Source organism: Macrotis lagotis, chromosome 6, assembly GCF_037893015.1.
Source record: "Macrotis lagotis isolate mMagLag1 chromosome 6, bilby.v1.9.chrom.fasta, whole genome shotgun sequence".
Classification (NCBI taxonomy): domain Eukaryota; kingdom Metazoa; phylum Chordata; class Mammalia; order Peramelemorphia; family Peramelidae; genus Macrotis; species Macrotis lagotis.
Window position 1 is genome coordinate 92,485,414 of NC_133663.1, and position 72,089 is coordinate 92,557,502.

Here is a 72,089-nt window from a genome sequence, read left to right on the forward strand (position 1 = left end):
TTCCAAGATTCTCTCATGGGCACTCAGGATATTCAGATCTTCTTCTGGAAATTTCCGTAAAACACTGAGACTTCCCTTCAAGCAAACTGAAGTCTGCCAGTTTGGCACTTTCTTCTTCCAATGGAATCTGGCTCTGTCATAAATCACATTGTGTTTGGGAACACAGTATTCTTAATATTTTCTCAATGCTAAGCCATAATCAGCCTGTTCCTCTTCTGTCTCAAAGGTGAGGGAGCTGACTGTATAATGAAAAGAGGCTCCAAGACCAAAGGTTAACAGGCAAGTATTACACAATACTCTGATTAAGTAAACACATCCTTATGTCAGATTTGATTAATTAGGGCAGATATCATTGCCAAGTTTGGGGGCCCTGGGGTCCTATTGCCCCAGAAGACAATTCAGTGGCTTCTGAAGTAGTCCAAAGGTTTTCAGAATAACCTTCCTTTTATATCATTGTTATTGTTTTTTTATATTTTGCACTTATACCAGGCTCTACCTTAACTACTAGTCTGCTTTTCTTTTTCCCAGAGGACTTTGGTCTCTCACTGTTTCAACTCACTGCTTTCTACTACTTAGAATTTCACTTAAAAAATGACTAAGACAAAGTGTATGCAGGTCACTTGAGGGGAGGAGGGAAGTTAACTTGACCCTGAGCATTCCAAGGGCAAAGTGGGTTCAGGGTGAAAGAAATGATGAAATTTCATGGACAACAGCCATGTTTTATTCTCCTGACCATGGCCAAGCCAGTAGGACTAAGAGCATGATGTTCCCAACAACAGATTTGATTATAACACTGTCTGTTTCACATCTAAAAACAAAAATGGTTTCTCTGCTTGAGAAAGGAAGCTTTCTTCCAAACCCTTGGGATGTGACAGCTGGACTCGGCTTCTGAGCAAAGAGAATATCTGACTCCATCAGAGGGATCTGCCATGAAGGACCACTTGGCGGGACCCATCAATTAATGATGAACAGCCATCTCTCATCTTGGACCATCTTCTCACTTATTTGGCCTTTGCTGAGTGTGGAGAATTTCAGTCCAAAAGTTTTCTTTTTCTTATTCATCAGCCTGAAATAGACTCCATAAGTCCCAAGACTCTGGGCTCTTTCACAGAAATTTAAGTCTGAGCCTTAAATCTTTTCTTAGATCTTTCATCCACACTTTGGGCTTGTCCTCAGTTGCTGTTATTGTTCATCCTTTGTTCTGAAAGAGAAATAATGGCATCAAGAGGATGAGCTAGAGGTGAATGGTAAGGCAGGGAAATAAATCATGTTCTATTGGAGAAACTGAAAGCACAACTTTAAAAACATGGGGTTAGGAAATTGGGGGAAGAGACAATCAGGTGGTAAACTGTGAATATGGTGGGGTTATAGTTTTGCAATGTCAGGTACTGCAGAAATACTAAAGATGAAAGAAAAGAATTGTGCCATAATCTAGTATACTTCATCAGTCAATAGCTAAATACTTCATATATATATATATATATATATATATATATATATATATATATATATGTTAAAAACTACTGGTTTTGCCTTCAGAGACCCTAAAAATGAAGGAAGTAGGAGGAAGGGAGGCAGGACAAGTTAATGTGAACACTACATCAAAATCTTTGTAGACAATTCCTAGCTGACAAATAGGTAGGTAGCATTTTGTTAGGTCAATTTGTACATTGGTTGTTTAAATTCAGAACACATTATAATATGACCAGCGACCAAATTTATGAATTCTAGAATCTCAGACATGAAAAGATCAAGTCTAACTCATACATGAACAGGAATCCCTCTACACTTATCTTTGAGTGATAATCTTGTTACTTGGGGAGATATCCGTTGATGGGGAACTTAATTCCAACTAAAGCAGTCTGTTAACAAGTATCTTTTAAATACTTCCTATGTTCTAGATGCTCTTCTAATGGGGGCACCCAATAAGGTTCTCTCTCTCTCTCTGTAGATGTATTATCTAATTCTGTATTCTTTTGTTTAATTTATACTTATATATGTAAATAAAGTTATCTAAATATGTATTTAAACGAATACATAAATACATTGGATATAACAAAATATAAATTTTTATATAAAGTATATATTTATCTAAAAACAATAAAAAGAATTAATTATACAGATTCACATATTTTTATGTATGTATATATGTGTATATATAAATATATATACAAAATACACAAATATATGTATATATTGGGGAGAAAGGCATCAACTGCTGAGGGAATAGAGAACAGAAAAAGCTTCCAGAAAATGGGATTTGAGTTGATCTTGAAGGAAGTTAGGGAAGCTTAGATCAAGTGAGGTAGAGGGGAAAAGAGAAGATATTTAGAGGTAAGGTTTGAAGACAAGAGACAGAGTGTGATATGTAAGGAAAAGCAAAATAATATGAAGAGTAGGAATAAAGTATACAGAAGATTGGAAAGGTAGGAAGGAGTCAAATGGTGAAGAATTCTAAATATTAAGGAGAGGGATTCTTATTTGATTCTAGAAGTCATAGAGGAATAGGGGAGCTTATGGAGTAGAGAGTGGACAATATGGTCAGAACTGTATGTTTGGGAAAATCATTTTGCAAGGCTGAATGTAGGAAGTATAGGAATAGAAAAGGAATTGAGACAGGAAAGATTATAAGAAAACTACTGCACTAGTCGAGGTGAAAAGTGATAAAGCTTAAACTACAATAGGAGCTGTTTAAATAGAAATAAGGGGACATCTAGGAGACATTTTGTGAAGGTAGGAAAAATAAGATTTGGCAACAGTTTGGATATATGGGGTAAATGAGAGTAAGGAGTCAAGAACATTTGAATTCTCAAGTCTGAGTGACTAGAGAAATAATAGGAAGAGGAGAAAATCTGAGGAAAAGGATAATTTTGGACATGTTGAGTTTGAATTCCTTTGGGATATCCAGCTTGAAATATCCAAAAGGCAGTTGGTAATGTAAGATCACAGTTCAGGAGAAAAAAATAGGACCAGCTTTGTAGATCTTGGAAGCATATACGTCAATATAATTGTTATTCCTAGAAAAGTTAATGAAATTATCAAATTAGAAGGACAATCAGAGATAAAGGTCTAGAGTTGAGCCTGAGGGGAACCCACAGTTAGTGACTATGACAGTAATGAAGAACCAAAAAAGGAGACTGAGGAACAGTTTGAGACAGATGTTTTTTCTTTATATCAAGCAGAAATTGACTTCTTTAAGACTTCCACTTATTGTTCTTATTTTTGCTTTTTGAGATCACCAAAATAATCAATCTTCCACAAGAAAAGTCTTCAAATTTACATAAACTGATACAAAATTCAATGAGCAGAACCAGGAGTATATAGTAGCAACAATATTATACAATGATCAACTATGATTAATTTACCCATTCTCACCAGCACAAAGATCCCAGTCCATTCCAAAGGACTCATGATGAAAAATGCTATCCACCTCCAGGGGAAAAAAAAATGATGGAGGAGTATTATCTTTCACTTTCTTTACTTGTGGGTGTTTGTGTGTATGTGTTTTGATTTGTGTTTTCTTTCACAAAATGACTAATATGGAAATACGTTTTTGCATGACTGGTAATTCCTCTCTACATGAAACTCTATATCTTATTTCCCTTTACCCCACCTATGCTATAGCTATTTAGATGTATTTGTATGGTCTGCAGCAATGTTGCTTCTCAATACTATAATGAGAGGTTCTTTGTTAAAAGTGCTTATTGTTTTCATAAAGTCAAAAGATTTCCAGAAACTGACTGTGGGGCAAGGGTATGATCCCCCAATTTTCAAATCTTGTAAGGCATGTTTTGCTAAGAGATGCTTGTCCCTCATGTTCTTAGCAAGCAAGAAAGCCTAAGTCCGAGATCAGACATTTAATATCTGATATAAATATATTTAGTTGTGCCTATTTTCCCTCTTCTCTATTTTCATCTTTATACTTCAGTAAGGGAACTGCAGTCTTCTGGTTTTGCATCACCGATGGAGGATTTCCCCCATGCATTAGATTGTAATGAACCAAAGAAAGATTGTGGTCTTTCTGTAGATCAAAGAGGTGGAATGTGAGTAATACTGTATTCCAACAATATTAATCATTTGATATTCTACATAAATCATACAAGGATAGATAGGTTCATATCCTAGGCTCAAACTTTAATGTAATGTTCATGACTTGTTTACCAAGGTATGTGGCTCATTGTACAACCACAAAAATGCTGACAAAGGTATCTCCATCCTGTTTTATTCAAATTCCATTCCAAACCCAGCATGGGTGGGATGCCTTGGTGCCTTGGAAAGTCCCCCAACTTACTTATGTATCTCAAGATCATTTTCTATTGTTCAACATGAGGAGGGGATCATCCTAAGACTATCTTATGACCACTTACTCAGTGGAGATGCCCCATACTTTACCCAACCCATGATGTGCCCCACCCCTCTAAAGAGTCATTTTTGGCCCTCAAAAGCAAATTCTATCAATCAAAGAGATGTAATATTTTACTATCCCTATTTTGCAAATTTTGGTATCAAAGCCTATATAAACAAGGCCTGGAAGAAGGGGGCATCTCAAATCATGAGGAAGCTATGGAATTCATTTCACTGGAGGGGACCAGGGCTCTTTTATTAAAGTGCCCACTGTCTCAGAACTCTGCCTCAGTCTCTCTTATTATAGGTTGGACAGTTTTAACCTCTACACTAATATCTCTACTAAGAAAAGCTCAAATGGTGTCATGAAGATTCAGATATGACTGAACAACTCAATAACAATAATAACAAGAACAAAAATGCGATGGGTTATCTCAGGAGGTAGTGGGTTCCCTTCCTTGGAGGTCTTTAAGGGGAGATTAATGTCCACTTGTCAGTTATGGATTTGAGGTATGGTTTAGAAAAGATGGCAGCCAAGTTCCCTTCCAACATTATCATAGAATAATGTTTGTGATCACATAACCATAAAGTTAACTCTGAAGGTACCAATGGGAAGGGGGCCAGAGACCCTGAGTGGTGAGGAGGACATAGAAACGGCAATATCTGTTAATATGTATGAGTTATTAGTCAAAAATCCAATATTTATGACCTTGAGATTTCCTGCATAAAGAAATATGAAATGACTATCGATGCATTGAGTGATACAGGGAAGTTCATTGAGTCACGGAATCTTCTAGAATGTAGCCATTAAATGAGTCAATGATAGAAGGTTAAGCATATATGAGGAATTTGGGATTACAGCAAGGAAAATCATTTAGGACATCTATCTAAATTGCTCTGTTGATTTTTCTTTCCTAACTCAAACTTCTTTGTGTTACCATGGTGTGGGAGTTAAAAAGACACAAGCTCAAATCTCATCTTCAGCATTTAACTGTGTGACCATAGGCATGCCACTTTAATGCTGTGTACCTCAGTTTCTGTATTTGTAAAATGATGGTGTTTATCTCACAGTGCTGTTTTGAAACTAAAACAAAATAATTTATGTAGAGTACTATTTCAGTTATTGCTGTTAACCTCTCTCTTTTTTTGAAAGATTTTATTTATTTTGATTTTTACAATTTTCCCCCCTATTAACCTCTCTTAAAGAGAGAGAGAGAGACAGAGAGAGAAAGAGTTCTTTGGCATTTGGACTTTGAATCAGGCCACAGAGACTGGTATGAATCATAATGTTTCTATTGTGTCCTGGGAAATCAGGAGTTTGGGGTTTAAATTCATTTCTGCCTCTGGCTATCTTTGTGACCCAATTTTGCATAAGACTTTTCACATCTCTAGCCTCAGCTTCTATATCTATTAAATGGGAGTGTTGGACCAGAGGATTTTCAAGAAGCAGCAATTCAGGAAGCAGCAACTCTGGTTCTACTCCTTATTCATCTCAATCCTTTTTTTTTTTCCTTAGTTTTTTTGCAAGGCAAGAGGGTTAAGTGGCTTGCCCAAGGCCACACAGCTAGGTAATTAAGTGTCTGAGGCCAGATTTGAACTCAGGAACTCCTGACTCCAGGGCTGGTGCTCTATCCACTACGCCACTATGCCACCCCTCAATCCTTTTTGATAAGAAACTCAGTGTTGCCATCCCAGCAACTGTTTGGCATCAGTTATTCAAAGTGTGAAATATAGAATCCAAGGGGGCACTGCCCAGAAACCATTGGGTTCAACTGAGCTGAAGCAATCAGAGGACCTTGCAGAATGAACTGGACCCCTGGGATCTGGAAATACTCCAGTGAATTCATGAAAAATATTGGGGAGGGGAGGATGGGTTGGTACAGGAAGAGATTAAGCATCAAAAAGGGAGGTATTGTTGCTCCCTCAAAGGACTGTCAGGTCTCCTCCTTGACAGTGGGAGAATAAATCAACTGAAATATAGACCCCAGAACTACGGCTATTGAGAAATTAGTCATGATACATACATAGCAAATGGCCTGAATGAACAGCCCCCATTGGGAGGAGACTTGCTTAGAGAGGGAGACTTCTATTCCACCACTGGTGAGGTCAGGAAGGGAAGGGGAGTACGGGTCTAGTGAAGCCATTCAAAAATTAAATTTTAGGTATTTCTTAGCTTTCTGGCTACCCAGAGATACAAGATGCTCCTTCTACTATAAAAGGGGTTGCCTCATAGCAGCAAATGTTTGTATTTTATGGTCTTACAAAACATCTAGAAGAAAAATAAGTAAGTTATGAGTAATATAAAGTGTCTTGTGTACAACATAACTCAGTACAAGTTTGTTGAATTTGTTTTATAAAGTTAACTTAAAACACTCTTATTGAGTTAGCCAACAGAGACTTCAAAGACAAAGAAAATAATGGAGGGATGAGGGAGAGAAACTTTCATGGAGTTCTAAAAGGAGGGAGAAATTTGTGGATTTGATTGTTTTTTCTGAACTCACTCTTTTTCAAATCAATACAACTGCCTTTTAAATTACCTTCATTGTGCTTCATCTTGTTTCATTTTTACATCCTGAATTAAATCTTTTCTTTTTTTCTGCACCCAACTAAATCCTGCCTGCATGCTTTTTATTTCTAGTTAAGCATGCATGTTGTTCCTCTGGGAGGTATCATAAGCAAAATTATTTTTTGAATATTATTTTATTTTTTCAATTACATGCAAAGATAGTTTTCAACATTCATCTCTTTGAAAGCTTTTGGGTTTCATATTTTCTACCTCCCTCCATTCTCTCCCCCTTCTCCATGATAGAGAGTAATATGATATAGGTTATACATGAATAATCATGTTTAACACATTTCCATATTAGCGAAAGAAAAATCAGAACCAAAGCTGGGGGTGGGACATAAGAAAAAGGAAAAAAAACCCCATAAAACAAGGTTTAAAAAGTGAAAATAGAATGCTTTAAGCTGCAATTAGACTTCATAGTTTTTACTCTGGATGTGAATGGCATTTTCCATCACAAGTTTTTAGAACTGTCCTCGATCACCAAACTGCTAAGAGGAATTCTATCATAGTTGATCATCATACAATGTGTACAATGTGTGCAATGTTCTCCTGCTTCTGCTCACTTTGCTCAACATCAGTTCATGAAAAGTCTTTTAAGGAGTTTCTGAAGTCCACATGATAAGCAAAATTATTTACAAAACCAAAATCACATCCAATTTGCTGTTGAATCTAAGTGCCTAGAAAGACAGGTTTCTGAGGACTTCTATTTTTCCTAAGGGAGAAAAGATTGAGAAATCTTAACAAGCCTAGTAATAGGCAGAGCAGATGTTGATAGAGACTTGGACAAACAAATAGGTATTCTAGAGTTTTGAGTGGAAGAGGGATTGGGTATGGAAGCTCAAGGTAAGATGAGGAAGGTTGGAACCCAAACTCAGAAAATCTTTTTGATAGGAAGAGAAAATTCAGTTCTGGTTCTGTGGGTTATCACTGAGGTTAGGTCTACCCCAAATCATAGCATGAGAGGATCAGAGATTTTAGACTCTAACCAGTCCAACTTCCCCTCATTTTACACATAAAGACCTAGTATCTTGATAGAACCAAGCTTTTTCTAACTCCAGATCCAAGCCTAACCACTAGACTAACCACTATTCTCTCCTGCTGGTTTGTCTTAGTAGTATTAGTATTCCTCTGTATGAAGCAGTAGTGTATAATAGCACTGTGATCATACATTTCTGACTTTCCATAATATTTGATTATAAGATCCTCTAGTCATAAGGTTTAGAGTTGGGGGTAGGCTAGGTGATGCAGTTGGATTGCCAGCCTGGCATCAGGAAGGCTCCTCTTTTTAAGTTCAAATCTGACTCCATATACCTTTTAGTTGGTGACCTTGGGAAGATCACTTAACACTATTTTCCTCAGTTTCCTCATCTGTAAAATAAACTGGAGAAGAAAATGGCAAACTACTCCATTTTCTTTATCAAGAAAATCTCAAATGGGGTCACAAAGAGTTGGAAATGCCTGGAAAACAACTGAACAACAACAGAATAAAACAACTTATTTAAAAAATAGAATAAAATTAGATTTAGAGTTAGAAAAACCTTAGATATTGTCTTGTAATCTGTCTCTCTTCCATTTGCAGCTGAGGAAACTGAGGCCTAAGGAGGTTAATCACTTGTCCAGAATCATATAGCTAATAGCTAATTAAGTCTTGATTTGAATTTATGTCTTTTGATTTCAAATGCTATTATCATGCTTCCTTGCCATTTTCAGAGTGTAAACAAGCCTACAACTTTATTTACACCACATCCTGTGCAATTATTTAAAAAGATAAACCATTCCTAGCTAGGATAAAAGCAATTTGCTTTGTAGTAACTGCCTTTTTCTCATTTCTCATAGAGCAACAAGAATTTTTCTCATTGCTTTTAAAACGTAATTCTTGAAAAATACTCTTATATAATTCAGGCCCATCTAATTCTTAATGACTTCCCTTGGCTCCATAATACTTGACCTCACCACTAGAACAATTATCCTGATAACTGGTAGAAATTTTCCTTTGTTCAGTTGCATCCCATTACTTTATGTGGTCCCACATCATACTGAGCAATTCCCAGAAGACTAACTGGCTGAAACGAGAATACAACCCGGGTCTGACTCTTAGAAAATACTGTTATTTTCGTCATCAGACTTGGGATAGTCAATTGTCTTGTAATTAAGCTAAACTCCTCTTTGAACTTCAGAGGATTTTTTTTCCTTTTTAACCAGTAAAGTGAAGGGGTCATATTAGAATGACCTCTGAGGTAATTTTGACTGAAGACTATAATCTTACCATCTGAATTAGGATGTGTGCCGCCAAAGAGGTGGACACTCAGAACACACAGCCATAGCCTTCTTCATGTTTTGGAGACTAGAGAAGTGATTTCACTGTCATACAGGATTCTCAGTGAGGAGATTCCTTCTATCGATGCAGGAAAATACCTATTTGGTAGCTTCAGAATCTCATATTAATCTTCAATTAGCTGAAGACTCTGGAGATTTGGTGACTTGCCCTGGGTCATACTACCTATATGAGTCAAAGCACTGTAACCCAGGTCTTTTTTGACTCCAAGGACAGCTAGGCAATGTCACAGGCTATGTTCAAACTCAGCTGTTCTTGACTCCAGATCTAGCACCATTTACTATACTTTGTTGACTCTCGGACTGTATATCTGCAAAAGGTTGAATATATGTATGTATGTATTATAAATATTATGTATAATATAAGTATGTATGCATTATATATGTAATATATGTTATATGTGTGTTTGTGTGTGTGTTTGTGTGTGTGTGTGTGTGTGTGTGTGTGTTTGTGTACTCATATATATGGGGCAGCTAGGTAGCGTGATGGACAGAGCATCAGCCTTGGAGTCAGGAGAACCTGAGTTCAAATCTGGCCTCAGACACTTGACTTTTATTAACTGTGTGAAACTTTGGACAGGTCACTTAACCCTTGCATTCAGGACCAGCTACAATCCTCCTGATCCATATCTGACCTCTGGATCCAGATGGCACTGGAAGAGAAAATGAGGGTAGTGACTTAGTACAGTTCGCCCCTCACTAAAATCCAATTTGCTTACTTCTCATGGCATTACCTTCCTGATGTCATGGTCTACTTTGCAAATGAAGAACAAACATTATCATCATATGTGATATATATTTTATATATTTTATGTTTTATATATTTATATTTTATGCAAATATATTATGTGTGTATATTAATATATATTTGTGTTTTCATGTCTAATATATTTTATATATGTGAATATATGTATATGCCCATATACATTTATATGTTTTTATAATTTTTAGGACAGCTAGTTAGCACAGTGGATAGAGTCTGGGAATCAGAAAGACTAGAGTTTAAATCCAGCCTCAAATACCTACTAGCTGAGTGATTCTGGGAAAGTCACTTAATCCTGTTTCCCTCAGTTTCCTCATCTGTAAAATGAGAAAGAAATGTATCCAGTATCTTTGCCAAGATAAGCCCAAAAGGAATCACAGAGTCAGATATGACTAAAGTGACACAATAAGAAAATTTTTATATTATATATCACATATCAAATACATCATATCATCATATTATACCATATATTATATTGTGTTGTGTTATGTTATACTTTGCTATATTATGCTATGTTATAGTAATTCCTATATAAATGTGCTAGTTGAGGAAGTAAGGTAGGCTTGAATTCAAATTCTGCCTCTGATACTTGCTAGCTAGGAATAGCTGGGGTACCATGAATTAGTCTTCTTAACCTCAATTTCCTCATCTATAAAAATGGGACAATACCTGTAGAACATTATATCAACTCTTATATGTGTGTATAAATATGTATTTTTCTTCATTTGTTATTTGTCATTCACATGACCTCCAGATCTCATATTCTCTTATTCCCAACAAAAAGAGTAAATGAATTGATCGGGGGAGAGGAGCAGAAAACCTATTCCATTGGAGTCTCCATGTTTCTGAAGACTTGGACCCTGTACAATGAAGTCTATAGTCTCTCTTGTCTTCTCCTCCCACTCAGGGCTTCTTTTCCATGGGGAATCCCCAGCACTAGTGTCAGGTCAGTATGTGTCTGGGTGTGCAATTTGGTGAGTCACGTAAGCTGCAGCCCCAGCAGACTTCCATGTCCATTTGGGAGGAAGTCAAGTCATCATCTTCCCACACAATGGGTATGGAAGCTCATAGGCACTGGTCCAGAAGTAGTGTTGGGGAAGGCCCAAGCAGTCCTTGAGGCTAAGGGGGTCCAGCCCCTACTTGGTGATGCCTCCACAAGCCTAGGATGTGGGCCCCAGGGCATACTACTCACCTGGGGCTGCCAGGTCCTCTGAAGGGCTCCGCCAACCACACCCTTGTGTGGTACAACTCCTTCAGCATAAACACAGGTCTAGCAGGGTGCTCAGTAAATGTGCCACAACCAATGTGATTCATCTGGCATCACCACAGAGCAAGCCCAGGCACCAGAATCCTTGCAGAACAGAGCAGGACTGAGCAACATGGGTTGCAGGAGGATGAATGTCTCTCATTTGTCATATGGCTGATGAGATGACCCAACACTTTCTCACCCAAAGAAATCTAGGGACTCTTTTCTCCTATTGGTCATGTGAGCATGGTCGTATAAATAGAAAACTTAAGCACTTTCAGATGCCTCTCCTCAGCAAGTTGACTTATTTTACCCTGGTATGGGGACAGAGATGGTTCATGAGGCTGGGCCCAGCTTTGGATCAGTGTGAGAATAACAAGATTGATAAATAAAATGACAGTGACTTTGATGAGGTCCAAAGAGCAAAGATGAGCAAGGGGGAAACCAAGGACATCCCTTTGTCTAAGATCTGGGGACTCCTCTGGCTGACCTTCTGCTCTAGCCACTGATCATGCCATGACCTTACCAGAAGGATTAGACAATGAAGGTAAGGCCTATTGTTTGTATCCCAGATGCCAAGGAGACCAGACTCTGTTTGCTTATCGAGAAAAAGAGACAAATTTAAGAAACCAATCCAACTTTTAGATTCTGGACAGTTTCCAACCTCTAACTTATCAGTCCCAAAGTTTCATTGACACACACACACACACACACACACACACACACACACACACACACACACAGACACAGCCTTTCTCTGCTACTATCATTATCCCCATTTTACAGATGAGAAGCTTGAGACTTGGAGAATTTAAATCTCTTCTAGCTATAAATGTATGATTTTCTAAACTTGCTCAGTCATACCCTTGGTCAGTAGCAGAACAAGGACTGAAACTCAACTTTGTGATTCTGCTACATGAGGTTGAAAAACACAGTGGAAGAAAGAAAAGATGAAGAGCTAAGGGAAAAAAATCCCAGAATGTAAGTTTCTTGAAGGCAGGTAATTATTTGTTTGCCCAGTGACTGCATAGTGCCTAGTATACAGTAATCTTATAATAAATGTTTATTATTATTAGGATTAGATAGATAGATAGATAGATAGATAGATAGATAGATAGATAATAATGTTTGTCCTTCATTTTTGAGGAAGACCATGACATCAGATAGGTGATGCCATGACATGCATGTGAATTGGAATTGAGTGAGGGGTGGGGGAGGCTGTGCTGAATCACCAGTCTCACTTTCTCCTCCAGTCATCTGGGTCCAGTGGTCAGATATGAATCAACAACTGGAGATGGCCTGAAAGCAAGGCATTCAGGGGTAAGTGACTTGCTCAAGGTCACACAGCTAGTAAGCGTCAAGTGTCTGAAGCTGGATTCGAACTCCCGTCCTCCTAAATCCAAGGCTAGTGCTCTATCCACTGTGCCACCTAGCTGCCCAGATAGATAGATAGATAGATAGATAGATAGATAGATGATACAGAGATGTTGAAAGAATAGATAAAGATGGGTAGATAAAAGGAAGAGCTAGATGAATAGATAATAGGCATAAAATAGAGATAGAAAAATATATAGAGAGGTATGTAGATAGATAATAGATAGACTATACAGATATATATATATATATATAATAGAGATAGATGTTTAGACAGTTAATAGACAAAGATAAATAGGTAAATATATAATAGATTATGGATAGATAAAGAAAAAAGATAGGTGGATAGATGATGGATAGGTAAATAGATAATAGACAGAAATAAGTAGATAGAAACCAGATAATAGATACATGGATGGATAGATAAATGGTTGGATGGATGAGTAGATGGATGGATGGATGGATGGATGGAGGGATAGATAGATGAGAAAAGAATCTTGGGAGTAATTTTAGTTTACCTTGTTCTGAGACCCAGGGAATTGAAATGGCATGATCAGGGTCAGGAAGCCAGTTAGTCACATCGGAACTGAGAATTTAACCCCATTCTTTGCAATCTATCTGACAAGAAGGTAGAGGGATTTCTGTCCAGTTGGATCAGAGCTCCATGGATTTTGAACTGGAAGACAGAAACTAAATAGGGTAGAACTAAGCTCAAATAATACAAATGGGAGGATATAGACTGAGAAATTTAGAGTAGGTTGAATATTAGAGAATAATAGATTACTAAAGAACAGGAAGAAATTGAGTCCCACACAATTTGTGACTTTTATAAAGTCACACAGGTAGTAAGTAACAGGTGGGTTTTGAACCCAGGCCCTCTGCTTTCAGAGTCTGCTTTTTCTACTGAGCTGAGCATGTGCCTACAAAGGGATTAACCTGGCCAAGAGCACTCCCTTTTCTGGGATCTTTTCTCTTGGGAGCCCATTTTCAATTAGCCAGCCAGTAAACATCTACTGTACTAGGTGTGGCAAAGGGTACAGAGTACACAGAAAACAAGCCCTTCAAGGGCTTACAATTTAACTATGGGATCAGGGCCCACATGAATTGAACACTTTTAAAGGATAATAAATCAACAGGTGCAAAGTAATTCAGTAGAAATGGATTGCATAAGCATCATAGAGGTGCCCAGGAGAGGAGTGAAATGAGTCACATAAGGTCACATAAGGCCAGGAGGTTCCCAAAAGGAAATGAAACCCTAGAATCCCAAAGTGCCGAGGCTGGAAGAGTTTTTTGTGATCTGCTTGGTGCAACCTACCCCGCCCCAACTCCCCACCATTTTATGGACCCATTCTCAGAGCTGAATTTTCAAGGTGAGGTTGTAACTTCATTGAGAATAGGGAGGAAAAGTCCTTTCCAGCCAGGAGGCAATCAGCACACTGTGGACATGGGACAGAAAACAAAACAACTTGGCTGAGCAGGGCAGCCTGTGCAGAGGAGTGATAAGAAATGAGGTTAAGGGCACAGGGAAGTGCCAGGGCCTTGAAAAGGAGGCCAGAGAATTTGGCTTTGATATAGTAAGCAATAGGGAACTACTGGAGATGGATGAGATTCAACATAGCATGGTTAAAAGGAGAGATCATTTTCCTCTGGGCTCGGTGAAGGGAGGTTTTGAGGAGGGACAGTAAGGAGATCATCCATGAGGCCACTACATGGCAGTACATCAGATATGTGGTAATGCCTGTGAACTTGGAAACAGAAAGACAGAAGCAGCTTCAAAGAAGAAATTGGAAGAATTTGGTGATGAATTGTCTATGGGGGATAAAGGAGAAGGAGTCTTAAAATGATTTTAGGTGTCTAGGTTTAAGTATCTGGAAGGTTGGTGAAGCTGTTGACAACAGGAAAAATCATTGAACTATTTCCATTATTGCTGGGAAAGGATACTTTCACTTGGTGGATATATTAAATTTCAGATGATGGCGGCCACCTGTAAGTGGTGGTGGTAATTCATAATTTAGGACTAGAAAGAGTGTTACAGGTCTAGGCTAAGATTGAGGGGGCAGTGTCATGGAGCGGAGTGAGTCCAAAGTCCTTAATTCCTATCTTGCACCTGCTAATTACAATCCACAACTAATCTAACTTCTCTTGGGTCTAAGTTTCCCTGTCTGTTCAATAAGTTTCCCTGTCTGTTCTGTTCCATAGGCTTTCCAAGGTTCCTCCCAGTTTTAAATCATTCAAGAATAGAATCCAGCAAGTATTTCTTATGTATCTAACCTAGGTTAGGTTCTAGTGTGGAGTGGGAACCAAGGGAAAAGCAGAGTTCACTGTCAAGGAGTTTTCACTGTGGGGGGGGGGAAGAAAAGGGACGGAACTAAAATTATATAAATTTGGAAGTTATCTTATATACCCTGTCAACTCTCTTTTTGATCAGGCTACTGAGAAGGCCATTTCAGTGTCTCTTCTTCCTTTCATTGCAACAGAAAGTCAAGGCAAAGTGAGCCCAATATTATAAATACTCAACTATACAGAACTCTGGGAAGAGGAAAATCATTTGACCATTGGTTGGAACCTTTTTCTCAACCTTCTAGTCTTAAGGAGTGGTCTGACACTAAAGGGAATGATTTACCCAGAGTCATACAGTTAAAGGTCAGAAGCAATTGAATCTATATAACTTTCTGGTTCCTGAACCAGTTCTCTATCCATTATGCTTCCTAACCTCCTTCCTACAACTCTGAAAAGTAAACGTAGTCTCTTGGGCTCTGTTACAGAGAAGACTGCTTAAACCTGTGTGTACCCCCAAAAGAAATGCACAAATGACCTACTGGCTTGAGTATTAAGGCATGTTGTCATCAAGGATTGGCACCTCCTTGATCTAGAACAAACCTTGGAGCCTCACTGTGGGATGGAGTTGAGAGGCCCCAGACCACAACCTTTGAAGTTGAAAATCTCAATAAGCAAATGGAAATGGAGGCTGGAAAGGCCAAAGTCTGAAAGAATGGCTTGTGGTGTTATTGTTGAGAAAATGAGAATGGGCAAGGGCTGCATGGTATAGCATGCATTTGCAGGACTCCATTGTGTGGCGTCTGACTGAGCATGTTAGCAAAATAAAGCCAGATGGTAATGGATTAGCTCCAACACTTCTTCAAGACAATGGCAGCCAAAATGGAGTTGTTGAGTGTAGTCTTTAAAAAGGCCTCCCCAGGAGCATTCTTCTATTGGGGATCCATCAGTTGCCATCTAGCGACTCCTGAAGATATTGCATCTTATGGAATACCTCATGTTTATTTAGTATACATGGGAGACCAGTTACAGAGTTGTTTTCTAGGGAGGGAGAAAAGAAAGAAGGAAGGAAGAATGGAAGGAAGAGGAGGGAAGAGAAGGAGAGGAGGAATGGTAGGGGTGGGGAAGAGATAGGAAGGCAGGGAGCGGGAAGGAAGGAAGGAGGGAAGGAGGGAAATAAGGAGGGAAAGGGAGAGGAAGAGGCAAGGAAGGTGGGGAGGAGGGAAGGAAACAATGGTTAAGAAGGTAGGAGAAAAGGAAAGAAGGAATGGGGGAGGATGGAAAAAGGAAGAGGAGGGGAAGAGGAAAGGAAGATAGGGAGAGGGGAATGGGGGAAGGAGAGAAGGAGAAGGAGAGAAGGAGAGAAGAAAGGAAGGAGGAGAGGAGGGAAGCAAAGAAGGAAGAATAGTTCAAAAGCATAGGATTGAGAAGGTAACATTTAGTGGTTTTGCCCCCCTAGGCAATAACTATCTAGTTTTTGGTTCTTCTCAGAATCTTGTGTGTAAGAAATACTCAATGAAAAGTAATGATAAGTTACAGTGAGAAAGGCTGTCTTTTTCCAATCAGAGAAAGGCATGCTCCAAAGAGGACACACAACTCAATATTTCATAATTCATGAGCTAGAAGGGACCTCAGAAGCAATCTAATCTAATTTCATTCTTTTATAGATGAGGAAACTGATATCTAAAGACATCAAATGGATTTTCAGGATCTTTAGAAGTGGGATTTGAACCCAGGACACCTTTTGCAAAATCATTGCTTTCTTTGTTCTAGCCCTTATCCTGCAGCAAGTCTGTTGCATGGTTAAGGACAATTTCTGAATCTTGGTCCTGGATTTTTATTTCACTGGATGAGGGAATCTTCTAAATTGTTGGTGGCTGCTTGCCTAAAAGAGAGCTGGACAAGCTGCCCATAGCCCTGTCCTTCAGAGGTCCTAAGGACAGCAGCTTAGATGAAGAGATAATCATAAAACATGGAATCCTTAGCAAGCTGATATATTTCCTTAGCAAGCTGATCTCCAGGGAAAGCATGGGTGGCAAGGATCTGAGTTGGCCAGCTCCATATGATGACCCTCAGAGTTGCGGTGTGTGTGAAGTGTGTTTGTGGTATCTATGCTCCTAACATTGTGATAACCCTAAAAACACCTTGCCATTTCCAGAATGCCAAAAGCTTGGATTCTAGGTAATGAAGAGCTTAGGACTCATGTATTGGAATCAGAAAGACCTGAGTTTGAGGTCAGCTTCAGACATTTATCAGTTCTGTGGGCACTTTAAACTCTCTAAGTCTCACTTTCATGGTCTGTAAAATGAGTCAAATTTAACATGAATGCCTTCAAATCTAAATTCAGAAATCTATATGATACTCTGATCTGGGAAGTATATGGGAGTGACAGTAGCCTCCATTCCCTCATTTGTAAAGTGGAGATAATAAGGTTATTGTGAGCAATAAATAAGATGTGTATGAGTGTATATAATATTTAGATATGTGGATATATTCACATGATTTCACATGAATATATAGATTACATATATGCAACATTTGTGTAGCATAGTGATGTCATTTTAGTCTTCTTTGATAATAGACAAGAACCATATGATATGATATAATATTTAATATATAGAAATAACATGCATATGATAAAATATGGGTATAAAATATAATATATATTTGTGATATATGTATGCTACATATGATAATCTGTGCATTTTATGTATTATATATACATAGATGATATATATGAATCATTTTAATGTTTAAAATCCATTTTACCTACATCATCTTATTTACTTCTCATTGTAGAGGTAAAGTTTGAGGCCAGATAAATTCAGGGTATGACCCAATACAGAGTTGGTAAATGGAAAAGTCAAGGCCACAGTTCCTCATTATTCTGAGCAGTTATTTGTGTTAAGGACCTTTCTTCCAAAGATTTCCTTCCTCAAACAGCATCTACTACCAATTAATGCTGTTGACCAAGAATGTTTCATGACCTGTAGGTTCAAGACAGATGAAGCATATGCACCTAGGTAAGAGTAATTGCTCTGGAAAGTCTTAGCGAACCTCTACTGAAGTTCATATTCTGGCATATCTGCTTCTTGCCTAGTTAGATATGTCCATACTATAGTCAAATAAGGAAACCACTTTTTCAATGGTAAAAGTCAATGCTCTTAAGAGATTGTAATTGTTGGAGCAGTTGCTGACCAGGCCTCATGGTACAATGGAAAATATCTGGAATGTGGATAGGGAACAAGATTTGTACCTCAGTTTCCTCCTTTGCAAAATGTGAAGTGGGGTATTGGATTGAAATGACTTAGAGGTTCCTTCTAGTATGAAATCTATGGCCTTATTGCTAAGAGTCAAAGGATAACTTGTGGAAGAGTGAATAGAGCAGTAGCCCTGGGGATCAAGAGAACCTAAGTTCAGATATGACTTCACACACTTTCTAGCTTGTGACCCTGAATAAGTCTCTTAATGCAGATTACCTACTCCCAAAAGCATCAGATTATATATGATATGATATGCAATGTGATATGAACAATGATATAAAAGTAATGCAAGATATATAATAATGTAATTTTCACATGTGTGATGTGGACACCATGAGGAAACTCCACGTACCAATACAAACAATGGCTGTGTAATTTAGACGTTGTGACTTATACAGAGGCAATTATAATTAGTACATACCAGGGATAGGGCTTGAATTTGGGGTCTTGCAGACCATAAGGTCTACTATCAACTATGTCTCTATTTTATTTCATTGTATATTTTTCATATAAATATAACTATCTCATTTTTTTTTGCATTTGAGGAAGGAAATAAAGGCATATATTCTAGGACCATAGATTCGAAGCATTTTACATCTATTATCTCATTAGATCCTCAAAGCAATATTATAAGGTAGGGGTTATTTTAATACCCAAATTACATATAGAGAAACAGATTTAACAAGATCCAGAGTCTTGCCTAGGGCTACCCAGTTAATTTGCATCTAAGGAGGGATTTGAACTGAGGTCTTTCCCACTCCTGGCCCGGAACTCTTTCCCAGGACACCTAATCAAACTGATGATCTCTACCATTGAATGACCTGAATACAGGAAGTGAGTTTTGAAGAATGTCATTTGCTTAACTTTTTGTTTACACAAAGTTCATTTCCAGTCACTGTTTTGCTTCTCCTTTTCTTAAGTTGCCCCATCTCCAGATCCAAGTCTTGCACCTGGAAGAGGAGGAGCCTCAGTACAATGAGAAGCAGAAACACAGAAAGGGCTGGTTGCCTTGATTGCCAAGAGATATAGCAGAACTATGGAAGCCAGTCAGTCAAGTCTTGGGGAGAAGTGAAAGGCAAGGGGGATGCCACAGGAATGAATGGAGTGAGCCATATGGTTTTCACTGTTCCAGGAAGTGAAAAGACATAACCAGTAAGGCTTCAAATACAGAGTTACCCAGAAAATCTAGAAATACCAAACCAACCTGAGTTAGTCAGACTTCAAGAGTGAAGGAGAGTGCCAAATAGTAGGGATCAGCTCTTTGACCTCAGGAGTGGGTAGATCCATTCACTCCAAGACTGTCTTTCTGTTAGGAGACAGTCTTCTACCCTTTTACCACCCCTGACAAAGCCAAACCTATCATGGCGCCAGATAAAATGTGGGCCCATTGGCATCAGAATGAGAACAAGAATCTCAAACATCAGACTCCCCTTTCCCCTCATTCCCCCACCTGGAGCAGCTTGATTGGTCAGTTGTAAGGCTGGACATGTGTGTTGGCCTTCATACTTCTCCATCCTTTCTGTCTTATCCCCATCCTTCCTAATTGGAATTTTCTTCATAACCTTTCCAAATTTCTTAGAATCCCCAAATCTTAAATTTGGAAGGAATCTGTCAGAATGAAAGTCACAGCTGATCCGCACTGTTAGAAGGCATCTATTCAGAAGGAGTCACCTAATCTGTTAGTTAATTATAGCTAATATATACATATATATGTAAAATATATTGTATACATATATAAATATATACATATATGTATATTATTTACTGTGTGTTAAGGACTGTTCCAAACATTTTACAGTTATTTCATTTGATAGTTAAAATAGCCTCTGGAGGTGGATGTTATTTTTGTCCCATTTTTACAGACAAGGAGGAACTATTACTAATCCTATTTTCCAGATGAGGAAATTGAGACAAATAGGGGTTACACGACTTGCCCAGAGTCTCAGAGCTAGAAGGCTGGATTTGAACTCAAATCTCCCTGACTCGTCATCACACTATCCACAGTGCCACCTAGCTGCCATCATAGGTCCAAACCATATCATAAACAAAAACAAATAGAATAAGACATGCATTATATCTCTCTTCAGGGTTGTTGTATAAGGGAAGTGACATGTAAACCTTCATTAGGGACTATTAATGTTATGACTAATGATAGCAGAACCGATTCCACTAAACCTTGCCTACTCAATTGGACCTAGTACAATGCTACACATCCTGAAGCCAGGAAATAACTACTTCTTGATTATGATTTTAAATGTTCACGGTTTGGATTTTTTCTATGTGCTTTGAAAGTTTCAACCACAAACTATTGAGAAGAATTAAGAGTTATTTAGGCACATACATACACACAAATATACAAATATATAACAGAGATAGAAAGAAAAATTGATAGGGAATTTATTAAACTTATTCTGTACTAAGCCCTTGGTATATTAATACAAGAAAATGAAAGAGTCTTTACCCTTATATCCTAATGGAGGAAATCACACATACTGGGAAGCTGGAAAGGGAGGAAAGGATGTAGTCACATTGGCATGGCAAGAAGGGAGTGTTCTATCCAGAGATCCTGGATATGAACGAGGTAAGGGCAAAGTTGAACTATTAAAGAGGTTCTGCATGTGGAGTCCAAGGTTCTGGTGGGAAAGAGGTAGAGATGAGGGCTCCAGTGGAGGCAAGCAGTGATAACAGAATGTGATTTTGGTGCATATACATCAAATTGCAGTTTTCCAACAAAGGCCTGGGAACAATTGGATGCTTGGGGAATGCACCTTGAGTGTGATGTTCAATTGTATCTCATTGGTATATGGAGGAAAATGGGAATTAGAGTTTGGAGAATGGTGTTTGTATAGACAAATGATTTCACAAGGTAATAGTTGGACTAGAAGTTGAAGTGTTGAAGTATGAAGAATATATTTCATGATAATAATCATCATCATTGATAATTGTAACAATAATTGATAATTATAATAATAAGTAGTAATAGTTATGTTACAAATGCAAAAGTATTGGGAAACATCCAAATAAAATAATCAATATATGGGTAACCTAACAACTTTATATTGTAGGTATTATTAATATTTTATATTAGAACTGAAAGTACCATTATATACTTTCACACACTTCCACACACATTTTGATCAGATTGTCTTATTTGTAGGAAACCAGAAGCATCTTCTACCTAAAGCCAATTTAGATTTATTTTAATCTGTGAGTATCAGGTGTGATGCTTCCTATTGGGCTCTAGCTGACTTTTGGCCTGCTCTTCTTTCTAAGACCAGGTGCTAATGAGACTCTTGACATGGTCATCTTGTCCCCAGACCACCTAAAGATATTTATTTAAGCATCAGAGGTTCTCCTGGTCTTTTATGAAATGTGATGATTGTCCAGGGTAACCTTGATGAGAAGGAAAATAGGTCAAGTTATAATAGCCTGATCTTAGGACAACTTTAGAGTATTTTGACCATCTACAAGAACCAATACCTATAACAGGACTGCTCATGAGATCAGACCTGAGTAGAGCAGAGTCAGGTGTATGGTACTAGGAGCCAAGCATCAGACTAGGACTAAGACAATATAGCATTGCCTATCTCTACCTTTTTTTTCCCAAGGTATGGAAAAAGGCATTGCCTGGACAAATTGGGTCAAGGTTAACACAAAAGTATACTTTACATTGGAACAATTATCCTTAATTGGTTTCAGAAGAGGGCTATGAAGACCAGTACTAGTTTACACAAGGGAATCTGGGGCAAGGGGCAGGCAGATACCAACATCTCATCTTCTATTCAACTGAAGCAGAACTGTAGGGTTCTGGGAGTTTAGGAAGAAGAGAAAATTAAGTACATCGTAGCTGACCAGGCTCAAAGACATACTATATTCATTCCATACTATACTCATTCCTTTTCTACCATGATGGACATGAGAGAAAGAATGTCTCTATTACAAAGTCAAATTCACCCTGAGTAAATGAATGCCTTCCTTTTATAAGAGAGATTGTATCTTTGTGGGCATATTACAGAAAAGTACAAGCACCAATTTTTATTACATATTACTTATAAGGAAGTGTCATTTGTTTGGATTTCATGTTGAAAGAATTCCCTGGAAAGACAATTGACTCTCCCTATGAGGATCAGAAGCTATCTTGAAACCATGGTCTCAGAGTTTCCTGAGATTTTCAGTCAGTCAACAAACATTTGTTAAAGGCTTACTATGTTCTAGAAACTAAATAAAGTGCTGGGGACACAAAGAGAGGTGAAAATACCATTTCTACTCACAAAAAGTGAAAGAAATTGCATGAAAATATATGTAAATGTAGAAAATGTGGAGAAGGCAGGTAATTCCAAAGAGGAATGACCTAGCATCCAGTGGTTGGTGGGAATAACTTTAGAAAGGTGGGATTTAAGCTGAGTGTTGAACAAGTCAGGGAAGTTGAGAGGCTAGATGATGATTACAGTCAACGAGGCAACCAGAATAAGGATATAGTGATGAAAATAGCAAATAAGTCAGTATAGCATAGAAGCACAGAAGAGAATATAATGGAAGAAAATTCACAAGGTAGGAAGAGGACAGAATGTGAAGTTATAAAGGCCAACAGAAGACATTGCATTTGATCCTAAAAGAAATAGGAAAACACTAGCATTTACTGAGTAGGGTGTGTATGTGTGTGTGCACATGTGTGACAGAGAAACAGAGAGAGATAAAGAGAGTGAGTGAGAGAGAGAGAGAGAGAGAGAGAGAGAGAGAGAGAGGACAGAGTCAATAGAAAAATCACACTGGAATCTAAATGCCAGATAAATTGGAGGATAAATTAGAGTGGGATGAAATTAAGACCTGTAGACCAACCACTGGGTTATTGCAGTAGGGTCTGGATTGAGGGTCTGGACTAAGGTGGGGTCTGTCACTGTGATTAGAAAGAAGGGAATAGCTTCGAGAAACATTATGAGGGTAGAAATGACCAGATTTACCAATAGATCTGATATGTAGGGGGGAATGTAAGAGAGGGTTCAAGGATGACAGCTAGGTTTCCAACCTGCTAAGGTTGGGAGGATTCTGGTACCCTGAAGAGTAACAGGGAACTTGGCAAGATAGGAGTGATTGTGGGGAAATATAATGAATTAAGTGACCTGCCCAAAGTCACACAGCTAATGTAAGTCAGAGTTGAAATGAACTTAGGTCAACTAATTTCTGAAGCCAGCACCATGTTATTTCTTAGTAATAATTATAATGTCAGATTAAACTGACTTTTATTATGTACCTATTACCATAGGCAGCATTGTGTAATGGATAGAAAGTTTCCTTAGAAACCAGGAGGACCTGGTTTCAGGTCTTGCCTCTGACACACTGTGTGGCCCTGGATGAATCATTACCCTCTTATAGCTCTGGGCAAGTACTGAAGATCATAAATTGCAGAGAAGATATGAACCTGGGTTAGTAGAGGAAGTTTCTTCACCTTGGTATCTCCAATACTGATGAAATTACAAATCAAGAACCTGTCTATCCCTTTCATGTCCTACCCTATAAAGGATTGCCTCATCATGAAGAGAAGATGGTCCTGAATTCTTCTTTGTTGTGGCAAGTCATAATAGTTTTGGAGGCTCCAAACACAGGCCTAGCAGTAAGATGTAAGTCTGTACTCCATGGACCAGCCTAGTTGAATTCAAAGAAATCCAACACCAGGTTGGTCTTAAGTTGTAGAAGAGTTATGTATTGTGGTAGTGGATGGGAATATCCATAAGATCCATAAGATTAAAGTATTAAAGCCTGGATAAAGTCAGTAAGACCTTAATATAAGTCCTGCCTTTGAACTACACAGACAAGTCATTCAACCTTAGTGACATAGGCAATTTCTTAAGACTATTACTGTCAGAGCAGATGCTTATGGCTTTGGAAGAGGTCTTTATTCACAAAAAGTCCCCTACACAATGAAAATATAGGTCCCCCAAAGTTTGTCTGTCTATCTATCTATTCATCCATTATATTTCTTTCTGACATCTATTATCTATCTTCCCAACCATCCATCTGTTAACAATCATCTATCCATCCATGAACTATCATCAATATGTCCATTATCTATCTGTCTACCTATCTATCTGGCTGTCTATCTGTCTACCATATTTACCTATGTATAAGACACACCTTAATTTGGGGGCCTGAAATTTGAAAAAAAATGTATTATATAAAGTTATTGAACTCAAGTATTATTAAATTCAAGTTTATTCATCATGAAATTCAAAGACCTTCTACTCATAAGTTTCAGGCCAGTCTGGTACATGGACACATACTTAGTCCATTCAGTTTCATGAACCTGAAGCACCAAATGTGTCCTCCTTTGAAATCAGTCACTTCTTTTTCATCAGCAATTCTTTTTTTTTTGCAAGGCAAATGGGGTTAAGTGGCTTGCCCAAGGTCACACAGCTAGGTAATTATTAAGTGTCTGAAATCGGATTTGAACTCGGGTACTCCTGACTCCAGGGCCAGTGCTCTATCTACTGTGCCACCTAGCCACCCCTCATCAGCAATTCTTTACTGATACTGAACCATCTTTCTGGACTCAGGAATTCCAATGGCCCCTTGCTCTTCAATCCATCTCTTCATTTCCCTCTCAAAATCAGGCCATTTTGCTTACTTGCCTCTCCTGTCTCTTCTGCCAAGGCATTTTCAGGAGGATTTCTTCTTCCTGTAGCCAGTCTTGGATTGTTTTCTCTGTCTGAGGAGAACCAAACTGATGTTCATTGAGCAGCACAATTTCCATTCACTTTTGCACATTGTATCACCTTGGACTTCAATTTAGCATTGCACAAAAATCTTTACTGAGCCATTTCTAGGCAGAATGTGGCAAAATGTAACCTAATATTCTGGTAACAAATGCAAAACAATGAACACAAAGACAATAAGTGTGAAAAAGAAGGAAATTCAAGTAAAAAAATCAACAACCACTGTATAAGATGCTCCCAGTTTTTAGACCCCCAAATTTTTCTAAAAAAGGATGTGTCTTATACATGGGGAAATTTGGTATCTATCTAGCTAACTATCTATCTATCCATCTATCTATTCATCCATTATCTTTCTTTCTGTCATGTTTATTTATCTATCTGTTATCTATCTACCCTTTCATCTGTCCCCATATATATATATATATATATATATATATATATATATATATATTCATCTATCCATCCATTAACTATCTATATCTATTGGTCCATTATCTGTCTGTCTATCTATCCACTATCCATTACTTAATTATCCATGCATTATTTATGTATCTATCTATCAATTAATCTATCCATCACCAATTCATCTATCTATGCATTATGTCTCTTATTTATCCATCCATTATCTCTTCATGCATTATCTATCTATCCATCTATTTATCATCTGTTGAAAGTTTGGGAGGTAAATAGTGTGGTAGAAAGTGACAGAATTGGTGAAATGAAAAGAATATTAAATTTGAAGTGAGATAACTTGCATCAAAATCCCAGCTCTGCCATTGAAGATTTAGGTCACTTTTCTAATAGACACTGACTATGTGACCCTGGACAAGGCCCTTCCTCTCCCACAGTCCCAAGACTAAAGTCCCAAAGACTAAATAATGGCAAAAATGCTAACTAACAATGATAAAGGGAGGTTCCTAACTCAGAAATGTCCTTCTCCAGTGAAATCGCAGGTCTAGTCTCTATTCCTGCTCTCTATTTTAATTGATACATATTTAGAAACCATGTGATATAGAGGATGGAGAACTGGAAGTGAGGAAGACCTACCTCTGACACATAATGACCATGTGACCTCCAGTTCTAAAATTCTAAATTATAGAATAGGTGCTAATCTGCTTCCTCACTTAGAATCCCCTTGCCAATAAAATGTTACAGTTACATATATATATATATATATATATATATATATAGACATATGTATACATTAAACTTTAATATCTTATAACAAACCCAAAATGTTGGGAATGCCCTGTCTATGCAAAAGTATAACTATGTTTACACACACACACACACACACAAAGTATTTCCTTATTTAATATTTTTAAGTAGTACTCAGGATCATTACAACTAAGGTGTTACTAGCACATATGTGTCTAGGAATTCTGAAATTCTTGAGGGAACAAAGTAGGTCTTAGTTTTCTTCTGTTGTTCTCCAACCCTAGTATAGACAGTATAGAATACTTATTAAATACTCAATAACCTGCATAATTGGTGATTGATGGGATCCTGCAAAGCATGGCAGATGAGAAGTCCCAGTGGTCTCCTGAAGTTCTTCCCTCTTTTCATCACTAGTCTTCTCTGCTTCATCACCAGCTACAAGGTTTGTGCTGGGATTGCCCAGGACTCTGCCATTGCCTCAGGCCCCTGATGTCTGTTTGCTGCTCTTCCTTACCAGTAGTTATGGTAAATGGATTCAAATTGTTGCTCATCATAATAAACATCTTCAGTGGTGCAATGGCTTCATTCATTCCAGTATCTTCCAGAACTTTGTGGCTATTTAACAAATCCTTTGAACATAATCCAACATGATGAAATCTTTTGATTTTATAGATGGCAACACTGAGAGGTGCTAAGTTTAAATGACTTCCTGAATGGAGACTATGATCCTTAACACACAATCTTGTCCCATTATTGTGGAGGCATCATATTCACTGATTCCTTGATACTTAGTCCAATCTGCTTTTTCCTTCAGAACCTACTTCTTTATTTCACTCTCATTTCTACAAATGAATCACACAGAATTTCAGAGTTCGAAATCGATTTCGAGATGACCTCAGTTGCCATTTAGTTCAATCTAGAAGGAGCAGACTAGACAAATTTGTGTTTAAAGACATTCAGTGAGCAGGGATTACTATTGCCTTAGGTAAACCAATGTATCTTTTTCTGTAGTTTATGTGTTTGTTGAATGAAAGACTAAATTCCTATACTCAAAATATGATCTCATCTTCACTAAAACAGACTTTGAACAAGTAACTTAGCCCCTTGACCTCAGTTTCTCCATCTGTAAAATTAGGGATTAGGCTAGTTGAATCAAGTTCCTTTTGACTCTAGGTCAATATTCTATATCTTGCCTTAATCTTTCCCTACATGCTCTCAAGAAGGGTTATCTTTATCCTCTTCTCTAAACTAATCCCTCTAATTCTAATTGTACCATGGACTTGACTGATTACTTGCCCTGTCTTCTACAGACTCATTCTCTTTCACTTTCAAATATGTTCACATTTCCCTTATATTACTGTTTTTAAATGCTTTTTTCAAATCTATTACCCTTCCTGGTGAACATCTGCTTCTCTTCTTTACTCGATTAGACTCTTTAAACACATGATCTACACCCAGTGTCATTCCCTATATAATTTTCTATTATCTGACTTCCAGCCATAGTTGTTCTACAGAAATTGTTTATGTAAAATCCAGGGGCCTAATGTGGTGTCTGTTCTTCTTTAGCTTACTTCATACTCTACTGTCCTGACTTTCTTTCTAGCTCTTTGATTATTCTTCAACCTCCTTTTCTGTTTCTTCTCTATCTTCTTCTTCCCCTTAACTATAGGAGTCTTAGCCTTTGCTTCTCTCTCTCTCTCTCTCTCTCTCTCTCTCTCTCTCTCTCTCTCTCTCTCTCTCATTCTCCTCCCCAGGATTTAATTTTTACTTCTAAGTTAACTCCAAGAAATCTACTGAAAGCTCTGAATTCTCATCTTTCATCTTGTTCATATTTCTGTCTCCTTTTTTATTTGGTTGGTCTGCCATCAACTCAGTTAAAACTTGAACTGTTAACCTCACTCTGTAAATTGGCTTCCTTTTCCAACAATCCTATTCTTTTCAGGAGTGCTATTATTCCCTCAGTCTCTTAACCTGAGAATAATTTGACTATTTCCCTCTTCTTCATATACAATTTACTTACCAAATTCTTTTATTTCTTCTTTCACTTTTTGCCTACCCTCTTCCTTTCCATTTCTACTACTCTCATGAATTATCACCACACTCATACCTAATTTTCCTGATTCTTTTCTTTCCTTTTTCTCGTTGTTACTTATATTATTGTCATGCTAATGTTCTTGAAATAATATTTTCCTCACATCACTTCTTTGGTCAAGAATCTCCAATATATCCCTATTGCTTATCATCCCATGCCCAAATTCCTCTGTCTGGCATTGAAGACTTTTCACTCTTGCCCACCTTCCCAATTTCATCTTACCTCTTCTTACTTGCCTAATATTCACCTTCAACTTTAGGCAGGACAACATCCTCTTTGACCTTGTATTACCTACTACATGGTTTTGTTGTAAAGGTAACTTGTGGTAAACCTTAAATTCTATATAAATATGAATTTATATAAAAACAAAATGGCATACATAGCACAGAGTGCTATCCTTGGTGTGAGGAAGTCAAGACATACTGGCAGTGTAACCCTCAGCAAGTCACTTAACATCTCACTGTGCCTCTGCCATCAACGGAATCACAGATTCAGGTAGACAAATGTGAGTTGTTGCCAACATTACTATTATCACCTTTGTTGTTATGTTAGAACATATTAATTTGGCTTATGCAATTCGACCTACATGGTTGACTCCTCTCTATCTAAATTTTTTCCATCATTCAAGGCCAAGTTCAACTACAACTCCCTCTATGATGCTTTTCCCTGACTTTGCCAGATCTTATTGATTGATTCCTTCTCTGAGTTCCTATTATAAATTTAGTTAGTACCCCACAACTTACTAATAGTTTTTTTTAATATAATTGTTACATGTATAAATTCCTTAGGGGCCAAGACCATCTATGCCTTGAGTCTTTTAGTTTTCCACATAGTAAAGAGCCTACATTAGAGGACCCTTAGATGACCTTCAAGTCAAATGGTATATTGGAGAAGAAACTCTTGTTCAAGTATGGATTGGAAGGACAGGGTCAGGCACATAGTTATATCATTTAATCCTTGGAAGAAGATTGCTCCTATTATCTCCTTTGTGCAGGTAAAGAAATTGTGGTTAAATGGTTTGCCTAGAGTGACAGAGTTAATAAATATCTGGAGTTGGATTTGAATTCAGGTCTGCCTAACTCCAAGCCCATTATTCTATTCCTTGTCTAGGTTGGGATACATATCTTCTGAGATTCCTTCTAGTTCTAATAGTCTGTGATTATCTTGGTAGCAAATGTTTAAGAAATACTGATTAATTCTCATATTTTTTAAATAGGTTGAACATTCATTAAGTTCTCACTATATGTCAACTAAAGGATAGGGATACAGAAAGACCCTGCCTCATGAAACTTACATTCTAATAGAGGAATGCTGGAAAGAGGAGATCATTACCAAGAAAGAAGTTCAGGAGACTATGGGGAAGTGATGTGGGTCTGGGCCTGGTACAATATAAAGCAAAAGCTTTCCTATCAGAACTGAAAGGATTCAGGATTGTTAGATATGGGAATGACATCTGAATTCCCATCTTTTCTTCTTTCTTCTTCTCTCTTCCTCTACCCTAGTTCAGTTCTCTCAAGGCAACACTTTTTTAACTGGACTGCATCTCTCTAGACAGATTTGAATCGGGCTGTGGAAGAATTGGGATTGTTTGTCTTGGACAAAACTAATGGGAGATAGGAGAGTTGAATTTAAAATTTTTAAGACTCTCATATGGAAAATGGTTAGTCTGTATTAGACTAGGAGTTCAGATATAAATTCATGGATAGATGTTAAAAACAGACATTCTGCTCAATATGGGGAAGAGGGGGAAAGGATTTTTTTAAATAAAAGATCTATCCAATGGATAGATAATCTGAACAAGGGAATAGACTTCCTTGGGAGGAAATAAGTATTTCTTTACAAGAGATAAAAATGTATTTATCCAAAAGGGAAGATATTTAAAGTATTTTCTAAAAGGGATTAATATTTGGGAGAAAGTAAGTTGTGATGAAAGGAACACTGGATTTGGTAATCTGAAGATCTGGACTTAAATCCTGACTCTGACACTACCTTGGCAAACTCACTGAGCCTCAGTTTCCTCATCTGTAAATGAGGAGGAGGTTGGATTAAAGAACCTTGAAGTTTCAGCTCCAAATCTATGATTCTATGTACAAAGTAGTGTTCTAGGAAAAGTAGCCTATGCAGGATGGAGACAAATAGCAGAGAGAATGCGATGGAAGAAAAGGCTAGGAGAAGGTTGTGAAGGAAAACTCTACAAAACTTGGTGACTAGTTAGATTGGGGTGGCAGTGGTAAGGGGTGGGTGGAGAAGGAAACAGGAGTCAAATATATCTGGTAAAAACCAACTAAATAGATCTCTTCTGGATGTACTTTTGTTGTCTTTTGAAACAACAGGGCAGGTTCAAAACAACTTAAAATAAGCTTTTGATTTGTATTCTTTCAGCATTATAGGAAAATAAGTGGTCATTTAAAAAAGCTAAAAGAATCTTGGGGTCAGCGTGAGGAAGAGAGTTATATAAATATAAATTTCTACACATACATAAACCCACACAACTCTGCTCTCCAGATTCTGTTTTTTTTTTTTTTTCAGGTTGACCCTTTTTGGGGATAACCTTTTTTAGTTACTAAGAAAAGGATAAACTTAAAGGTTTAGGAAATTAATCTGAAGCATTTTCCATGCTTTGGGAAATCATAGGTATTGCCACCCAGGGAGTCAGTTTTGCAGAAGGGGATTGCAGGTCTTGTTTTCCCCTGGCTCTACCTCTTCCCTGCCTCAGCCAAAAGGCGGAGAGTAATAGGAAATGGTACCACTCGGCAGTTATTCTGATTGGCCAGCTCACAGTTCACCTCATCCACTTTGCATTAATGACTTGGCTGTGGGATTTGGGTGTTGCAACATATAATCTACCTCTAAATTGTTTCTCCTCTCTCTCTCTCTCTCTCTCTCTCTCTCTCTCTCTCTCTCTCTCTCTCTCTCTCTCTCTGTTTTGTCTGTCTGTCTCTCTCTGTCTCTGTATCTGTCTCTCTGTCTCTGTCTCTCTCTGTCTCTCTCTGTCTCTCTCTCTGTCTCTCTCTCTGTCTCTCTCTCTCTCTCTCTCTTCCTCCTCACCTCCTCCTTCTCCCTCCTTACCCCAGTCTGAGCAGAACTACCCTTGCTTCAGCAGCAGACCAAATGCTGACTTTATTCATTAATCTTTGACAACACTTGAGAAAAAAAATCTCCCCTAAAATAACTCCACCCACTTGGCTAAGATGAAACAACCCATCGGTTTACAATCAGTTCCCAGATCAATATTCAAGGCTCAAAGGGTAACAAAGCAATCTAGCCAATTGCAGAACCCCACGCTGTGGTGTCACATCCTCTCCTTACTGAGGCAAAATTTCACATCCCCAGCCTCAGGCAACCAAGAATCAGACTTTCTCTGGTTCCTTCCTCTGACTCAAAAAAAAAAGTCTTATTTGACTGTCCTTTGCAGACAATTGATGACTCTTATTTCACTCTAATTGTTGTAGAAGTGGCACTAGGTCTGGGTTGCTTAGCAGCACTCATTGGTTTACTAAAAACAAGTTTCCATGAAGTAAGCAGACTCTCGCTTTCTTAAGAATTCGTGTCTTTTACTTAATAACTTAGTTACGCAAATGATTTTCTTCTTTTATTTTCTGAAGAGTGTTGAGAGAAAGGGCTGAGAATACATTTTCAGCAAATCTCATTGTTTAACAAATGACTGGAAATCTTTAGGTAACCAAGATAGGGTGATGTCTCCTTAGCAGTTACAAAGTAATGAGATGTTTCTTATAATAATATTTGGGGAGATGGCATGTACATTCAGAAAAAAACATATTTATTTGGTGTGTTAATGTTTACAAAATGCTTTATGATCATGGATCTAGAGCAATAAGGGACCCTAGAAACCATCTAGTCCAATCTCTTCCTATAACAGAGGGATAAATGAATTCCAAGAAACATAAAATAACTATCTTGCCTATGGCCACACAGGTAAGAGAAAAGTAGAATTTGAATACAAGACTTTTGGCTCCAAATACCTAAATCTTTTCACAGTATCATTTTGCCTTTAACAGGCTTTCCTCATAACAGCCCTAGGAGATGGGTAACTGCTAATAACTGATGATTACAGATGAGGAAAATCAGCTCTGATGGGGTAAAGTGAGTTCTCCACAGTCATTTAGTTACTAAGTCTTAGAGTAGAGACTCTGGAATGAGTCTCTTGTCTCAAAGTCCATCATTGTTTCTAGTAAGACTCTATCTCGAAATTTGGCAGCTACATTAAAAGGGGTACATCTTTGTGAGATACATATCACAGTTACAGATACAATGACAGATTTCTGGGTAGGTTTCACTTTCAAGAAAGCAAAACTTTTGCAAAAAAGCAAACCATAAGTCAGATATGAGCACTTATTTTTGGTCCAGAAGATATGGTTGCCTTTGTTTGTATGAGTTATCATTCAGGTGTTTGGGCAAAGTGTTGGGCCAGCACATTGTTTTTGTTTGATTGTGGATTAATTGTTGCCTGGGAATAAAGCACTATCAATTAACCAGTACTCAAGAAAAAGAGAATTGGAGAGAGACACACAGAGACCAACAGAGACTCAAAGAAGACAGAGGCAGAGATTGAGACAGAAGAGGAGAGAGGGAGGGGGAAAATGGTCATGAAAAAGGGGGGAAGGTCATAAAAAGATCATAAAGGAGAAAAGACCTAGGAAAAGGTGAGACAACAGAGATTAAAAACAAACAAAATAGAGAGACAAAACTATAGAGGGAGAGACACAGAAAGACAGACAGAGACAGAGTAATTGAGATAAATAGAGACAGTGACTAAGAGACAGAGAGACAAGAGGGAAAGCAGAATGATTAAGGCATCCATGGATAAGGGAAAAGGGGAGAGGGTCAAGAGTCAGTCAGTTCTGGGGAGACATCAGAACAAGTCACATGGTAAACTCCCAGGGAGGACAGGGACCCTCAATGAGGCTCTTTCTATCTTCTGGCACATAAAACATACTTCAATGACTTCTGAGATGTTCTGAGTCCTTGAAGTTTATTAGCATGGGGCTTTAGTGTTCTTAATGTAATCACTGAGTAAATATCTCTGTTAACTTTGATATTCTCTTAGATATATTGTATCATTTATGAATTTTCTCCCTTTTCATGAATAACCTTAAAGTTGGTTCATGATTATAACTGAGAAAAGGGGTGTACCCTCCAGGGACCTGGATATCCTGGTGAGAGGGCAAACCAGGGACATTCAGGAGGTACACCAAGGGTGGTACAGCCCAGAATCAGGTCAAATATTTTGACTTGTGAGGCAATGGAACAGGCCTGCCAGGAGATGTTTGTCTTGGCAATTGATCTGATGTTAGGGAATGCCTAGCTCACCCTGGCGACAGAAGTGCCAGTGGTACTCAAATCCAAGACTATGTTATCACTCCAGGAAATAACACTTAGAGAATCCTTGGAACTCTAGCTGACTTTGCCCTTCCCCTTCTCTTGGGTTGAAGGAGGGACAGTGTGATGTGCCCACTTTAGGCCCAAGTGAAGGAGTACAAATTGAATACAATGATGTTATCTGATCAATTATAGATCAATCTTCTGTGCTGACTAATCTCCTGAGGGGAATCTGCTCACAGTTGAGACAGACCTGGCCCTGAGGATGCTGAAGACACACATTGCTTCTAGCACCAATTCATGGAACCCATGTTGAAATGTTTTAAAAGTCAGAGGAAAGATTTGTAGGAAGAAAGAAAGAGAGAGAGGGAGAGAGAGAGAGAGAGAGAGAGAGAGAGAGAGAGAGAGAGAGAGAGAGAGAGAGAGAGAGAGAGAGAGAGGAGATAGATAGATGGATGGATGGATAGGTAGATTAGATAGATAGAGATATAGGATATTTATTAGGTGCATAATGGTGCATGATGAACTAGGCACTTTGCTAAATGCTGGAGATGACAAATAAAAGAAAACAAGGAGGTTCTTACACTCAAGGAGATATTGTTGTTTTTTACTTTCTGAGTTTCCAAATGCTGTGATCAGGAATTCACTGACTATAAGGCTCAAGGTTTTAAGCATGTTTAGTAGTAGGGATTAACTTTAATAATAGCTTAGCTAGAACATCATAGTAGGTACTTAATACATGTTTATTGATTGATCTTGATTAATTGGATGATCTCTAGATTATAAGGTTCTTGAGGACAGGTGTAGCTTTATTTTTCTTTTTTGTATCCCCAGAGTCTCACACATAGTAGGAACTAAATAAATGTTGCTGATATACTGATGTTTAGGTCATATCAATGGAAATCAGAGGGTAATAATTTTGATGCTTCAGTTTGCACATCTCAAGGCTTCCTTGATTCCACCTAGAGAGGACTGTAATTAGCATATGGGCATCATCATCTGATAACCACTCCCTTCATTGCCTCACTGCACTATGGCAGAACCTCTGGATGACAAACCCACAGAAGAGGTTACTGAGCTTGATGACTGGGAAAAAAAACATTGGGTTTGGAGGCAAGGAGGTCATTGGTCACTTTTGATGGAGCAGTTTCAGTAATACAATGGATATAAAGACCAGATTGTCAGTGATGAAGGAGAAGAGGCATCAATTTTAGACTGCTTTCTCCAGAAATTTGGCATGAAAGACAGAAAGACATGACATAGTGTAAAAGGTCAGTGCAGAACACAAAAGTCAAGAAGAGGTTTTTGGTTGTTTTTTTTCGGGATCAGGGAGACCCCAGCATACTTCTCAGAAGATGGGAATAGGATAATGGAAAGGGAGAAACTGAAGATGCATGAAAAAGAGAGATGATTGATGGAGCAAAGATGTAGAAGAAATGATAGGAAATGGAAAAAAGGAAACTAGGATTTATTAGGCACTTAGTATCTAGGCATTGGAGAATGTAAATACAAGCAAAAATCCATTATTTCTGTGTCCCCTTTGTTGAAATAAGACAGAATGGAATCAAAGACCCAGTTAGAGAGATTAGCTTTAGTAATAATATCTTATTCTCTCATAAAGAAGTTCAGGGACAGAAACATTGAATTTTGGAGGAGAATTAAGGGAACTCTCACTAAATGTTTTGGATATCAGAAAGCAGGGACTAAGATATTAGATGTCTTCAAATAGAGTGTGAGTTCAGTTGATGTGTGGGTTAGTTTTTTACTGAAATGTGTTTTTTCTTCTTTTTAAACATTTTTCTTTATAAAATTTGGGTCTCTGAAGAAGGAGAGGCAGATCTTCTTGGAAATGAAGATGTAAAAACAAATGATCTCAATAAAATAGTTTTTAAAAATATGTTTGGGAGAGATGCAGTTGGAGACTTAAGGACAGTACAAATAATTTGAAATGTGGAATGAGACATCAAGGGGAACTGATGAGAAATGGATAGAAGAAATGTTAGGTGGTAGTGAAGACTCAATTGAAGTTATGTATTACATTATATATACATTTATGGTGGTTAAAATCATCACAGTATGTTATACATTGTTAGTGAAGCTGTGAACTCATTCAACCTTTCTGGAGAGCAACTTGGAAGAATTATGCCCAAAGGGCAACAAAAACATGCATACCCTTTGATCCAGCAATACCACTACTGGGTTTATATCCTAAAGAGTTGATGAAAAAGGGTAAAAACATCAAAACATCACTTGTACAAAAATATTCATAGCAGCCCTGTTTGTGGTGGCAAAGAATTGGAAATTAAGTGAGTGTCCTTCAACTGGGGAATGGCTTAACAGACTGTGATATATATATACATATATATATATATATGTATATATATATACCACAATAGTGGTCCATGACGTATATATATATATACGTCATGGACCACTATTGTTCTATTAGAAACCAGGAGGGAATTCAGGATTCAGGGAAGCATGGAAGGATTTATATGAACTGATACTGAGCAAGATGAGCAGAACCAAAAAATCCAGAGAAGAAATGTGGAGTTTGATAGTGATTTTTTTTGCAAGGCAAGGGTGTTAAGTGGAATATCCAAGGCCACACAGATAGGTAATTATTAAATGTCTGAGGTCAGATTTGAAAACTCAGGTACTCCTGATTCCAGGGCCGGTACTCTATCCTCTGCACCACCTAGCCACCCTGAAACATGGAGTTTGAACAAAGACCAAAGACTATTATTACCTTCAATTTCAGGAAAAAATAGTTATCTCATTATGTAATATTGCTATTTCTTATGCCTTATTTTTTTTCCTTAAGGGTATGATTTCTCTCTGAGAAATTCAACTTAGATCAATGTATACCATGGAAAAAATGTTAAGACTAACAGACTACCTCCTGTGGGGGGGGGGAATGGAAGCAAGAATAGGGCAAAAATTGTAAAACTCAAAATAAATAAAATCTTTCTTTAAAAAAACATTAGCAGTTGCCCTTTGAATCCATTCTATGTACTATCTTAGTCACATATCTGAGTTATGCTGATGCTGAGGACTTCAAGGGTCTCAACTTCCTAACATCCTGAAGGACTCAATGAAACAGTGAGGCTGTAGGATTAGAATAGCACTGGCATCTATGGGGACTTAGATGCCTTTCCATTTTACTGTTAGTGAATATGATACCCGGAGCCACCCCAGCTTTACTTTACAATCTAGTCTTGTTTTTTTTTTCTCCAAATGACTTATTACACTAAAAATAGATCTTCAGGTATTCTTGTACGTCTGAAGCTTATTTGGAGTTCCTTCTCAGTGAGGATCTGACTTCATGGTTTTGGTTCAGTTCAATATTGAGATGGTTAATTTTTTTTGATCTTTTGAAACATCTTGATCTAAAGCCCTGATGGTTTTAAGTTTCTTACTCTTTCTCCTTTATTCAAGCACCTGTAGCTTTCAAACTCTGTCCTTGACTCCTTTTTACTGTTGAATTTACTGAAAGACATTAAATTTCCTTCTTGGTCTTTTGGAAGGTCACATCTTATTGCCTAGCAGAGCATAATTAAGTTGAGGTGACAGGGGTTTTGCCCCAAGGGGCTAAAATTTAGTTATACTATTTTTTACTTCATATGGATTATATGTGCTTGACTTGTGGCAGTGCCTTCCAAATTCTTATTGGTCTGCTTAATCACAGTTGGACACATTAATTCCAACAGAATGATATCATTTTGGTCCTCTTTGAGACAAAAGACAACAACCAACCAACCAACAATTTATCAGATGATGAGTTTGTACCTAACTGACTTCTGAGAGATAGCATGGTTTCAGTAGAAAGATCTCTGAATTTGAAGTAAGAGGACCTCGTGTGAATCTTGGCTTTGCCATTTATAATCTATGTGGCCATCCAAGTCATATGGTCTTTCTTGACCTCAACAACTCATCCATGAAAGGAGGGTGTTGGATTATATCAACTCTAAGGTCACTTTCAGCTTGAGTTCTAGGATCTTATAGAAATAATAAGGCAAAATAAAAAGTTACCAAATTCATGTTTCCTCCTCCCCATCCACTCTTGAATTCTTCCCTGTCCATGTAGTATCCTGAGCCAAGGGGCAATATCCCTGCTCTACCATCTTCATTTGTCATAACATTTAGACTTTTCTACTATTTGTTCTAGATATGACATGTCATAACTCTGTTCTCCGGTAGTCTAGGAGAAATTGGGCAGTTCTCATCTTTCATCTTCTAATTTTCTTTCAATGAAAAAAAAGTGGTTCATCCTTAAAATAATCCGAGCTTTACTCAGGATTTATCATTCCCTTAATTTTAACAGCTTTCATGACTTAAGGGCTCTGTGGCCCCACCAATCATTTCTTTCTCAGGGTAATGTTAATGGTGAAATGCAGATATTATCTGCAATCAGTTGAGCTGCACATCACTCTTAAGGAGCTAACAATACTGAGGCACATTATTCATATAACCTATCCTTTACAATCTTTGTTGTGACCATTCTCCGCTCTAAGAGCTGACTACAGCTGTCCAGAGAATTGAGACTGAGGCCAGGAATTCTGAGAATGGTGGCATTGTATACCTCCCCACAAGCTTCTTGTGAATATCAATTGTTCATTGTTTGTACTCATTTTCTTAGGGCTTAGCACGGTGCTTAGGGCATAGTAGGTGCCTGATAAATGCTGATTCAATGCTACACTCCATCTGCCTGGATAGCATCAAGAAGGAAAGGAACAAGCATTTATTTCTTTTTAGATACTGGCTTTATTCTAGGTACCATTCTAAGAACTTTAAAAACATTTTCTCATTTGATCCTCACAATGATTCTGAGAGGTGGCTGGTATTAATATCACTATTTTCTATTTAAGGAAACTGAGGCAAAGGATAAATGATTGCTAGTACCTGAGGCTGAATTTGAATTCAGGACTTCTTTACTTTATGCACACCTCAGAGCTCTGTTAACCGAGTCACCCATTTGATTCCTAGAGTCCAACTATAGAATGGACCAGGTGGCTCAAACCCTAAGTTCAATCAGGGACCCTAACTTAAACAGCCTATGTAAAAAACATGACGTATTCATCACCTAGTCCTAGAGAATACAGAATAGAATATGTATTTGTAGCTGCTAAAATAACTTCATCTGGCTGAAGTTGGTATCTACTTTTATTTTGAGTTCCAAGATCTCTCCACTATCCTGCTTGGAGACTCTTAAGGTGTAAGAAGTCCTGATTATCCATTGGTTCTCATAGACCTGGACACTGTCCACTAGCCTTCTGGAAGGCCAGCCCTTTGATGTCTCCTGTCCATGCAGCCTGGTCATGTACTACTTGTGAGGGGGAGACAAGATTCAGAAGTGCTCTGGGATTTTGTCACCCACGCTCTACTGTCACTGGAGTTTTGTCACAGAGCCAGAGTGAGTAGCATGCCGTTGGCATGGTGCTAGGCTCTTGCTATCTCTTTTTATAGTCATGATCATGGTGCTTAATTTAGAAATCTGCTTTTGCTTTCTCCTTCTTTGCTGGCATCATTTGGCTGTCTGACACCACCCAAGTTTTAAGCTTTTGACTTAGAAAAAAATTTGTGGGAAAAGGACAGCCAATTTGCTTATATGGGGAGGTGGGATCAGGTGGCCAGGTTGTTTCCATCTGCTTATGGATAAATTTCATCCATCATGCCATCCTTCACTAGGAACAGTAAGAAAGGGTAGCCCCAGTGTTATACATCAGATGAGCTAAATCTCTGAAGAATGGCAAAAGCAAGCTGAGCATTGGAATTTGATCCCAAAGAGCTGGTTTATGCCAGTCTGCAGACACAGTGTCTGACCTTAGGAATGCCAAGAAATAATACCAATTCACATAATGCCTGTGCCTCAATTGTCCCATTTTTAAAAGGCAAGTGATTGTGCTTTTCTCCTTTCCCCATGCCTCTCTTCTTCCTTCTCTGAAAAGTAATAAAGGAAGGAGCCAATACTTGGAAAAATGCTTCAAGCTACTTGAAGAAAGGTGCTGACGTAAATAAATAACTAGGTATGGTTATTCATGAGTACTCTCTGAGTAAAATGATTTCTGCAATAGCAAACACAGAAGTAGCTGCCTGCATGATTAATGTGGCCACAGTGATTCCTCTAGATGGAATTTAATGGGTTCATGATGAATTTATTTTCACACTAGCAAAGTGATGTCGATTATTTACCAAAATGCAAGACACTTCAAAGCTTTGCATCAGAACATGGTGTTTTCTTGGGCAACCAATATAGAGAGCTCCAGCATTTTTACTGTAATCCAGTATATCATTTCATCAAGAACACAAGTTGGCATTTAAAAATGTATTTCATTCATTTGTTTATCTATCTTCCAACTATCATATATCATCTATCTATTGCCATTCATTCATTCTGTAACTTATTATTTTTTTTGATGAAAAAATTCTGGTAATCTGTTCACATGTCCTATTTTCTGGAGCTCCGGGATATTCACCTGAGGCGATGTCAGTTGGATCTGACAGAAGAGAACTCTATGTTGACAGCTTCTCATGCTTTTGTCTGCTTATTTCTTACAACTAGAAATCTTTTACAATATAAAATTAAAGTTGCTTCATCCCATTTGATCATGTTGGGTGAGAACTGTGTATTCCTTTGGATAATGGGCTTTATCCCAACCACCCAAAAGCATTTCACAGTGCCAAATAGAACAGTTTAGCAAGTCATTGCACTATGAAAATTACATCCCAAAACATTACTAGGTTTTAACTTATTTTGGGGCTATTGCCCATGTCTTTATTTTTCATCTGTCTCTATTTTAAGAATCAAAACTACAAGTAAACCTGGACACTTAATCTTTGTTCCAATCACTGACCAATCTCACCTCCCCATTTTTCTTTAATTGTCATTGATTTTTATTTTTCATCCAGTTGTTGTCTTCATACTTCCCATGGAATCTTTCTTAAATCAAAAGTATTTGTTTCATTGTTTGAATTAACCTCAAGGTATCAAAGAAAACATTCCCAGCTGGAAGATGTTATTAGAGTCACATGGAGATAATATAGAGACTTCTTTGCATGAGCCCTCTTGAAAATGATTCTGGGATTTTTATTGGGAGTTATTTCTAGTCAACAGCCTGGACAGCTGCCTCAGTTCTGTGTCTATAAGAACCACTAGCTTTTCTCCTTTGGGTTCATTGTATATCACTTTCAGTTTATTCTCTCTGTTTACCAAACACATACCCAATTCCATAGACATGGCCAGGACTTCAAGCACCTGAAATGACTTCAGGTGAGAAGGGGGAGCAGATCTGAGATGAAACTTCTGATCCTAGAACTTGAGATCTTTTGAGAAGGAGCCAAAGTTCCTTTTGTCCTGTTGGGAGGAGACCAGGGACACAGTAACTGGGGAAGCTACCTGAGGAGGGATCAGGGCATGGCAGGGCAGGGCCAAGAAAAGCTTACCTGCAGTGTAGAAAGGCCTGAGAATCACACCTCAGTCAGTGAGTAATAAGCTTGCCCTTAATTGGCCCAGCCATGGTTTTGAGAAAGCCTCTGGAGGCCAGGTGGGTCAGAAAAGGGGTGAGGTCGTGTCCTAGGGCTATGGTGTTCAGGGTGGGGTCTGGTAGACTCTCTTTTCCCTGCCCCCCAACAACATTATGTCAAGGTCCTGGAGCAAAGTCCCTATTGCTCTACCTTGCTTAAAAGTTCTACCCAAATTTGTGAGGATGCTCTATAAAAAAGAAGAGGGGAAGAAGGAAGGAAGGAAGGGAAAGAAGGCAAGGAAGGAGAGGAAGGAAGGAAGAAATAATGAATTAAAATAATATATGAATGTATATAGACACATACATATATATTTATATGTATATAAGATTATTTATGTTACATCAATAAAATAGTGTTCATATACACCCATGTACTTTTACATATTGTGGTCATGTGTACATACATATATATAGACATATGCTTGTAGGTATGCATACACATGCATGTGTGTATACACTTACACATACGCATTCATTCCAAAGTCGATAGACTGATGCCATTGTAGACCATTAGTCTATTATGCAATAGACGTTCTCGTTGGATTTTATCACTTTTTCCAACTTTCCTAAACTCTGCTCTGGTTATCTTTAGTCATCCCTTCCACCACTAAGAACAGTACTGTGGGACTGACAAGCATGCCTGGGCCTGGCTGGGGAGGTGGGGTTGGGGCTCCAACCAGCACTCCTTCCTCTGATGAAATCTCCTTGGTCATAGTGACTTATTATGAGATCAAGCAGCCATCACTCTCACTAGTCTTTTCCCATATTTTGGGGGAAGACATTACACTAGTCATTCCTTTGCTTATTCTTCCAGAGACATGGAGGCGGGAAGGCTGAGTCAAAACAGAGGGCAGCAAGGACCCAGCTTACCTGTGATGCTTGGGCTGGGGAGGAGCCCTCTCCTAGACTTCCAGATAAGGATCTGCTCAAATGTATTCTTGTGATGGAGCCCAGTCCTGAGGGATCCACATCGCAAAATAACTACAAAGGCATCTCACTCCTTCTGGAACCTAGAAACATTTGATAGTGTCCCCAAATGCTGAGAAAGGCAGGACTGTAAATCATAGTTTAGAACTTGAAAGCACCTCAGAGGTAGGAGGCTTGCATGAAATTAGATCATATTTGTAAAGCTTTAGCACAATGTCTGCCCCATTTTAAATGTTTCTTCCTTTTCCTTTATGGGAAAAAAAACCCTCTGATCTTTGTTAAAATACTTGCTGAAGGTCTCATTCCATTTCCATCACCAAATGACATTTGAAAATATCATAAAAACTTATGAGCTGGACTTGTTTAATCATCTAGTCTAACTTCCCATATCCTATACATGATGATATTGAGGTCAGAGTGGTTGTGATTTACCGGTAGTAAATGAATGTGATATAATAATAATTAAAATAACAAAAATAATGATTATGGTAATACTAACAACAATATTCTTCAAGGTCAGCCTTCTCTGGCCCTCGTTTCATCTGTTAAAATGACAATAGGAAAGTGCCCGCTTGACTCAACATTTGTGGTTCTATGAAGTATCAATTGGAGATACAAGGTGGACTAAGACCTCAGGTAAAGTTCTGATTCTAAAACCAGAGAAACATCATTCTGCCACTCAACAGGACTTGAGAAAATAGCTGAATCTGGTTTTTGAGACTTTTTCTCATGGAAATGATCAATGGGAAGGAGGAAGCATTTATTGCTCCAACTTTATATTGGCAGTTTGGCACAATATGAACTGATGTTATTGGTTCCTGAGTATCCTTGGGGACACCTTGAGTCAAGAAGGTGTGGCATAAAGGGTGTGGAAAGTGGTAGAGGACAAAAAGGGGTGTGTCTGTGTGTTTGTGTGTGTGTGTGTGTGTGTGTGTGTGTGTGTGTGTGTGTGTAACTGAGGAGTGTGTTGCTATCAAGATTCTTCTGGTAAACTTCCTGAAAGATAATTTCAGAAGAGATGAGTTTAAAGCCTACCATTGTTATAAAGGCATGGAATCATACTATCATCTGTGAGTCTTTTATTCTCTCTGAGACTCACTTTCCTTATCCGCAGATTATTATTTTATTATTATATTATGATATTATATTATTATTATTATAAGATTATTAAGAATTAGTGTCAAAGTGCATTAAAAACTTCACAGCTCTATATAAATGTTAGTTATTACTCTTGCCTCCTCTCCCCATCCTTATCCTTTTCTCCCCATTTCCCATGCCCCAGCCCCAGAAAGAGAAAACATGCAAGGAATTTCTTTGGCGTATAGAATCATAGAACTCTTTCTAGAGACAGAATGTGGTATGGTATCTCAGTTGGGAAATGAATTCAGAATGTAAAGGTTGAAAGGTTTTTTTCTTTGATGCTCAAGAGGGCATTTGGTTTACTCTTTGATGGATAAGAAAGTGAGAACTGATTTCAGTCTTTCAAGAGAAAATTAGTCTCAATCCCAACTCACTTATTTCTTAGCTTTGCGACCCTAGACAAATCACTTAAAATCTCTGTGCCTCAATTTCTTTATCTCTAAATGAAGGGCTTAGACTTCATGGCTTCTAAAGTCCCTTCCAGCTCTAAATATGCTGCTAGCCTCTTTAAATGTTTAAGCTGTGAGTTTTCCTTTGTTTTGTTGTTTTTTTGATCTCACATGAATAAGTGAACAGATGCATTTGGAGACTAACTATGGCTAATATATACCCTTTCAAGTAAAGCAGGTCCCACCTGGCAAGTACTAGTTCCTGTGGCATATGAATAAGATGGAGTTTCGGAATTTTTCATGTTTTTCCTTCTGCCCCTGAGGGTAGAACATCTTTGGTACTAGAGTCCTCAGTTAGAAATCATTCCTTGAGTAACCTTCAAACCCTGGGTTAGTGCAGAGGAGAGAGTCAAAGATCTCTAAGGGAATACAGAAATTGGGTTCCTGACAGTCACCACTCCTTTGTTCCCATGAAGGGTGACTTCCAAGAGACAACAGATTGGACTTCAAACCTTCCAATCACGTGAAAACAGGAGTACATTCTTAACACTTCATAACCTGCCTCCTACAAAACATACGGCATACTTCCTTCCCCTTGTGTTCTTGTTCCCTCATTCTTGACATTTTTAATGTGGCAAATCTACATCAGACTTTGCATCTCTTTGTCCGCCTACTTGCCCTGGCTCCTGGTCCCTCCATGGACTAGCATCCCAGTCATGGGCTTTTAAACAGAAGACACTCTCAATTCTATTTCTCTCTGGTCAAGTCTTGGGTCCTTGTTGTTCTGACATTTATGGTCTTGTTTCTTTGCCTCCTCTGCTCTAACAAATCAATGTTGCTTGCTATTGTCTACCCAGTAGGTGCTATTTTGGGGAAGGCAGAGATTGAATAATTGTGTGGTTTTTTTACTTTGCAATTGGTTAAACACACACAAGAATTCTCATTTTTCTTCCTCTTTAATATTATTAACACAATATAGTGTTGAACTTGAAATCTGGATGTCATTTTTTCTATCTTGTCTGATTTTAGCTGTGCAGGACTTAGAATGTCTTCTTGCTAAGATCTCCTTTAAAACTGGCACAAAAAATAGACTGTTACCTCAGTCTTGTAGTTTCTGACCCCGGGGTTCTGGTTTTGTTTCTCATATGACACTAATGCATTCAGGCTCAAGTTCTGAATCATTCTCAGACTCAAGAACCCAAGAAGATAAGAAACAAAAATGGTGGATCTGTGGTTGACTTGCAGTTTGGGTTTATTCTTGGGCAAATGATAGAACTCAGCTCTAACTTTGTTGAGGAGTAATAGCTATATTTATGCTTAGCAAGACTCATGGGTAAGAAGGGCAATAGGAGAAAATGAAGAGGGAGGAAGAAGTTTAAAAGGAAAAGTGGAAAGGAAGGGCACTAGTTAGTTTTAAGAATTATGACAAGAATTATGAATTGTGCAAAAAAAAATTTTATCTAACATTTTTCTGCTATTATGAGCCAAAGAAGCTCATATTCTAGAGGAAGAGACAAACTACATAAGGCAACAATAGTTTGGAAGGAGCATTTTGGCCATACAAGTGAACAGATTATAGATAAATGTATTGACATAATTTTTCCAGGAACAATAGCAGATTTGATATGATCATGATGTTAGAACTGTTGTTTCGGGCAGAGGAGGGACCCCATAGTAGGCCTAAAAATCTCTGGTCTTGAATTGACCTGTGTTCAAAATTGACCTGTCTCAAGAATCACTGAAGTATGTGATACTATGGAAGAATTGTTAAACTTTCTCATAACCCTATTCCCAATTCTTCCCAACTTCTTTCCCCACTTCCTACTTTCAATTCTTTGTCCCAAAAGATAACTAGAAGCATTTTCTGGTACATAATTATTCTTAATTCTTTTTGACTTGTTGACTTGGCAAGGTGCCTAAGAATTAAAAATTCCAAATAATATGGCCTAGTTTTAGTCTAGATGTCTAGACCATATGTGTTTTTAATTGCTAAATTTCTAGCAATAGTCTATAGTTACTTCACCACTCCTTAATAATTTATGCTTTCTTTAGGTCCCTTCAATTTCAATTTTATTAGCACCTCTCTACTGAAAATATTCTTTCCAGTGTCACCAGGGAGAGCTTAGTGATCAAGTCCAAAATTTTTGTTTTTCCCTTATCCTTTGCTATAATATATTATACTGCTGACCACTTCCTATTTTGTATTCTCTCCTCCTAGTGTATTTCTTATATATCCACTATTTGCAGAACACAGTGTTTCTATGTTCAGAAAGAGATTTAATATTTAAAGTTACTATTTTCTTCTATAAATTTCTATCTAGTAGAGCTATAATACCAACACAAAGAGTTGTAATACATAGCTTAATCTGATAAACAAAAGAGAAATGTGTTAGGTATGAAGGGGAAGGTCATTTCCACATGGGAAGGTTAAGAGTCTTTCAAGAGGAAGTGACAATTGAGTTGAACTTTAAAAGCTCAAAAGTAGAAATTCAATAGTCAAGAGAAGGGCAATGAGAATAATATAGGCATAGCAAACAGGCAGAGCAAAGTTACATGGGCACAAGTGTAGTTTGTTATATTAAGTGAGCAGAGTAACACAAATAGATTATGAAGTTATAAGCCAAAAAAATCAACCAAGCAAAACAAAAAAGTGAAGCCCTTGTGAGACTAAGTAGTGTTTTTATTTTTATTGATTGTTGAAGGTAAGGGATTCAGTAGAAATAGAGAGATTTAGGAAATGAACAAATGGCTCAGGTAATGGTATCTGAGAATGGGATTTGGATTTTTGAACCATGCTTACAAAAATAAGAATAGTAAACTCTTGATCAGAAAGACAAATTATCAGGGGGTGGCAAGGTGGCACAGTGGATAGAACACTGGCCCGGGAGTCAGGAGTACCTGAGTTCAAATCCAGAAAATTATCTAAATAGGGCCAAGAGAACATTTTTTAGAGTCTTGTCACTCTAATATTTGAATAAAAAAGAAAGTAGGGAGTCAAAAAATGCCTGCATATACTTGACAATATTAGTTGAATCACAAAGAGTAGATTGTGGAGAAATAATAATGAATTCAGTTTTAAATGTATTAGTTTTTGGTGTGCAGGTGAGATATCCATATGGGATAATCTGATAATCAGAGCTAGGAAGCTAGAGTCTAGTAGGGAGGTGATATGAATTGGGGATCTTCTGCATGGATGGTAGGCAAAACCATGGAAATTGAAGGGAAACAGGTTGACTTTTGGAGTAAGATGAGGCAGGAAGGTACATGCTGAAGACTTAGCCTTAATAATATAAGATAAGATATATTATATAATATAATAATAACAATATCTTCTATGATTGGAGAATAAGAGAAAGGAATGATGATTCTGAAAAGCTTTAAGGAGTGTATAAGGACAAGTGAGTGCACTCATATTGAATGATTTTGCTTTTCAAAGAAGGAGGAAGCTAGGTTATCTGCTATAAATATGGGTGTCAGGTATCTATGGAACCCACCTAAAATTCAATGAAAAGTAATGAAAACAATAATTTCTGCAAAGTCTTGTTGAAATATAATATATATAATCTATATAGGTTGTCAGCATTTCTGTATATTGTCAACAAAATCTAGCCTGAAGAGATAGGAAAAGAAATTCCATTCAAAATACTTGAAAAATATATAAAGAACTGGGGATCCTGTCTACCAAGACACACACCAGAAGTGTATAAACACAACTATAAAATTCTTTGTAGAAATAAAAATATAATTACTTGGAGACATATTAATTTTTCATGGGTAGACAAGTCAATATAATACAAATAATAATGCTGTCTAAATTACCTAGCCTATTCAATGCTTAATTTATTAAACTATCAAAAAATTACCTTGCAGAGCTAGAAAAAATAATAACAAAATTCATTTGGAGGGTCCAAAGGTCAAAAATTTAAAGAGTTGTTTTTTTAAGTGGGAAGGAAGGGAGCCTACTCATATCAAATCTCATACTATATTACAAAGAAGTAATCAATAAAATTATTTGTTTCCAGTTTAAAAGTAGACAAGTTGACAAATGGAACAGATTAGGTATACAAGATACAGAAGCAAACTTAGTGGCATGATTTTTGGTAAACCCAAAGACTTTTTGACTCTTAGTATAAGAATTCATGATTTGGGAAAAAAAAATCTGTTGGGGAAAGTGGAAAGAGGTGTGTCAGAAATTTGATGTGTACTAATATCTCGCATCATATACCAAAATTAGCTCCAAATGAATATATAACTTAAGTGAATAGTACACTAAAATTCAAATTTAGAATGAAAAAGAAAAATCATCTAGACAGTATGTACTGACAAGACCCTCTTCCCACATGGGAAAGACCAGCTAGCCCTAGGAACATGATCTTTGACTTAGCACTGGGTAAAATTGGAAAGCATAGGGATTCTCTCCAAGGAGGTGCCACTGAAAGGCAGAAAGAAGAACTCATGAAATATATCTTTAGAAACCACATGTAGACATGGGGTACCCTGCTGGGGATTTAATAAACACATATGTCACCTGTCATCCTAAAAGATAATCAAATGCAAATAAAAGATATTTGTTCCCCCAAACCTTTCTCTCACTAAAGAATATTTTCTTGAATGTGAGATGGTCTTTTAGACTTTTTAAACAAAACGCATTTATTTAAATGACAAATAACTATTTGACATCAAATCCAGCTAGTCATCCAAATTGGATTATTTTCTCTGCAGAACTTTAGATCATAGGAGCTCTAGAGAGCATGACCTAGTTGTTTTAATACACTCAGTTTTGGATCTGCTTCCCGTGAGCTCCAACTGTCCTGACTGATCAATATATGAGGCAATTTCACATGGTCCCACCATGCTTTACATATCAACCAGCCATTCACCCCAATCATTTCTTGTCATGTTTCCTACTTCCAGGAAAATTTCTCAGTTGAGAGGGTAGAGAGAAGGGGTGCCATGGGTGATTTAAGAAGGGATGAAAAGGTTCAGGTGAGTTGGATAGTGAGTTAATTAAGAAGGTGTAAAAGGATTGCCTTGTAGCAGTGAAGGTCAACTTGAGATTATGGAAAATTAATTGTAATAGATTCAGCATGGTTGCATGGTTTTCACCAACTTTGTTCAGCAGTGCATGCATAGAAGCAGAAGTTGCTATGTGGAAATGATCCAAGGCTTGATAGGGTTCAGTCAGTGATATGATCAGGGACTAAAGAGAACAGGGTAAGGTTAAAATGAGTCACTAAGGGGTCAAATTAGGGAAAGGAGGAGAATGTAACTAGTATTTACTTAATAAAGACCTCCTGTGATTGGGGGTCATATAAAAAAGAACTTCATACTGGAAACAGAAAGAGAAAAATAGAACACTGATAGATTGTGATGAGATAAGGACATATTAGCTTACTTGAACTTGGAGGAGGTGCATTTGGAAGTGATGGCAAAATCAAGGTTATGACCATCATTTTATTATCTGAATTGGAGTCACGGAGTAGGCTGTGGAATATGAGAAAGTTGAGGAACTGGAAAGTTAGAATGTTTGAGGGAGGATCAATATATATGTCGAAGTTCCCTAGTATGAAGGCAGGAGTTGGGGAGGAAAGGATTGTGAGTCAGATACTGAATCGATTTAGGAAGGAAGAGGTGTGTCCTGGAGGTCTACTGACAATAGCTACCAGAATTTAGTTTGGATAGTAAATATGGATTAAGTGAACTTCAAAAAGGGAGTGGTTTCTCTTGATAGAGGAGAACCTGAAATTCCCAACTATAAACCCTCCTGGAAGCCTTCCCTAATCCCTCTTAATTACAGTGTTTTCCCTCTTTTAGGTATTTCCTATTTGTCCCTTTATAACTTGCTTTGTTTATATTTATTTGGACATTTTCTCCCTCATTAGATTGTTAGTCCCTGAGGGCAGGAACTGTTTTTTACTTCCTTTTTGTATCCCTAGTGCTTAGGATCTTGCCTGGTTCAGAAGAGATATTTAATAAATGTTTATTGAAAATACTTGAACTGGATGGAGCGATGGAAAACAAGGAACATTCTACTTTGCCTAATTCAACCAGTGAATCGGGGAGTAAATGAAAACGTAACCACTACTGGAAGAGGCATCGAGGGAAGTTGTGCCATATAAATGTGGGAGCAAGGTCTCAATGAGACCCAGAAGATAGTGGGAGAGGAAAAAGTAGACTAACTTTCCCCTAGGAGGATTTATTTCAGTCCTTCCTCCCTGTAATGATCATTGAATTCATACACTGTTTCGTAGTACTCCACAGAAGAAGCTTCTCTTTCCTTCAAATCCCTGAGGGACAGGACCCAGGACATTATTGGGCACAACTGTCCTCTGAAGTCCCACTTCATTACAATTTTAGTTATGGCTCTGATCTTACTATGACTCTAAACAATATCTTTTCACAGACATTTCATCGACCAAGTTCCTTAAAATAAAGTTAATGTTACACAGAGCTAAAGAGATTTCTGGATGGTGTGATTTAAGACCCTCATCTCCCACCTCTGTCAAAGTCAGTTTACTTTAAAACATCTCCCATAATAGTCAACCATGCTATCTGAAATTGCCACCATTTTAGCTGGGTTAAGCCAGTATAAGGGTTTTGACTATCCTTTGGCATGGTTCATTAAATCTACTTGCCCATGACAATTGACTGTCACCTCAAAATAGAGAAAGACTTGAGTGAGGAAAGGATCACAGGGAGTGGGAAGATGGCTGTCAGTGTATCATGAAAAATAGGAAAGTAGAAAAGCAGAAAAAAGTTCAATGTAAGAGCCTCCAATCTGATCAAGGGTAGGAGTTTTTTTTCCTCTTTCAAAACTCTATGTTATGAAAACATTCTTTTCTCTTCCTTGTTGGTTAGCACATCTTTACGTGTCTCTACATTGTAATATCATGTTAAGTCTTTCAAAGAGCATACTATTATTGTTAATCACAGAGGCATTACGATTAGTAATGGCAATTTTTTTTTCTTTCCATTTGCGTCATGGATTGCACAAAAAACCCTGAGGATGTGCACATGAGTATTTTTAAAATGGTATGATACATACACACACACACACACACACACACATTAATTATGATCAATCTCAAATACATAATATCAGTAACTTAGCGACTAATGCAGGATTTCTAACAATGTGTATTCCCCAGAGGTACACTGGGTACAATACTGATTATTTTGGGAAGGCTAATTAATAAACTTTGTTTTTAGATAATAAGTGTATACAAATGTCCCTAGATAGATTTTTTTGACCAAAAAAAACCCCTCAACATACACATGGGAAATATAGTTTGACAACATTTCCTGCATCAAACCCAGGAACTAATTTTTTTCCCTCCCAAAACATCAAGGAGAAAAGTAAACAGAAGGAGTAGAAAACAAGAATTGAAAATGCACAAAAACAAGAATAAGAAACTGTTATTGAGAAATTCTGGATGAAATCTATTTACCTTATCCTGCCCCAATCTCCAACTGAAAAATCAATAGTGTAATACTGTTCAATGTACCATTCTTATAAATAGTTGTTTTTTTAATCTCGAGTTTTTATGGCTTGAATTATTTATCATTGCAATCCCCATAGTGCATTTCACACAATAGGGTCTCCATAAATGGCTTCTGTTATGAATAGTCTTTAACTTTTGCCTAAGGTCACTTTTCTTCAGAGTGTGTTTGACACTAAAGATCCAGAGTAATGGACACTAGCCCTGACTCACCTTGAACAAACATGTTCCTTTCCTTGCACCAAATTGTATCCTATTTTAATTATGTTTTAGCTTTATTCCACCTATGGAATCTTTAAATCCTATGCAGCATAGAATAATTTTTGATACATTTTTTTAAAAAAATGTTGGATCCAGAATCAGGAGACTTGGGCTTCCTCTCAATCGGTCACTGATAAATATTTAACAGTAGGCTGGGGTTGGGGGGGGGGAGGGAACTGGGGAAGTGTGAATGATATATTTTTAAAGTTTAATTTGCATAATTAACATTTTATCCATAATTTTCTTAAGTCTAGATCATCATATTAAACCCTAATTTGTATCATTTGCCAAGTTCTGGTGTGTAAATGCCGATGATGAAAGTTTAACAACCAGCTCTTATAAACCACTAAGAACTGGCTCCAATATACCACCATGTTCCAGGTCAGATGCAAGTTCTATGATTATCGAAAGCCACTTCAACTGTTAATGACTTGGTTCTTTCGTCTGTAAAGAGCATACTTCCTAGAGTGGCAAGGAAAGTATTTTATAAAACTTTTTAAAAAGTTCTATAAATATAAAATATAAGCAATTAAGCAAAATATTTCTCCTTGTGTCTTCTAGGCTGGAGTCCCCAACATATCTTAACAATATGTTGGAGAACGAAAGTGAGTCAGTCATTTAGAGAAATTGTAGGATAACTAATAGACATCTTTTGGTCTTCATCACTTGAGGTAATGTGTTCAGAGTACATTTTCACTGTTAAGTGATATAAACATGGGAGTTATTATTATAACAAGAAGATTTACAGTACATTCAGACTGGCATGTGATCCAACACACGCAGTGCAGAGTGAATGAATAAGCAATCACTTGGAGTCTGGTTGTGAGGAAAATGTTCTTTGTTCTGAAAAGAGTTGTGTGAATATGGGTGATGGTGATACAGTTGATGATGCTGATGAGGAATCACAGAAGAATCTGATGATGATAATTCATAACTTCCAAGCTTGTATTAAACATGGATTCCACATGACTCTGCAGAGAACTCTGACACTTGCTTTTCAGAAGTTTATTCGCTTTATTTTACATAAAATGTAGAAAATGGTGTTGAGAGACATAGATATACACTCACACAACCAAAAAGATGATTTTCATTAAGAGCCAAGTGATGGAATATGTATTGTGTGTATATCTATATATAGATAGATAGATAGATTGATTGATAGACACATATATAACTTAATGTTATGGATTTTTTTGGATTTGAGAATGGGACACCCACACAACAAAGCAGATACTTTTTGATAAGAACCAAGTACTTCACTACATGCTACATATACTGAAGTTTTCAGATTTGGAGAAAGGTACATTGTAGAGTGATTAAAAAAAAGGTAGACAACTAGATTGTGCAGTTGACAGAGCACCAAGTCTAGAGTCAGGAAGACTTCTTTTCCTGTCTTCAGTTCTGACCTGAGACACATACTGGCTATGTGACCTTGAGTAAGTCACTGAACCCTGTTTGCCTCAGTTTTCTCCCCTGCAAAATGAGCAGAAGGACATGGTAAACTACTCCAGTATCTTTGCAAAAAAAAATCCTAAAAGGAATCATGAAGAGTTACACATGATCAAAAATGATCAAACAACAACCACAAGTCTGGAGAGTTAAAAAAATGTCTTAGTTTTCAAAGGGAGGCTAAATGACCAACTATCAAACTTGTAGAAGTCGTCAGAGGATCATAGACTTCAACTAGAGGAGATTTCAGATACCACTTCCTCAGTCTTTCTCATTTTGCAGATGAGGCAATGATGGCCCAAAAAGGCAATGTGTCTCACTCATGGTCACATGGATAGCCTCCATCAGATGAGGGTCCTCTGAATCTAGGGTCAGTGTTCTTTGCATTATATCAGATTTTTATCTCATTGAATTAATAATACTTTGCATTTATATAATGTTTTAAATGTCCTCTGAAGTCCTTTACAACTCTGACAATTTGTGTGATGGTTTGGTACAATGGGAAAAACACTGATCCTAGAGTAGTTCTGAGTTCTGAGTTTTAATTCCCATCTTTGCCAACTTGAGGAGGCACCCTGGGCCTCAGTTTCCTTACCCATCAGATGAGGGGATTGAACTAGTTGGTTGATTTCTGAAATCCCCTCCAGCTATAGATAAAAGATTTTAGCATATATTCATACAAAGAAACTGCCATTTACCCTATGTGGATGTCCCTCCTCATTTCCCTCCCAACAAGCCAAATACAGCCCGTCCTTCAAGTCCAGCTCAAAATCCATCTCTTCCCTGAAGCTTTCCTGAACTGAATCACATGGACACAATCTCTTCTACACATCTATAGTACTTTTGGTCTGGGCCACATTGTGCCATTCATCATGACCAACTCAATATTGCAAGTTACATTTTCATGTGTATTTGGCCTTCTGTCACCAACCAAATTTAAGGCCAGCAACAATATCTTCTTGACTAGCTTATATCTATCCCTTGGTGCCAGAGAACATATAGAATTTATTCTTGGCTGATAGGACTTTCTCTCCATCTCAGGCAATTCTTTGACATAGCTTTTCTTCAAGTGGGGGATCTATGCCTTGGTCTTTGATTCAATGACCAAACAAAGACAGAAAGCATCACAATAATGATATTTCTAATTCCTGTAGCACTTTATAGTCAATAAATCATCTCACTGGGGCAATTCAAGGATAAGCATGTAAATTCGGCTAGGAAGGGATTTCTTATACATAATTTTAAAGATAAGCAAACTGAGATTCAGAAAGATTAGTGACATTCAATGTTTGTTATTGTTGTTCAGTTGTTTCAGTTGTTCAGTTTGTTGTTGTTTAGTTGTGTCTGGTCCTTCATGACCCCCCTCTGAAGTTGTCTTGGAAGACACCCTGAAAGAGTTTGCCATTGCCTTCTCCAGCTCATTTTACTGATAAGGCAACTGAGGCAAATAAGGTTAAGTGATCTGTGCTGGATCACATAGATAGTGAGCATCTGAGCCTGGATTTGAATCTGAGTCTTCCTGACTCCAGACCTGGGTAAAGCAAGTAAATGGCAAAGGCAGAGCTGGAGTCATAGTTTTCTGTTTCCAAATTCAACACTGTTTCTAGTAGACTACATCTTGAGTCAGGACATCCTGGGACCCATGCCTGTGAATCTCCATCAAAAGACAACCTTTGACTAAGTTACTTCTGTCTTATCCTAGGGAAAGATGATAGAAATCTAGAAGATAAGAACCTTAAGGGCAGAGATCAGTCAATTTTTTCCTCTTCCTCCTCTTCTTCCTTCTGCTCCTGCTCCTCCTTCTCATCATTATCATATAAAATTAGTTGACACACATGTTCATACACATATATAAATAGTCCTACATTGCCTATGTAGTGTACATATACATCTGTGCCTATATTGGTATATGCCAATATTCTGAACACATGCATATAGTTATGTGTATGTGCATATATTCCATATTTACACGTGCATATAGGTACCTATATTTGTGTGTGCACATATTCTGCATATGCACATATATTTTGTGTGCTTCTATGCACAGATTATATAGAACTATAGAACACACATGCATATATGTACACACATGCATTAATATCTATATATTTTATATATTCTACAAACACATTGTACACATACATGTGTGCATGTATGTCTGTGCATGCATAGATTCTATAGAACTATATTCCTATTGGTATAAATACATAAATTTATACACATATTCATGTATTCCATATACAGACACCTAACTGTGCATATATTTATAGATATGTGCATATTTGCATACACATAACATGTTTGCAGTATGTCTTATACATATCTGTGGATGTGTTGCAAACTCCTGTATGTGCATGTGATGCTAGACATGTATGTATCTGCATGTGTTTTAGTATACACATGTTTTTTGTACATGCATATTTTAATATTTCTATCTTAAAAGAACAGCAGGAAGGTTTGTTGCATTTGAAATGATTTTTGCTGAGCCCATCAACACAGAATTCACCTGATGGCTCAACCACTTTGGATCTCAGACTCATAGGGCATTCCTCCTCAGACTGATTGCACTTTGTTGTGGCTTTTGTTCCTTCCAAACAGAACCTTGAAAGGAGAAAAAAGAGGCAACCTGGGGAGCGGAGCCCAGAGCAGACATTGCTCCCAGCCGAGCAGTCTGGCTCCTACTTCTTCAGGGGTCTTCATCACTGGCACTGCAGCCCAGGGGTCAGGAGCCAGCCAGCCTGTCAACAAATACTTATAGTGCACCTGCTCCTAGGCCCCATCCAAGAATGAGTCCAGACTTGGAGACTCAGTAAAAGCCTCCTCTAATCCCTCCAAAGCAACCCTCTGCCAGCTCGTAAAGCATGCTGACTTGTTTTTGTGCAAACCAAGCTCCCTTAAACCCTTCTCTAGCCATGTTGGCACCCAACTACTCACCAGTGGATAAACAAGCAAGGAGAAGGCTCCACCCTATACAGTTTTTTAGCCCACAAATCCTTGGCAAGAAGAGAGAAGCAGCCTCTCCCAAGAGGACAGTGCTTACTGTAGAAAGAAAAGTCACATTTCTCTAGACTGGCTTTCATTCTTCCAGGGCTGGGAGTCAAGAGATGTGAGCTGTCCCATTTCTGCCCTCACTCTGTAGCACTGTGCCACCTGGAACAATTCACCTTCCATTCCTTCTGTCAAGAATCTATCTACACTGAAAAGTACTGTCCGTCCCCAGAGAAACTACTGGTGGAGTCTGAATACAGATTGAAGATAATTTTTCTTTATTTTGGGCTTTTTTTCAGTGTTTTCTTTCATAACGTGACTTACATGGAAACGTGTTTTACAGTATAACCTTTGTTACATTGTTTCCCTTCTCAGAAGAGGAGGAGCATCCAGGGAGGCAGAGAATTTGGAACTCAAAATTTGAAAAGAAAAGTTAAAATTATTTGTTCATGTAATGGGGGGGGAATAAAACATTAAATTTAAAAAACTCTGTGTATACTCTCTATGTAGATAATACTATGCTAGGGAATCAAGGAGATTAGGCTGCATAAATAAGACATAGTCCTGGTCTCTAGGAGTTTGCAAACCAATGAGACCAGATGTCAGTGACTAAGTTTCTTTATCTATAAAATGAAAGAGATAGGTCTAGATTTATAAGACTCATTCCAGTTCTAAATATTACAATCCCATTATCCAAAGTATTATGATGGAAAAAGTGGAAAAAGTGGAAAAAATTAGGCAAAACCAACAACCAACAAGTGAAGGCAGCTGAATTCTCCCAAACTGCATATAAGTGAATTATCACTCCACCTCCATTATCATTATGATTTAATGATATTATAAGCACCAATGAAAGCCAGGATGAGGAAAGAATTAGTTAACAAATATAATCAGAGGACCATAGATCTAGAGTCGTTCTCCCATTGCTTCATTTTACAGATAAAGACAGAAAGTCCTAGAGAAATGAAATGGTTTTTCAAGATCACACAGATAGTGAACAAGAGAGATGGTATTTGAACCCTGACTGCAGAAAGAGTCCTTCTTCTATCACGTCATATGCTTATGTACAATAACTATGCCAAACCAGAAGGATACTGGTTGAATGAGAAGGAGACATTCAATGTCCAGGGCTGGATACCCAATAAAGGCTAATTGACATTTACAAAACACTTCAAGACTTCTTAAACTAATCCTCTGAGGTAGATGCATATGCATTAAAGTTCCCATCTTAACCATAAGGAAACTGGATAAAAGAGATTTTGACTTCATAGTAACTATTATTTATAAAGTACTTAGTGCAAGTTTTATATGTATTGCCTCATTTGGACTTACTTCCCAATAACCACATCATGTAGGTATTAAAGATAAAATTATTCCCATTTTACAGATAAGTAAATAGAAGCTGAGAAGAGTGATGTGGGTCTGATTACTCACACATTGTCACAACCAGAATTCAAATCAAGGTCTTTCGGCTTCAACCCCATACTCTAGCCTTGGTACTAAGACTTAAGCAATGAATACATGACCATCCCAGAAATCAAATCCAAATCTTTAGACACTCCATCAGGAGCCATTATAGCAATACTACTTTTTTTGCCTACAGGGCTGTTGACCTAAAGAGAATTAAATGAAACAGCTCCTTGCTAAAGTTGGAAATCTGAGCCATTGTTCCTAAGGATAAAATGTTCTCAAGAACAATGAGATGCGGGTTGAAGCCAGAACTGTTGCCTAGAGATAGGAAGAATAAAGAGGGAGGTGGGGGGGGAGACTCTTACAAATAACTCTGAGGCAGTAAGCTCCCTCTGCTTCTTTCTCCTACTCAGAGAATGACTTCCTGGGGACCTGCTAAAACAAGATCACTTATTCGAACTCCAGGGGCTTATTGCTTGCTACCAGCACTCAGGGGAAAAAGACAGACTAACTGAGATCAAAATGAAGACCTCTGTCCAAGGTGGTAGAATCCTTTTGTTGGTCTGTCTAGCTTGATCTTCTTACTGATTTCACTTGCACCCAAGGGCATGGCTAATGATCCTTGATTTCCCTCCTGCAAAGAATTCAGGATACATTACCCCTACTCAGCTTTCCCCCCTCCCCCCCACCCCGACCTGATGCATCAACATTGCCAATTTGCCTAGTGCTATTAGTCAGTCTTAGTCCTGCAAGACTGGAGGAAGTTATGGAATTAATATGAGGTTAGGAATGTTAATTGTCCTATGTTGATATTATTGTAGCTGGTGCTAATGTGAAAATAATTACTACCCTGTGTTTTTATAGCCCGTTTCATTGCCCTCTCGTGGATATGGAGTTATAGGGCTATTGATGGTAGTGACATAATGCAGGAGGGCTTTTATTGCCTTAGAAATACAAAGGGAGGGGGGAGGGAATGGCAGGCAGGGAGAGATGTTGGGGGGGGGGGGGCTGGGTTTGGAAACATTGCTTTCCTTGTGATCTTTTTCCAAGAACATTTAATCGGCTGTAACAATAAAGAGGCTGAAAATATCAATGTGCCTTCTCCTGAGAGGGATTTTAGGATTCAGGCAGAACTGTGAGTAAAGTGGGGCAACTGGAGCTTTGTACCAGGGAACAAAATTCAAAGGGCATTAGGAGCACTTGTGTTTCTCAAGAGTGCAGAAATGACTGCATATGGTATTTTGTTCAAAAGAATAATCACTTAAATTCCAAAGGACTCATGATGAAAAATGTTATCCACCTCCAGAGAAAGAACTGATGAACTCTGAGAGGAGATTGAAGCATAATTTTTTTCTTTATTTATTTTCGGTGTGTATTTAGCAACATGGTTAATATGTAAATATGTTTGCATGACTTTACATGTATAATTGATTTATTATTTGCCTTCCCAAGGAGTGGGGGAAGGGTAGAGGGGACTAGAATTTGGAACTCAAAATTTTAAAAATGTACATATAATTGAGAAATGAAATAAATTAAAATATATTTAAAAAGAGTAATAGTTAAAACAAGAAGGTACCAGATACAAGGAAATTATTAAGAGATTGTGCCCCTAAGATGAGCTCTTCCTGATATTTCCTTTAGATGCTGCCCCCATAGAAATAACCTTAAAGAATATAGGTCCTTTTGAGCAAAGATTCAAGTGGTCTGTTATACCTCATGTCAGTTCATCTTTAAAAGTTTCTTTGAGAGCAACTTTTATATTGATTGTTCTTGGTTCCAAAACTGCTAATTTTGGTTTCAAGACTCACGATCTTATTCCTAAATATCTCTTTACTGATGAGAAATAAGGACAAGAATAGACCCCATTAGGACCTCCTAGGCTATTGTCATCAGGAGTACCTGCTCATATACATAGTTACAACTTCACTTAAAGAATCTATCTTTCCCTGCCCTCTGTGGCACATACTTTAATTGGGTATGTTGATGCTTTAAAATAATTCAAGCTATATTGAAAATTTCATTAATCCATGGTTAGAGAGTTAAGTGAAGAGGACCAGGTTAAACTGGTAAAACTTTGAGTTATGAAGTATTATTTTTCAGAAATGTGGTCAAGAAAATATCATTTCAACTAATGTGCTGAATGGAGGTCTTGTTTGACTTCCTTAATTAACAAACCAGGATCTCTTATAATTAGAAGGATCCAGATTGATAGTTAACATGTTAGTTCTGAACAGATTTTTCAATTAAGTATGTTTTAAGACCTTATATTTGTAGCAGAGATTAATGAATGGAAGTTTAGTCAGTTTGGTAAATTTTGTCAATTGATAGAGGGCAAAACTGATCATGGCTTCTCCCAATTTTCTTCTACTCCTTACTGGTTGAAATGAAATCCAGATTTTTACAAGCCTCATAAAGTAAGATCAATCTTAAGTAAGAAGAGAGCAATCTAATTAACTATATAGGAAAAATAGAATGGATTAAAAACTATCTTTCTCAGACCATACTCAAAAAATTATTCACTCAATGTATATTTTGAACAGTTAATCTAGATGAATAATGAAGCAAGCTTAGATCTGCAAAACAAGATAGGGTCATACTAAAGTGCATTTGAGAAATTATATAGTACTAGAAATAGCTCAAAGTGAAAGAGAAAGATCCATGAAGGGCACAGTGGGTTGCCACATGTCATCAGTTATGACTTGCATTCAAGGAATGGCATTAAAATTATTTGTGAACTATATAACTAGAAAGGAAAGTGATATAGGAATGTAGTTAGATGGAGAGTCTGAGAGCCACAGTGTATGGAGGCAATGTGTGATTAAAGGATAGGATGCTATATATTTGGAGTCAGGAAGACCTTGAATAAAATACTACCTAATATACTTACCAGGATCAAGTCACTTAACATTCCTGGGCCACACTCATCACCTATCTGTAATATATCTGAGCTGCATTTTATGGGTTCTTAGTTACCTTCCAATTCTAATTCTATGATCTCATATATATTGACACCCATAGATAGTAAAAGAACAAGAGTTGAGAATGAGGATTTATAGGAAAACATCAGTAAGAATTATACAAGGCAAGATGGCATCTCAGAATTGCAATCTGCCTTGAGGGAAGGAGCATCCACAATAAGGAGCTCATAAAGTCAGCATAGGAGCAAAGTAGTCATCATTTCTCCTAATTCCTGCTTACCAAATTAATGATGTGAAGGTCAATTGCCATTCAGGCCAGCTCCAGATGCCACCAATTTTAAATAAATGTCATAGAGATATTTGAAGTTTAAATAATTCAGCCTAGATGGGGAGTTCTCCACTCATATCAGGCTGCTACTTTTGGGGAAGGTCATTTGACTGGGTCACTCCAGTCCTAAGTTTCTGTTTTGCAAAGAGGTATGATTGCAAAGGTGAAGAGATTCAAAAACATTTTTTGGTAAAGATGGTAGAAGGAGCTAAAGGAAGTCAACTTAGGAAAAGAATGAGAGTAGCACGACAGCTATATTCAATTATTTTAGAGCTGTTATGTGAAGATCACATGGTATAGTGGAATGAATTCTGGACCTAGAATCAGTCCATCTCATACTTGTCATGTTGGCTTAGACAAATCATTTCTTCTCTTTGGGCTTCACTTTTTTCATCTATAAAATTAGGAGACTGGACTGATCATCTGTAGGCTCTCTTCCATATTCAACAGCTTATGAGATTTATTCTATGTAGATTGGTAGTTAGATAAACAATAAATGACAGATGCTAATGAGAAATAGGCAGATAGGAAATAGGTAGATAAATATATAGGATAGATAGACAGGAAATAAGTGGATAGAAAGGAAATAGATGAACACACAGACAGACAGGTGGGAGATAGATAGATAGATAGATAGATAGATAGATAGATAGATAGAAAGAAAGAAAATAGATGATAGATAGGCGGACATAGAAAGGAAATAAAAGATAGGAAATAGGTAGACATATAGATAGATACAGAGAGAGAGAGAGAGAGAGAGAGAGAGAGAGAGGAAAAAGGTAGATAGGAAATAGGAAATAGAAATATGATAGATGATAGACAAACAGTCAAATAGGAAAATGTAGACAGACAGATGGGATATAAGTACATATGTAAATGATAAGTATTTAATATGTTACTAAGTTCTGAGCACTTCACTAAGGGCTATAAGTAGGAAGTAAGACAGTCCCTGTTCTCAAGGAGCTTACTTTTTTGTAAATTGATGAAAGATTTTATTTATTTTGAGTTTTACAAATTTGCCCCTATTCTTGCTTCCCTCCCCCCACCCCCACAGAAGGCACTAAAATGTTCCTGTTCAAGAGCAAGCACAATAGCCCCTCACCCACAAAAATACAGACCCCCATGAGAAACAAAAAAAGAAAAAATGTGTTTCAGTCTGTGTTCTGATACCATCAGCTCTGTTTCAGGTAGATCACATTCTTTATCATAAGTCCATCACAGAAGTTAGTTCCATATTTTTCCACAGTTGCTGTTGCTGATTGTAATTCTCTCCATACATTCCTCCCCACTTCCATATATTATTTTTGCTCTCCCCTTTCATTCTGTCCCTCTTCTAAAATGTGGTGTAGGGTAGCTGGGTGGCACAGCAGAGTACCAGTCCTGCGGTCAAGAGGCCCCAAGCCCACATACCACCGCAGAGACCCAGCAACCACCCATCCCCATGGTCCTGGACAGGCCACCCAATCCCAGCACCTTGCAAAAAGTAAAAAAGAAAATGTGTTATATCTGAGTATTCTCTCCTATGATCTACCCTCTCCTGTATCACCTACATCCCCCTCCCCGTCTTCCTTCTCTCCTTTTTACTCTAGAAATCTATACCCTATTGAGTGTGTATGCTGTTTCCTTTCTGAGTCATTTCTGATGACATTGAAGGTTCCCTCATTCCTCCTCATCTTCCCCCTTCCATATCATTGCAAAAGCTCATTACAAAAAATATATTTTATATGAAATATCTTAGCCTATCCTACCTTTCCTTTCTCTTACTCCCTTTTAGCCATTGACTACATTTTTACAATATATTATATCTTCAAATTCAGCTCTCTCATGTGCTTCATCTATAAAAGTTCCTTCTACATGCTCTTTTAAATGAGAAGGTTCATATGAGTATTATCAGTATCATTTTTCCAAGCAGTAATAAATGCAGTTCGTCATCAGGTCCCTCATAATTTACCCTTCTCCTCCACTCTATGCTTCACCTGAGTCCTGTATTTGAAGTTCAAACTTTCTGTTCAGCTCTGGTTGTTTCAACAGGAACATTTGAAATTCCCCTGTTTAATCTTTTCCCCTGGAAGAGGATGTTCAGTTTTGCTGGGTAGTTGATTCTTTGTTGCATTCCAAGCTCTTTTGCCTTCTGGAATATTATATTCCAAGCCCTTCGAGCCCTTAATGTAGTTGTTGCTGAGTTCTGTGTGATCCTTACTGCAGCTCCATGATATTTGAATTGTGCTCTTCTGGCTGCTTGTAATATTTTCTCTTTGACTTGGGAGTTCTGGAACTTGGCTATAATATTTCTGAGGGCTTTTTTCTGGATCTCTTTCCAGAAGAGATTGGTGGATTCTCTCAATTTCTATTGTGCCTTCTGCTTCTAGGATATCAGGGCAATTTTCCTGTAGGAATTCTCTAAAAATGAGGTCAAGGCTCTTTTCCTGATCATGACTTTCAGGTGTCCCAATAATTTTTAAATTATCTTTCCTGAATCTGTTTTCCAGATCAGTTGTCTTTTCAATGAGATGTTTCACATTTACTTCTATTTTTCATTCTTTTGGTGTTGAAGTATTGTGTCTTGATTTCTCATAAAGTCATCAGTTCCTTTAGCTCCATTCTACATCTGAAGAATTTGTTGTCCTCAGAGAGCTTTCTTATCTCCTTTTCCATCCGGCCAATTCTGCTTTTTAAAGCATTCTTCTCCTCAATAACCTTTTGATCTGTTTTATCCATTTGACCTAAGCTGGTTTTTGACATGTTATTTTCTTCAGCATTTTTTTGGATCTCCTTGACTAAGATTCTGACTTTATTTTCATGTTTTTCCTGCATCTCTCTCATTTCTTTTCCCCATTTTTCTTCTATCTCCCTTACTTGATTTTCAAAATCTTGAAGCTCTGTCATAGCCTGAACCAGACTTCCATTTTTCTTGGAGTCTTTAGATGCAGAAGCTTGTACTTACTCATCTTCAGATTAAATATTTTGATCCTCCTTGGGATCATAGACAAAGTATTTGTCAATGGTCAGGTTCTTTCCCTGCCCCCTTTTTACTCATTTCCTCAGCCCGAGCCTGGTTTTAGGGTGCTTCCTGAGCTTTTTGAGGTACCCCCACAGGAACCTCAGTGTGTGAGGCTTTGACTGCTCTCCTGGTCTGTGAATGATCACAAGCTCCCCCCTCCACCAGGGGGTTGGGGAGGGGGTCCCTCGTCTATGGGGGGGCCTAAACTGAGATCAGGATCTGAATGTGGTCAGAGTCCCAGAGTTCCAGGGACAGAGGACAGACCTTGGAAGTCTCCCTCCACTCCCTTGCCTTAGGTGGGCTGAGAACTCAGGGTGCAGCAGCTGCCTGGAGGCTCCTGCTTACTGGCTCCAGGTGCTTCTGTTTCCTGGATCTGGGCACACAGGCACACTGACTGCCATGACTGTGCTGATAGCCTGAGTTTCACGCTAGCTCTGGCAAAGATATCCCTGCTGATCTTCCAAGTTGTGCTTTGTGCTACCTGGGGTGCAGGTAAGGAAACTGCTTTTGCTGCCTGGAGCCAGGGCTCCCGGGCACCCTGGGGCTGTTTCTGGGAAGCTGAGGTTTCTTCATTCTGGTGGGGCTGCTCCTCTAACCCCATGGAACAGCATTTTCCCACTATTTTCCAGGTTACCTTGGGCTGGATAATTGCCTCACTGGATCTTTCTGTGGGTTCTGTCTCTCAGAAATTTAGAGTCATAATTTTAAGATTTTTGAAATATTTTGGAGAGAAACACCTAGGAGAGGCTCTTCTCCTGCCGCTATCTTGACTCAGCCCCAAGGAGCTTACATTTTAAAGGAGGAAGACAATACATAAAAGATGAAAAGGGGTTGGGACAGGTACCAACCTGGGGAGTGGTAGAGAAAGTCCAAAAAAGTCAGGAGGAGTACAGCCTGGAGGGAATTAAGACAAGCCAGATAGGGGAGGACAATGCTGGCAAGGAGATGGATTCAGAGAGTTGAGGCAAGAACCAGGTGAATTGGATAAGCTTCATCTCAAAATGGTGGTCTCAAAGACGGAATCACTAATGAGGAGAGAAGGGAGCCAGAGCATGTAAACTTAGAGGGCAAGATGAATACCACTGGGTGATAATTATGAAAGGATTATATTTTCCTCCATTTAAGAAAGAACATTCAAGCAAACCCAAAATGGAATGGATGGCCTCCTTCAAGTAGTGAATTCTCTCTTATTGGGAAATGTAAAGGACAGGCTGAAAATCACTTGTAATGTAGAAGAGCTTCATGTATGGGGGAGGATGTTGAGCTACTTGATCTACAAGGTCTTTTACAAACCTGGGGTTCTATGATTCTATGATGATTTATGGAAGTCCTCCTTCTGGATCTTAACTAATTTAAACTACCACAGACTATTGGGTTAAAAAAAGAACTAAGGATCAGACCTCTGTGGAAAGATTTAATTCCTTTTATCAGTTCAACTGTTTCTCCCAGGCAGAGTTGCAGGTTTCTTAGCTGCCTAACATCTCAATATTCAAAACAACACATTAGAAAATCAATGTTAAAACTGGCCAAAAATAAAAGTGCACATGTATCATGTGTGTGTGTGTGTGTGTGTGTGTGTGTGTGTGTGTGCAGAGATTCGGCTCACTGCCATTACAGGCTTACAAGGTATTTATTGTACCTTATTAGCTAGAATCCTCTTTTAATATTCTTTATTCTCTTTGATAGAACTACTTAGAAAGGGTTGGCTTTAAACAGACTCCAAAAGGCTCCTAATGGGCTTTGCAGATCCTGGCCAATGTTCTCTCTTCTCTTTTGAAAAGCAGGTGACCAAGAACTCTGCAGACTGAGCACTGGGGCATGGTGTTTATCATGGTAATCCAATAAAAGCCTACAATAAAGACAACCTGGCATATTTAACGAGATGCATAATCATCCTTATACTGTGTGGTAATTAGGAACAAATGATAAACACTTCATGTAAACAACTGTAAAGAGTGTTCTCACACACTCTAAATGAGTTTCTCTGGACTCAGCTGGAAAGAGGAAGGGGAGAATTGGTTCTAAGAGGAAATTCTTCTGAGGCCTCAGAATTAATAATGCAAAATAATTCAAATCAGATCCCTACATTTGGATCTGAAAGTGACTTTTCAGAATAGCAGTTTCTGACTCTTTATGATCCCATTTGTGTGTGTGTATTTGTTCATTTTGCAAAGATACTGGTCTGGTTTGCCATTTCCTTCTCCAGCTCATTTTACATATGAGAAAACTGAGGCCAACAGGATTAAGTGATTTGTCCAGGGTCATAGTGCTTGTTAGTATCTGAGGCCAGATTTGAAATCACAAAGTTGAGACAGGAAGACCTGGTTCTCTAACCACCTAATTGCCTGAAAAGGATCTTAGAAATCATCGAATCCAAACTCTTCATTTTATAAAAGAAGAAATAGAGGGCAGATTGGCTAATCTCTCATAAGTAATAAGCAATAGACTTGTATTTAAATTGTACCTAGATCTAGAACTCTTTCTATTTCATTGCATTTGCTTCACAGGGACAGTTATAGGGTTCATCATAATCAGTCAGAGAACACGGGCTGAGTGAACCACTTTGCCTTACAGTGATAATTTACATTGGTCCTTCTTCTCCATGTACTGTTATGAGTACACAGGAGGGTGTGCCCATAGCCCAGGGTTCATGGGACCTAAATACATACGTCTTCAAGTTTGGAAGGGACGCACTCCATTTCAAAGGGCAATACTCTTCTTTGGACACTGAAAATCTAAAAAAAAATCAGTAGCCTAGCTTCTAGGAAGCTGGTGGGAAAGAAAATGAAGCAGTGACTTGCATTCTCCAGCAAGTGTGGAAGTAGGGTGAGTAGTGACCTGAACTTTGGAGGAGAAAGAAGAATCATTAGCCTGTAAAACAGGATCAAGGGTTGGATATCCTGAATTCTCCTTTCATTTCCCCATTCCCAAGGCAAGTCTTATACAAGGGAATAAGTTGAGCAACATGGCTTAAAGTAGGGTCTTCCCAAAATTACCCTCCTCCTAGTCTGAAATGCTATCAAGTATTAGAAATTAATTGGATTAACAAGGCAACACTCCTGGGAGAGTTAAGGGGAATTGTCAGCCAGTTATATCAATGAGTAAATTTATTTAATTAGTTTGTTTTTGTAACATCTGGCTGAGATTTACAGAAGGAGGAAATTTTGAAGGGATAAAGGGGGGAGAGAGATTTTCTAGGAACATGAGAGTACTTTAGGGGAGTCCAAGAATCTATGGAATAATTATTATGAGGGGTTCTAGGTAACATGAAAGCTCTGCATACAAAGGGGTACCAGGAGGAAATGGAGGGAAACTCAGAGGGAAATGGTATCAGAGTTAATATTGCCTAAAATCAGATCCTCCTTCTCTGCTTCTAGTCAAATTTGTATGGAGTTGTTTTTCATTTGTGTTCAACTCTTCATGACCCCATTTGGGGTTTTCATGGCAAAGAGTGGTTTGCTATTTCCTTCTCCAGTTCATTTTATAGATTAAGAAATTAAGTTAAACAGGGTTAAGTGACTTGCCAAGGATCACACAACTAGGAAGTGTCTGAGGCCAGAATTGAATTCAAGAAGAAGAGTCTTCCTGACTCCAGACCTGGTGCTCTATTCACTGAACCACCTAGCTGCCCACTGTCCCTTTGACCTTGCCACCATCCTCTAATTCCCTCTGTTCAGTTGGAATAGATGGCCTTTTGGCTTGACTTCTAAATTCCCATACCACAGATTATGATTGCTATTGACTATGGACGGTCACTCTTCCTCCTTTCAAAATTCAGAGCCTCGATTGCATCTCCATTTCAGCTACTGTCCCTTTTTATACAGCCTTCCCATCAAGTTCCCCCCACCCAAGTTCTTCCCACCCTCCTTCCAACTCCTCAAGACTTTTATATCTGGTCTATATTAAGCACACACAGGACCCCAAACCATAGCACCCCTTCCTCCCTGCAATGATTGAACTTAATTTACTCCAGGATGCCATCCCTGGCTGTATATGGTTCATTTCCTTGAAATTGGGTCTTTTCCCCATTTTCTTTTTTGTAGTCTCAAGTTGCACAAAATCCTTGCTCTTATCTGTCTTTTTTAACTCAGTATCATATGCCCTTTCCCATTCTTTTATCTCCACCACCCACCTCTTCTATCCTGTTCTTTCTTCTCTGATATATAGCATCTGTTGTCCAAAATACATAAGGTCCTCAATCATCGGGGCACCTCTTGTGTCTGTGAGGTAACTGGATAATATCCTCTCCTTGGGAGGTTGTAGCAATGAGAATGGAGAGGTGACTGCTTTCCTGTCCTAGGGTGTTGTGTGAGAGTTCAGATAGGATGATCTCCAAGTTCTATTCCAGTCTTATTATTCCGTGATAGGAAACTATTCTTGGCTACCATTCTTCATAAACTTGGAAAAGAACTCTGTGTAGAAACCCACAGCCAATGTTCTATCCACTCATCAACATGCAGAGTTGAGGTTTTTTTTCCTTTTTATATTGTCTTCTTTTCCATGCTGTAGAAGCTTAATAAAAATAATAGACATCTCTCAGATGAAAACAATTATTTCAATCACCAGGAAGAATTTCTGTCGTGGCAAATAGTCAGACAGCCTTTTCTCATCATCCCAACAACTTGGTGACCCAAGGTAATGAGGGCTTCTGCCCTAGGGCAGCCCAAGAGTACCTCCAGGCCCTGGTGAAGGTTACCCTGTGAGATTGTGTGAATGGCAGGTCATTGAGTCAATGAGAGATGCATCCAGGTAAGCATGAGTCTACAAACCTCTGCAGGGTCCATACCACCCTCCCCCACTTTCCCCCAGAGAGCACACTTACCCATGCCAACTGTTGGACTTTATCAAATAATAAAACATGCACAGTGGGTATTGAGAGGCATGGAATTATTCTAATGAGTTTGGTGAAATCTCATTAGAGTGAACAGCAGGTTATTACAAAATGTACGATCTGTGTGCAAATGGGTTCTTTTCCCCCCTCTGACTCTCTGCAGCCCCTTGGTCTCTTAGAATCAGAACTGTCAGGAGGACAATTAGTCATTGCGATATGGCCTCGGTTTGGAGCTGTTCATTTGGAAGGGTTTCAAATGTATCATGGCTAAGGATGGCAATGACTTGAGACCGGGGGGATACCCTCGGGGCAAGGCCTTAGTGTGTCTCCCAGAATTCAATCAGCAAATGGGGGAGGTAGGGATGACTAAGAAGAGCAGGGAGGGGGGAAAGGGGAGCAGGAAAAGCATCAGGGACCAATTTTCCATCTGAAAACAGACATGGTTTTCAGAAAAGGCAATGGCCAATCAGTAAAAGAACTGCAGGGATCCCCTGCCCTGGTAGGAGCTGTAATGGAAAGAACATTACCTATTGCTAGCAGTCCTGTAACTGAGTGTTGGGGAATTCTTTTCCTATAATTATTAGCTTCATTACCATGATAAAATAGACCCTTCTGCAAGCTCAGTGACAACAAGAAGCCTGAGGCATTTGGTAATAAACCAGGAGATACTGTTTAAGAAAATGAGCTGGCAACTCTGCTGGAAGCTTGGACACCTGCTGTCTAGGATGCACCTGTGGTCTTCCCCCCCCTCCAATTCCTTTGTATCTCTTCTCTTTTTTGGGTTTCAAGTATAAAAAAAAAAACCAAAAGAAGATCATTGAATTTGAGAGGTGAAGTGGTTTTTTTGTAAAAACTTTGTCTAACCCTTTCATTTGATGTTTTGTCCCAAGTCATGCTACCTGTTAGAAACCGAGTCAGGATTATGCTTTATGTCTTCTGACTTCCTTGTCATTTCACTGCCCTATCAGGCACCAGCATCCTGTAGGACATGAATTAAAGGTGGTACAATGGATAGAGTACTGGAGTTGAAGTTAGGAAGACCCGAGTTCAAATTCTGACTCCAATATTTATTAGGTAGGTAAAATCACAACTTTATAGTCTCAATTTTCTTAACTTTAAGTTGGAGATAGTCAGTTGAGAACATACTCCAAAAACCTAAAAAAGATTTTTAGAAAGAATTTTATTAAGTCAGTTTGGCAAGGGAGGGAGCCAGAAAAAATGTATAACTCTTTTTGAGTCTTTTTGAGGTTTCTATTATAAAAATCTTTAAGCAAGGGTACCAGTGCACAAACTGCTCCACCTAGGCAGTTTGCTTGAGATGTATATCAAAAATAAGTATAAACAATCAACAAAACTGAGCAAAGCAAAAGCTTTGAGTGGCACCAAAACCTGGGTGGGCAGACCCAAAACAGGACCTGCATGGCTAGATATCTAAGCACTCCTCACAGCAATCTTTGGCTTCCCTAGATGGTGTCTGAGGTTAGCTCCACAGGAAGTTTTGAGTTGACTAATTTCTAATCCTATGAAACTAGGTTCAAAGAGTATTACAGATAATAGATAATAAATGATAATATCTATAATAAATGATTGCTAGTAACAGATAATAGATAATAATCCAGTTAGGTAGTGGTCACTTTTTTGGCTTCCCTTAATCCCTCATGGTCTTTTTTCATCAGTATTCCAGTCAAACCAAACTGCTTTCTGCCCCATGGACTTGTCCTGTACATCTCAGAATGCACCTTCGCCCCTGTTGTCTCATACTTAAAGATGTCCCCTCTTCTCCTCTATGCAATTCTTACTATTCTTTTTTATTGATGGGGTCCCCAGGGAGGGGAGATCACATTTTTTCAATCCCTGCTATAATCTGAAAGCCCACTCAAATGCCATCTCCTTCAGGAAACCTACTTTGGACCTCACATGACAATAAGTATAAACATAATACCTCACATAACACCATTATATGGTTTACTTAAATATTCTTATTGTGTAATATTGCATGTTATAGGTATTTGGATTTGTGTCCTTTACCTTTCGTTGTTCAATTGTTTCGGTCATGTCTGACATTTTCAAATTCAATTTGCATTATTATCATTTTCTCCATTACTTTCTTAAGTCTAGACAAGCCCTGATTTGTTGCATTTGTCAGTTTTAAAAGTGGAACTGTTCATACTGAAAAAAATGTAATAATTGACTCCTGGTAGCACTTTGGAGCTAGCTCTAGCAAAATGCTAAGGGCTTGGGGGGGGGAGACAAGAAAAGAGCTAGAAAGGTAGATGGGATCCAGACTGTGTAGGGACTTATATGTCATCAAAGGCATTTGTGTTTTATCCTGGAAGCAAAAAAAAATGAGTCATTTATTAAAAATAAATATTATTTTAAAATTAATAATAAATGTTTATGGGGTGGGATTATAGTAATTGAAGATTCTTGAACAGGAGAATTACATGGTTGAATCTTTTTTTTTTGGAAAATTTTAGCAACTGTAGGAGGGAATGAATTGGAGAGAAAAGAGAAAAGCAGGGAGACAAAGTAGGAATAGTAGAGAAATAAAAGTGAGTAAAGAGAAAATTGTGAGGATTCCCATTGTGGTTATTCTTGAGGTTTCTTTGGTGTCAAATGAGATTGGATATATGATAGCACTTTGCAAAATATAAAAGTGCTAGCTATTTTTATTGTTGTTCCTTAATTTTTTTAAATGGACAGTTTTGGTATTCCTAGTCATCATTTATCAGTGACTTCTACTCTTCCTGAGGTCTTGTTTATTTGTTTGTTTTTTCCTCTAAAACCTAACACAGTTTTTGGAAGCCAAATAAATACTCTTTGATTGATTGCTGTTCATTTGTTCAGATTGCTAGTTATCAGCTATGGTATGTTAATTGGACACTTTCAAAAATTTACTTATTTCTCTTCCCCTCCAAAAATGACTGCATTTATGCATAAAACTGGTCAGGAATACTTGCAATAATAAAAGAGCCACACAGAGTGACCAGTTAGAGTTGAATCTGATGCTTCAAAACATACTTGAAGACTCATAGCTGAATTCAGATTTTGTATAAAAACTTGCTGAGAGTTGGTTAACATGCAAACGTGTCTATAACCGGAACCATTCACCAGCCGTTACTTTGGGAGCTAGGATTACACGACCAATCAAGCTTCAGCCCCTCCTTACACCATAATCTGGTGTGAGGAAGGGAGGAGTAGATGAAAGAAAATGTGTGGGGTGAGAAATGGGTAGGCTACCAGTTCTGCAGTCAACACTGTAATGATGTTGGCTGTATTGAGACTTCAGTCCTCTTTTCTGACAGGAACATTTATTATTTGTTAGTGGCTGCCTTATCTAACTCCTCTTACATAATCACCCATAAAACCAAAGCACTTTTTCTAATCCTGATACTCAGTTCTGTTAAAATGACTAACAGATGAAATGCAACATGCTGCCCTCCCTCAAATCTTGAACATGATGCCGGTAGCTTTCAAAAATTGAGAAATCAGTTAATTTCTTGATGAAGGTTTTAGAGTGCTTTCATACTGGTTACCTCCTCTCTGGACTCAAAGCACACTGTATTTTTTCTGATGGTGTCTCCTAAATGGAGAAGGATGGTAAATATAGCATTGTGGAGATGTGAATGAGTTTGGTCTACTTGTTTCTGAAGGTGGACATGTTCTTAAACTGGACAAATATGCCATGCCCCCCTCGCCCCACCAGGTCCCCACCAAACACAGATGCACGCAGTTCAAAACCATTATGTTTTAACCAAGTTTCCTTCTACTCAGGAGTCATTGTGAGTCATTACTTTATTGTAGCAGAGACTAAGACATGCTTGCCTCTGTATTTGTTCTCGGTTACATCAATCAATCTTTTGTGTTTGGTTATTTTTTGTTTTTGCTTGTCTGTCTGTTTGCTTTTTGATTTCTGAAGGCAATGGGGTTAAATCACTTGTTCAAGTTCACACAACTA

At 38.0% G+C, this 72,089-nt stretch overlaps 2 long non-coding RNA genes across 3 annotated transcripts; one reads left to right on the plus strand and one right to left on the minus strand.

Annotated features, from left to right (window-relative positions):
* Window positions 1-752: 752 nt before the first annotated feature.
* LOC141491746 (uncharacterized) lies at window positions 753-40,961 on the minus strand. The gene is made up of 3 exons (XR_012469740.1): window positions 40,911-40,961; window positions 40,689-40,821; window positions 753-1,201 (listed from the first exon to the last, which is right to left on the minus strand). It is a non-coding gene; the product is annotated as an uncharacterized LOC141491746 (long non-coding RNA).
* An 850-nt stretch (window positions 40,962-41,811) lies between these two features.
* Window positions 41,812-56,100, plus strand: LOC141491747 (uncharacterized). 2 transcript variants are annotated; one of them, XR_012469741.1, is made up of 3 exons: window positions 41,812-42,082; window positions 42,433-42,553; window positions 55,254-56,100. It is a non-coding gene; the product is annotated as an uncharacterized LOC141491747 (long non-coding RNA). The 2 variants fall into 2 exon arrangements; XR_012469742.1 differs by lacking the exon at window positions 55,254-56,100 and adding an exon at window positions 49,383-49,980.
* The last annotated feature ends 15,989 nt before the right edge of the window (window positions 56,101-72,089 follow it).